The following is a 69,613-nucleotide window of genomic DNA, read 5'->3' on the forward strand; positions in this document are numbered from 1 at the left end:
GCATTCACGTGGGCTGCTTCCATGCTTAAGTTAGCATCGAAATCTAATAGAATTTTCTTGGATCGTATAGTTTTAACTTTTAAAAATAACAATATGCCAATGTAATATAAATCCTGCATCAACTATGAAATCGGATAGAGTATGTTAAGCAGGTTTCCATAATGTTTGTACGGTAAAAATGTGTAAGTAGGTTTTTTATTGAGGGAACACAAGCATTATTCATTTTATAATTGGAATCATTCAATTTTTTAATCGTCATTTGGAAATCATCTTTGTACAAAATCATTCTAATTAGAGATCATTTAGTCATTCAAACATGTGGAACAAATCAACGGTGTGAATACTAAGTAAATATTCATGATAAACTGTCTACTTATTTGATACATTTAGATGACTAAACAATCTCAAATTCAAATGATATATATAAGGATGACCTTCGAATGAATATTAATAAAAAATAAAAGTTTTCATTAAGAAATATATACGATAAAGATATGTTAGATTCCTCTCATATATTCTTAAAAGGCTTTTTATATTAGCACCTCACAAAATATTGAATGCACCCCACATTAAAATTTAATATTAAATGATTTATTTATCTTACTTTGAATGACAATTTTGACCTTATTAGGTTTAAAAAAAATTAAAAAATTCTAAATACACCCCAAATCATTTTTAACATATTATGTATCTTCTTCAACTATCAAAATCTCTCCGACCCTCCATTGTTGAACAAAACCCTAACCAATGAAACTACGAACATGTTGATTGAGAAATTATTTTTGACGAATGAAACACAAAATCGATTTTTCGGAAGCTTCAAATGAGGTAAGACTTCATATTTTTTTTATTATTTTAGTGACATCAATAATTATTTAATCTTGATTTTGTTGCATTATTCAAGTTTCTATATTCGTATTCATCTTTTAGGGATCACAAGGATTACATGAAGAATTAAACATCTAAAATTACCACCAAATATTAAAAACAGACGACATGGGTTTTAATGGTGGAATTGAAAACAACCCACATATGCTTTAAATCCGAGGTAGCATCTTTTGTCAAAACTCTAGTCGGCATTTTTTGTTCAAATTAAAAGCTTTATAAGATTTGAGAAATGTGGGGTGTATAGAAAATATGGGGTGCATGTAGAAAATGTAAGGTGTATATTGAGAATGTGAGGTGTGCGGGTATTATGGGGAAGTAAGTGGGGTGTATTAAGATAATTTTTCAATGAGAAAGCAAACGTGGGGTGTATTAAGTATGTGGAGTTTATTCAACAATTTGTTGGATGTTAATATAATAAGCCATCTTAAAAAATTATATTAATTTATCAGGTTCTATCTTCAGATTTAATGGATTAAATTTTGATTTAATTTGAGGAAATTACATATGATCTTGGATGCCTTTAAAAGGCTACTCCACCAACACACTTGCAATATACACCAGCATTATATTCTTCATACTTTCTTCTATTATTTTTGCGCAACAATTGTGTGACTTAGAGACATATATGAATATATAAACTTATAAAAGCACCTTCAAAGAAGATGTTAAAAAATCCATATTAGAAATACCAGTAAAAAAACAACAAGATGGTTTTCCAACTAAAATGTCAATTCTTATGTGGCATGACGTGGATTGCCAGCAAATGTGGTTGCTGTGAAACAAAATTTTAACAAAGATCAAAGTGTCACATAAGCTTTCAAATTTAAATTAATTGATGATAATGGTAGTGAGAAATATTTAAAGAATTTTTTTTTTTCTGAACAAACTATATTATTTACACTAAAATGATGGGGGAGTGGGCTAAGCCTCACAATGAGCTAGTAATAATGTAGTTCAAATTCTCCCTTGGCAAAAATCGAACTTGTAATGCAATAATAGTTTAGTATACAAAATAACAATTTGATTTAGGAGTGCTTTCCTTCGATCGAGAATTTAAGTGTTTTAAACTATTAAAAGAAGTTTTGAAAGAAAAAGAAAAAAAAACTAATAGTATATAAATAAAAGTTATAAAAATAAAATAAAATATAAAAAAAAATTCTGTAAAAACCTACAACATGATTAAGACAATCATTTATTTTTTATAGAAACCAAACAAAGTAGATAATTTTGGTTCATGTTGTAGGGGACTACAGAATGTGAATACTAAAAACTTTGGGGTAAATGACAAAAAACTACCTTAACTATTGGTCGCACGACATTATCATACCTCATCTTTTAAAATTGACAATGTCATACCTCATCTTTAGAATTTGTTCCAATGTTATACCTCCGTTAGTTTGTCCGTAAATTTTTCAGTTAAATGCTGACGTGGATTGATTCGGGGCCCAGTTCCCCGCCCAGATGGATTCCACGTGGCACCACACCCAATATTTTCCCGCCATTTGGTATCTAGCTGAGATTCCCAATACATGTGGCTTTCTCACCCGATGACACGTGGATATTCCATTAAAATTTAAAAAAAAATTAATTTAAATTTAAAAAATTAAAAAAGTAAGGGTACATTGTAAAGTGTGCCATTTGAATTGGTTTTCCCCCCGGTAAACCCAAACCATGTCGATCTAATTCCATTACCAATTCCAGAAAATGAAGAACCCTAACCCTAGTTCTCATACCAGTGGCTCCAAATCTTGAACAATCAGATTAGAAATTCAGCGAAAAACCCAAATCATCTTGTCGACTCGCTTCCCTGACTTTGTTGGTGTTGGAAGGGGGTTTCATCTGGGTTCCATTAGCTTCGAAGAAAAATCGAAGGATTAGACATGGGGTGGTACATGTGTGAGGATCCCGATGAAACGATGCCTACCTATTGTAAGTTTTTTTTTTTTTTTTTTGTGCTTTTGATGATTCCAAATGCATACTAAACTTATTTATTGGAATAGGTTGAATGTGGGTTTTGTTTATTCTTGTTTGAAAATGTAGATTTATGCTTTGTGAAATTGAAATGGTACCTGAGGTGTTGGATAAAGGGTTTGTAGCTTTGTTTATTCTTGTTTGAAAAGGTGGATTTATGCTTTGTTAGTTCGAAATGGTTCCTGAGGTGTCAGATAATGGGTTTGTAGCTTTGTTTATTCTTGTTTGAAAAGGTGGTTTTATGCTTTCTTAATTCGAAATGGTTACTGAGTTGTTGGATAATGAGTTTGTTGCTTTGTTTATTCTTGTCGATATAAGGTGGTTTGTTGTTTTGTTGCTTTGTTTATTCTTGTCAAGATAAGGTAGTTTATTGTGGTTTGTTGCTTTATTGCTTTGTTTATTCTTGTCAAGAAATGGTTAATTGCATATAGTGTGTCGGATTTGGCTTTTCTTAGTCATGTGCTTTGTTTTGTGAAGAATGTTGTGCTTTGGTTTTTGTTGGCTTATGATTAGGTTAAAATGCAATTTCTTTTGTTTATTGTTGGCTTTTAATTAGGGCTTTTTTTTTTTTTTTTTTTTTGTGAATTTCAGTATATCTAAAACTATCATCTATTAAATTGCATCATGGTGGGGAGATAAATTATGACCTCTACGATGGGGGAAAAGTGACATATATAGATAACTGTGATAAAGACCTCATGTCACTGCTGGTGATAGATGATATGGTGAAGGCAGTTTGATACAGTGAGCGGTTCATGAACTACTATTACAAGATTCCTAACATGGACCTTTCCAATGTTTTGAAGCCAATTCAAAGTGATTGAGATGTACATCGAAGAATTAACAACAGAAGAAGTTGTAACCCAAAAGCAATAGTTTCTGAAGTCCATGGAAGTCAGTGGTTCAAGTAAATTGGTAATTGAGGAGATAAGTAGTTCAGAGGGGGATGTTAGGCCAACACCACTTAAACCAATAAGATATAGGGACTTGCTAGCTATTGAAGGGCCAAAAGTGAATGATTGTTGCACATCTTAACTAGTGTAAACAACATGTGTGACTGAGGTAGGAGAGAGAAATGCTGATTATGGGAATGGTCAGAAAGAGAAAAATGGTGAAAGGCCAGAGGAGAACAAGGGGAAATCTGTGGCTGAGGTAGGAGAAAAGGATACTGAGGTAGAAGAAAGGGATACTGAGGTAGGAGATGGGGATGCTGAAGTCTTCTTTGATGTACCTATTAGTTTTGAGGGGAATGTTGAAGAAGAGAATGAAGAAGCTGCTAAAGAAGATGATAGTGAGTTTGAAGAGAGTGAATATAGTGAGTTTGAAGAGAGTGAATATAGGAGTGATGCTGATAACCCAGTGTTTTCCAAGTTTGGTGGTATTGTGGAAGAAAATGCAAAGGAGTCTGAGCACAAAAAAGAAAGGAACTTTGAGCAAATAGATGAAAGGGATTATGAGCAAAGAAGTGCAAGGTAATCTGAGTAAAGCTGGGAAAGAGAATAAGAGCAACGGGAAGAAGAATTTGATACTGCAACTCTGGAACAAAATGTGGTTGATGATCCAGACTATAACTCTAATGCCCTTGAGAGTGTACATGCTTCAGATGATGAAGGACGCAAAAAACAAAAGCGTTTTCCAAAGTTCAATAGAAAACAGACATGAAGAATCTCACTCTTACACTAGGGCTTGTTTTCAAGGATCATGTGCAATTCAAGTGAGTTGTCATCATGTACTCCCTAGTGAATGGATATGGGGAAATCCACTTTCCTAGGAATGAGAAGTTGAAAGTCACAGTAAAGTGTGCAAAAGGCTACCCTTGGAAGTGTTATGCTAGAAAAATGTATGGTTCAAACAGCATACAGATCAAGACCATACTTGATGAACACACCTGTGGGAGAACTTGGGCAAACAAGAACTTGAAGTCCCCTTTGCTGACGGATTTGTACATGGACAGGATAAAACTTAATCCCACATAGCATGTAGATTCCTTTTTAGCAACTGTCAAATCAAAGTGGAATCATGTTTGTACAAAGAGAAAGGCTTACAGGGCTTTAGATAGGGCTTTGAAGATCATTGAGGGAAAACATGCAGAGCAATACACAAAGTTGTGGGATTTTGTTGAGGAAGTGAGGAAGACTAACCCTAGAAGCACTGTGAAGGTGAAGTTGGATAGGCAGAGGTTCGAAAGGATATTTGTGTGCTTAAGGGCTTGCAAAAAGGGGTTTAAGTTAGGGTGCAGACCATTGATAGGATTAAATGAGTGCCATTTAAAGAGTGTACATGGAGGTCAGCTATTTTGTGATGTTAGGATTGATCCGAATGATGAAACATGAGTTATAGCTTACGTGGTGATAAAAATTGAAAATAAGTCCAGTTGGATTTGGTTTTTAGAGTTACTGGCCATTGATGTTGGGATTGTCAATCAACAGGGATGGACATTAATCAATGATCAACAAAAGGGGTTAATTACAGCCTTTAAAAAAGTCCTCCCTAATTCCCACCATAGATTTTGTGTGGGACATTTGTATACCAAGTTCAGAAATCTATTCAAGGGGAAAACTTTGAAAGATGCTTTATGGTCAATAGCCAGAACAACAACAGTTCCCCACTTCAAAAAAAACAATGGAGGATATGAAGAAGTTGGATGAAAAGGCCTACAATTGTTGGTGAAAAAGCTTGCACATCATTGGAGCAAGTCCCATTTTGAAACATATCCCAAGTGTGACATGTTGCTAAACAATCTCTGTGAAAGTTTCAATGTTGTCATACTTGTGCCAAGACAAAAACGTATTGTCACCATGCTACTCTTTATTCACACACTCTTGATGAAGAGAATTCAGATAAGAAGGGATATAATGGTGAACAAAGTTAGAGATCTCTATCCTAAAATAAAGAAGAAGTTGGAGGAAACCAAAATTCAAAGTGGCAGGTGCATTGCACAATGGTTAGGGGGGCACTAAATTTCAAGTTGATACTAGAAGGGGGAAGCAATATGTGGTTGACAAGAATCCCATGCAACCATGCAATACCGGCCATAAATTTCAAGAGAGAAAAATCGGAAGACTATGTTGATGCTTATTATTCGAAGGCACAGTACTTGGAGGTGTATTCTCATTTAGTAATGTCGATGAATGAGATGTCTTTGTGGGAGGAAACTGAAAACCCACCAATATTGCCTCCTACATATACAAGGCAACCTGGAAGGCTGAGGAGGAGGAGAAACAAAGAAGCTGCTGAGAGGGACAATGAGGGTGAACAAACTCCCACAAACCCAACCAATAATCCTCAAGGTCCTCCTCAGCCACTTAAGCTAAGAAGTAAGCTAGGAAGGAAAAGGCAAAGCAGTTTGAAATGTACCATATGCAAAAAAGAAGGTCATAATGCAAGAACCCATCATAGACATCTTCCTCCAAGGGACAAACAGGTAACATTTCCTACTTTATGTGGTTTTTTAAAGCCTTTAACATCATATCAGACTCTTAATCCTTTAAATTGCTTTGTAGGCATCCACATCTACTCAAGGACAATCACCATCCACATTTGCACCTAAAAAGAAGACAAGGAGAACAGAGGTAAAAACTTAACCATTTCCTTAGTTGTAAAACATTTGGATTTAGTTAAAAAACTTGCTTTGCCTCTTAATGAAATTTGGATTTAGGCTTCACAATCAGTAACTAAATCACCTAGAAGCACCAAGCAGATAAAGACCAAGCAAACCAATAACTGAATCATCCAAAGGCACCAAGCACAGAAATACCAACCAATCTAGCCACCAGTTTTTTGCATAGATGGTTGTTTTTTGTAAAGGAATTGTAAAGTTAGAACTGGTTTTATGCATTTAGTAGGTCTTTTGTGAATTGAATGGATGATGTAGCAGGTTTTTATGAATTCAGTAGGTTTTGTAATGTTGGTTGGAGATGTTAGATGAATTCAGTTAGTTTTTTTAAAAGGTTTATGAATTTCTAGATAATTAAGCAGGTTTTATGCATAATTTGGTCTATTTCATATTTTTATTCGGAAATGATGAGTCATTTTTGGGTGAGATTTTTCAAATTCGAGGTCAAGGATGATAATCTGTGCTTAAAATGGTTCCTGACCTTTTTCTCACATTTTGGCGGGAAAGTGAATTTCAAATTTCAAATTTTGAAATTCAAATTACCAAAAAAAAAATTCAAATATATTTTCTGACATGGATGCCATTTGGCGGGAAAACATTGGGTGTGGTGCCACGTGGAATCCATCTGGGCAAGAAACTAGGCCCCGAATCAAGTCACGTCAGCATTTAACTGAGAAATTCACGAACAAGCTAATGAAGGTATAACATTGAACAAATTCTAAAGATAAGGTATGACATTGTCAATTTTGAAAAATGAGGTATGATAGTGTCGTTCGACCCATAATTAAGGTAATTTTGTATAATTTACCCACCATATATACTAGGAAGAGCCAATAAAAGAAAATTGTTTATCTACTTTTTCTCTCTTTCGGTTGTACTCAACAGAATACTATTTTTTTTTTTTTTTTTTTTAAGAAACTGCATAAATTTCATTCAATAAATAAGTCAGAAATAAACTACACGGTACATGACATGAAGACATCCTCCTCACGTAGATCATATATTACAACAGGTTGAGTCAGTCCCATACCTCCAAAGCATATATATTCACCTGATCTGACCTCAGCGGCCAATCAAATTCTGCCAATCTTCATGAAACCATTAGATAATTTAACCTTCAATTTATCACATCAAAGTTAATTAACTTTGAGACTCTCTAGCTTTAAATATAGAAATGAGAAAGTACTGATCAGTTGAGGTGAGGATACGAGACATGATATTAACCATAATCTGTCATGCATGGCTCTGAGGTAATTTTTTATTCACGACGTCTTCTATAAATAGCTGTCTAGGGTTTCTTTCAGTTGTTAAAACTGAGTTTCTAAAGCAACTTTGACACCGGTTTTAAATATGAATATATAGCTTCTTTTTTCTTTTGGTTTTTTCATCACTTGATGTGTCTTTTTATTTTTATTTTTATATAAGTAAACTTAGTAGGTATATAGCTAGTGGAAGACGGATTGAGTGATCCTTGTAAGCTTGGGAAGCCCCTTTAATTGCCTTTCACAATCCAATGCACCCATGATCATGGTACCATCCAAATATAATATTATCTCTTACTGCTTTTATAAAGTGGAAAGTAATCAAAGTAATAGTTTATGGGAAGCAATCCTACGTGAATGGTCGGTAAATGCTATGGCACTCAATGGGACAAAGTAATGTTTTGCTTCAAACCGCTTTCGGACACAACAAAACAAGCCCATTTGGAAAGCATTGCACATGCCATGCATATTGATAATTGGTAGCAACAGCAAGTGATATGATCGATTAATTGATGAAAAATGTGGTTCCTATCCCACCACATTGTTCGTGAGTTCTTTGTGCATCTTCTGCAGGTCCTGTTCACTATGAAAATTAATTTGGAAGCTTCTACTTGTGGAATGAGATTTTTCAACTTATTGGATTTCTTTCAATTCATGTACAAATTTCAATCGGATAGGGACAGATCCTAAGAGCTAAACCAAAACGTGAACATGTATGGAGAAGATATCGCATCTTGCTTTTGGACCATTAATCATTTTAGTGGCTATGATGTAAATAATTCAACTTTAATATTGGACAATGGACAGAGACCCCTTCCTCTGTCCACTAATTCCATGGATAATTAGGTATAAAGTTGCAAGTTGTGGATGGTCGACACGACAGATTTAAGGTGTTTTGAGTCTTGGAAAAGCTTTCAATTAGCACGACTACTGTAGCATTTGTCAGAAAGAAAAAAAAATTTGGTAGAAAATTGACAACGTATACACAATATTATTATGGTAAAGGTTTATCTACCCCTAAATGCTTTGGTAATTTCATTTTGTACAACTAATGTTAGTAATTATTACAAACTTTTCTTGTAGTGTTATGTTATCAAATAGTATCGATAACATATGTATACTCAATTTATGTTAATTAGAGTATCAATAACATGTCAAGATGATCAATAACAAAGAAGTAATTGCAACGGTGCTATTTTCTTAGGGTTATTCTTATTTTATTTAGCATTCTCGACATCTATGTAATTTTTTTTCTTTCACTTTTCATTCCTTAATCTGCTCCTGTAAATTTGAGTTTTATTTTTCTGGGTTTTAATTTTTAATCAGCTAGCTAGTTTAAAAGTAGACGTTTCAAACTTGAACTTGATAATTATGACATTTGGAAATGGAGTAAGAAATTTTGGGAATCTTATTCCTAGTTCAAAACTATGACTATTGACTATTAACTGAGAAATTTTGGGAATCTTATTCCTAGTTCAAAACTATGACTATTGACTATTAACTGGTAAGTTAATGTGCAAAAAAACTCGATCCGAAGGTCACGCCATATCACACTCAATCACGCTAAACTCTTTCCCTACGCGGTAGTTTTGCTTGACCTAATTAGCCATTCTCTATTTTGTCACGTCTTCCTCTTCTTCATGAAACTTACCAATGCTTTTCTTTTCGGTGTTAGAAGAGGTCTCAAATTTTCACTCTATTCTCAGTTTCAATTCTGTAAATTTGTATATCTGACTCTCTCACATGAGCTATGAACATGATCACGTTGGGAAATCTCTAAAAAACTTGCGTGTTGCAAATAAACGAAAAGGTTACCAGCTCTATAGCGGTTTTCAAACGTGGGAAATCTTATTAAGGGCCACAGGGGGCACGTGCCTCAACTTGTGTTGTTGTCCTTCAAAAGTGGTTTGAGCAGGAACCAATGCCCTGTTAAATTGCAGCTTCCTTCCGTGCTTGGTATGACGTCGAGTCGAATTATGGTGAATAATAATTAACTCACCACCACCACAAATTATATCACTCGGTACTAATCCTTTTTGTCATTTTAATTGTATCTTTATATCAATAGTTTATAGTCCACAAAGAAGAAATTGGAGTCAAGTCTATATGATTTATCTCTTTGTGGACTATACCAATATTGATCTAAAAATACAATTAAAATGTCAAAAAAGGATGGAGATGTACGCTAAGTATACAATGAGTATTGGTTATACAAGTTATCGATAAAATGTCTCACTTAAAACAACTTGAAAAAAAATTTGGCGCTTCGCCTGCTACGTTTGGGGTTCTACGAGGATCTACATCCGCCACTGCTTAATTGTGCTCTAGATAATCTAACTTTTTAACTTTGCCCCTGCACCTACATACGTAACACATGTTGCATCAACCAAGGAAAATTCATTGTACAAGAACATTTTCTAATATGAAGGGCTAGTTATCATACTTAACAAATTCTAGGGTTCGTGAGAGCATGTGATATCAATAATAGTCAATTTTTCTATTTATTTTCACTTGTGTTTTATATATGCATGGGTGGCTATTGGCTATATACTTAAATAATATATGTACTTCTGGTTTGTTAGGTCTTAAGAAAAGGGAAAAAACGGAAAAATAATGGATGGCTTTGACTATTGAATTTTGACCAACTAGGGTATTGAGTATTAACCATGCTGATTTGTTTAGACTATTTTCCCTATCTATGACAATAATAGTTTAATCACATGGTGAATTAAATTAAGAAAAGTGAGTCTAATAGTTGTATTTGACCTTTTGCCCTCGTCTGTTTAATTAGTTATGTAATATTTGATTTTTCTTTAATTTATACAATCTAATTGGCTAAAAAAATGAGAGAAAAGGTACAAGATCGTGGATAAAAGGTGAAAGATGTGGATATAAGAAGCCAAATTATATATGGATTTCATTGAACTGATAGTGATATTGATATCATCGGGGAATATGTACTGAAAAAGAAGCATGCATTGCATATAGAAGCTGGTCAACTTACAAAGACTGGAAATCTTTCTGTGGTGAGGTTCATAGAGCATAGATTAGATTAGATCGATTTATGTCTAACCACAAAGAAGGAAAGGTGGTTGTCTGCAATGTATCTGCCCCAATTCTTTCAATTCCAATTTGTTGAAAATGATCACTAGTTTAATTGACAAGCACAGAAATGTCGAATATATTCTTGGGGAGCTTTCCTTAAGTATTTGAATTGACGTCTATTGAGACAGAATCAAGCAAAGCAAATGACTTTAAATCTTTTGGGTTGTGGTTTTGATGCGTGACTAATGTGCCAATGGTCACCGGGACAAAAGAAGGTTCAATTTTAGTAGGGACCAAACAGTTCCCATGCGCCAATAAAGTTTGAACTTGTGAATGGACGATGGAGATTGATTCACAATGTGGGTGGAGTTAGATGAACAATATTTGATTTGTAATCCTTGATGAATTTTCTTCAAGATTTAATCAAACATATGACTGGTAATAAGGTCACGTTTTGCATAATCAAATTTCAGGGTGGAGTATGTTGAATGAGATTCTAAAATGTTTCCATGAATTTTTTACATACAACCAACTCTATGCATTAAAAACGATATTTTTCGAGAAGCTGCATATAATATAATTTCGCACAATTATAATTAGCTTTGTGTTTGGTCTAGTAATTTTCCTCATGCAATAGTTCTTAAGTTGAACTTATATTGTCTTAAAAAAAAATTATTTGGACCCATTTATTTTATCCCTACATGCAACTAAACAATTTTCTCCACTAACCTCTCAATTTTGCCCTTAATAAATAAGAAAAAGTAAATAAAGATGGGTGTTTTTCTCTTTACACACCAAATAACCTAAAACCACCACACAATTGCACCTTTTCGTTTTTTTCCAGCGAACCAAAACCAAACATCGTCGACAATTGTTAGCTCCTTCCATTCTTTTCCTTATGTTTCTCCTCCTTCCTTTTCTGACCTTGAGAAGAAAATAAAGCACTATACTCTATCGGTTGCGGGCATCAGCATCGAATATGGCTCTGTACCTTTCTCCTTTTAACACCAACTAACCTCTTCGCACACACTTATACATGTATCAAGTGACCTTTTATGTTATTAAAAATAAATCTTTTTTTGTTTTTTTTGTTGGTTCTATTTTTTTATTAAAAATAACAAATGAAAGTAACCACACACCAATCAATTTTAACCCTAACTAATCAATTTTAATATTTTGGAAAACTGGTTAAAGAAAGTGCAAAATTTGGTAATATGAATGATTCACCATTTTTGCCCTCTCATATATAGAGATTCACATCCGCCTCTCTCTTTCCCGATTGATTCGATCCAAGTTCGCAGAGAGAGAGAGAGAGAGAGAGAGATGAGAGGATTGATTGAATTCGTGGGAGCTTCGATTGTGTTCACTAGGAAAGAGTAGGAGTGTCGTGTTTTGGTGGGTAGCGTGAAAACCACACCATTCCTTTGTGGTTTCCTGTTGCGGGAGCCATCTACAAGTTCTAATTGTTAATTTTTTTTTTTTAATTTATTTCAGGCAAAGTTGGAATTTTACTAAATAAGTTTTTAAGCTGAGTGTAGAGACAAGGTAAATAGGTTCAAATAAAATTTTCCAAAAAAAATATAAATTATGCATTAATTTGATCTTGAACCCATTTACACGTAAAATTGAATTTTGATTTTAGTATAATGATTTTTTTTTTTTTTTTTTGTGACAAGTTAAATTAAAGAAATGAAATCCTAGCCAAAGTGTAAATGAACAGAAATTTTGTGCCGAGGCTGCCGCGGCAGGTAGCACATTTAGCAGGGAGCGAGACCTCGCCAACGAGGGTCTGAGGTCTCACCCCCTTACGTTTGTTCTGAGGCGACCGCACTAAAGAACTTCTCGTAAATGTAAGCCCATACAAAATGAGGGTTCAATGAGTTAGTCTCAACGTAGGCCGAAACTCAATGAGCTGAGCTGACAAGATGTTGGACCTTGTTATTTTGGACCAAAGAGATGAATAGATAGAAGGATAAATTATTGCATTGTTCCTTGGTAATACAATCTAGTAACATCTTCTTCACTTGTAAGTGAAAGGTTTCAAGTTCGAATCTCGTAAATGGTGAGTTCGATAAAAAACTAGAACCAATTTCCTCATGAATGTGTGACATAAAACATACAGTGGAGCACTATCTATTCTTTGCTATTTAATTTTTGTTTAAAAAAAATATGAATCATGAGAATGCTGGTCCGTATACTCCACTTCAAGCGATGCTCTACACATCTCCAAATATCAAAAATTTTCTGTTGGGAGTCTTCAAAAATCAAATCTTTGACAAAGGGTTGCTCCATAGCATATCCTACACATGAAGAAGCTTAGAGTTATGGTTATGCCGACACGGAATGGTAAAAGAGAGACAAGCAAACGAATGACTATGCCATGTTTTATGCTAACAAAGCCTAAGGGCTCGTTTAGAAGTACTTTTAAAACAATTAAAAGCACTTTAAAAGAAATTGTTTTTGGGTTCCAAAAGCACTTCAAGTGCTTTTCCAGGATTCACTTGCGTTTTTACTAAGGATTGGTTCCAAAAACCTTTTCACCAAAACCGCTTTCAGCCATTTTAAAGCACTTCCAAACGAGTGCCTAAATTCATTACACTTAGAATTGTTTTCATTATTCAATCAGAGTGACATAGAAATAGTTGTGATTAGCATGAGAAGGAGATTCTTACTAGACACCAACTTTCCTTGAAATCAGCTTTTGAAGATTTTACCAGTGTCCGCGCTCTGTAAAAACTTGGGAAAAACAAAGTCTCAACGTATTTGTTGTCAAGGGGGAATCGAAAGAAGCAAAAGAATCCTGATAATGGAGGTATATAACTATAGAGGAATGTATTACAGCAGGAATATGCAAAGGGATTACAATGCAGAAAACCATGCTTAACTACAACAATGTTTAACAAATGGTGCTATGCAGAAAACCATGCTTAACTACAACAATGTTTAACAAATAGTGCTGCCAGTGTGTAAGTGTGGTTGTGCTGCCTCTCAGGAATTACTTACATATTTATGCGAACCCGAAGCAGGGGCTACTCCCAAATTAAAAGGTGTGTTTGCCTAGAGACAGCTGAAAAAGTCAATCAGATAATCTTGTTAGGCTCATCTCCTCGAGTTGTAAAGCTGACAAACTAAAATTTACCATGACACGGAATTTGAATAAACAACAATTTTAGTATTTAGACCGTTTACCTCTCTTATGCTCTACTTATAGCCTACTTGTAGCATCAAATGGCGATAGCTCCGGCCGCGCATAATACGCTGCCATTTATATCGTAGAAACTTAGGGAAACTCATCTGCATCCGTTCTTGGACAAGCCTGAAATCAAATAACTGCATAACTGACCAGACAGAGCTTCATGATCATGTTCTAGTACCTTCAGTTCAAGAACATTAGCTTACCATCTTACAATACACCGCTGAATGCCTCTAGATATGGGGCGAATGATGGACGGATCCCGTTGAGCATACAGCAAACCAACCTAAGAAATGATAAGAAATGCATGAGCTAAATATTAATATTGCAATGCATATCTATCTGCAAATGAATGAAATTGAAGAGACGTATCTACCTCCACCAATGCACCAGCAGAAGGATCATCCATGATCTCAAGGCTACAGTCAGCTAGATAATTAATCTGCACCCAAGTAAAAAGTTCTTGACAACAGTATTATAGATCTGATAAATGAAGTCTAAGCCATAAGAAATACGTAAGAACATAGTGCACCCAGCACATAGCAAATGGTTAACACAAATTTTTACCGATATATTCAGCTAATTGTTCCAAGCGCATAACTAGTAGTTCTACCAAGACATAAATAAAACAAGAAACCATGGACTACGTACTCCAAATTCTGTATTGATTAGAGACTGCACAAAATCCATCAGCTGAATCTTTGCCCATTCAAGGCACATGGTGGGATCATTTTCAGGTGGAGGATGTCTCCAAGGTGCCCCAAAGTGTAGTCTATCTTTTGAAATTTTTCCACTTTGTGCATCAGCAGCAAACTTTTGAAGGAGCCCCAGAGCTTTGTCCATGGCCGGATTCACTACAGTAATCTAAATGAATAGACTTGAATAGCAAGTAAGGCAGCACAAGGTGCACAAAGAATTATAAAATAAACCACGGTTGTTAACAGGCCAAGTTAGTGCGTACATTAGTCTAGGAAATCAAGAATATGATGAAGTGAACTGAAATTCCAACAAGGTGAATTTGCAAGTAATATATCATGAGATTTCCATACACTTATCAATGAACCAAAATGTAAATAGGACAACAAAGGTTCATGAAATTACAAGGATAATGAGTATGATGCATCATGCTCCAAAAAAACTTACTTGCAAATAAGCTAAATATGAATCCACAATGTCTTCAAACGTGCTATCTTTGTTGTCTTCAAACCTTCAGATGAACAAAAACGGTATTTATGTACTATTTAAAACTACATACAAATATAGTAGTGATTAACCATGTAGCATCAATCTTGGAAAAATTAGGGACAGGTTGATTGGTGAAGTAGACATAGATATTGCCTTTGCCCTTACACTTCCCTTTCTATGACAAAGTTATATTACTTGATTTCAACTGTGACTGATGAAAATGTGTGTCAAAGATGAAAGAGTTATCCGCAGATAACATAGTTAAAGTTATAACTAAGAGGTGATGCACATCACTTACGTGTTCAGCTTCTAGTTCATGTGGCATATATCTACATGATATGATATGGTGAAAAAAAAAATATAAATATCAGCCTTACTGTTGATAGTAATTGGCCTGCTTGAGTGCATAGAGCTCAAATAGGTGTCGTGGGTTTGGGCCAAACACCTCAGCAATCATCGACCACTGAATTTTGACAAAAATAATGCTAAAGGTCACGAAAATGTCCAGCATTTCGGGATATAAAGAAAAAAAATATGGCAAGAAAATGAAGAATCATTAGGAAATCTGATGGACCTCATTTCAGAATTAGTAGGAAAACCGATGGATTTTCATTTGCCCCTCCCCAATTTTACTGTACTTCAAAGTATGTTTATTCAAAATTAGAGAAGCGTATTACCTCTGAATTACTGAAATAATCAGTAACCATATGCAACTTAGCTTCCTGGGGACTCCAGCCAAAAGCCTGCAGAACAAACCAAGTTTAAACCCATGATAACCCCCAGCATCCTCACAATATTCCCAACATGAATATGATATTTCTAGAACAGGCCCCGCAATGACATGACAGTCTAAGTTGTGTCGTGCCTGGCAGGGGGCTCAACATTTTCAATGGGTTGTGAGAGGAACAGTAACATGATAAGCTCATACAAGGCAAGAACACACTACGGACTCATACCCACGCACAAAATGTAGCAGATACAATTTAAAAAACAAAAACTCAAATCTAGTAGACCATGTCCCAAAAATTAAGGAATTGAACACGATGCAAGTCACTCAACAAATGTTCCCATGCTTCATGATTCACGCTTAAGGTATTAGTATGTCAACAGCAGAAAAGAATAATTAGTGTTTGTTCCTTTTGGTCAATGAAGTAAAGGCAAATGCAAACACATGTAGAGTCTCAGTTTAAATACCTCACGAGAGATGAATATGTCCGGAAATCCAAAATCCATGTAAGCTTGATATGAATAGTAACTGAAACAAAGCAACATAAATTAGAATTCAAACAAACAAGAAAATAACTTGAAAAGTGGGCAGTTGCAGAAGTTTAAAAGGTTAATTATCAACCTGTGACATAAAACTGTACAAGTGATATGATGTTAAAGAAACACAAATGGCTAGAAATGATTCTCACCTATCCGATGTCACGAGTACAACAGGAAAGCATCTCTCATTTGCACCTAAAGCAATTATTCTCCATATTAGACTGTCATGGTACATGGATCCACAGACTGATGAATTCTCATCCAACAGAATCGCATTCTTTAAAACTTCGACATTGTTAATAACCAGCTTAGGCTGCTCCATATAATAACAACCGTCAGTCAATTGGAGATTCATATAAACACAAAACACTAATCAAAGTCCTCAAATTTACACACCTAATTTGAAGCATGATTGGAACTTAAGAACAAAGCCTTGTATGCTGAACATAGCTTACGATTAATTCCACTACCGAAAAATGTGAACTTTATTACCTGGAAATGATCAATTTCAGCTGCTTGTGACAACAACTCCAACAACAAACAAGGCCAATCAGTAATAGAATTTGCCAAAGACCTCGAAAACCCACCGGTCCGATTCAAATGTGCAATGGCATTAGCCCTCCAGCTTTGCTGCTGCTTAATCACCTCCTTTGCCAATCTCAATGCCACAACGGCCTCCCTATAATACGAAGCCTCTTCTAACGGAACATTCTTCTTCTTCTCAGTCAAACCCAAAATCCCATCAATCTCTTGGACATTACATCGAGCACTTAGCGCGAACACCGCCCGATCCCACAAAACCGACCCAGAAATTTTCTCAGAAACCGCATTCTTGGAATCACCGTTGCCGGAAATAACGCGTCGGAGGGCGGTGTTAAGACCGTGCCATTTGCTGAGAGTGGAGAAGATTTGATGGGAGCTGATGGAACCCAGCTGGACGCCCTTGTGAGCCATGGATTCAAGGCAGTTTTCGAGCTTGGTTCGGCAATTGAGCAAAGTGGGCGGGGGGCAATTGTACCATGAAGCCCATGGAAACAACTGATTGAACTGCGGATGGTGGTCTTTGATGGACTCGGCGAAGTCGACGTAGCCGGTGAGGTGAGGGCCTTTGTTCCACTCCCCAAGCAAACCTGGAGAAAGACGAAGTGTTAGAATCTAGAGAGAGAGAGAGAGAGAGAGAGAGAGTAAAAGGGTGATTACGTTCGAGGATGAGGGTGGTTTTGCCGACGCCTCTGGGGCCGTGGAGGATCAGAGGCTGAGGGACGCGGTGGTGCTGGGCGTGGTTGTTAAGCACGGTTTCTAGCAAGGGCCGGGGGATGATCTTCCATTGTTTGTTCACCATTTTCTGAGATTTGTGAAGCTCACTCACTTTGTGTTGATGGTGGTGGAAGAAGAAAGGGGTATTAGGAGGGTTTTAGAGACCAAACAAGGGCGGCCTCCGCAATCTACCTGAAGAACTGTTTCTTTTTCTTTTTTTTTCCCAATTCCTTGATTTGGCTTGCTTTTTTCGGTTTCTTGTGACCAAAATGTTTCACAATAATTACCTATGTGTGGTAAATTTTGATTAAGTCAATTCGTCATGATAGTGTGCTCGACTTCTTGTTTATTAATTCGATTTCTCATTTTTATACATTGAAGCAATGACAAATACGAGTTAAGCCATATTATAAAAATAGCATGCCCAACTCATCAAACTCGAATTTGAATCATCGTTCTTGTACATTGAAATAATTAAGAGTAACAAAAAACGTAAGTGGTATTGTGTTGTATTGAGTTTTTATTCAAAGTTTACAAGGGAGGACAAAGATTCACTCTGAATTTCACCGTCCGAAGTCTAAGGATCACGTAAGTCAAACCACTCAAATTGAATCTGAATGTCCTCATTAATTTATTCCTCTGACCCACCTTAAACAAATTAAGGGTTTCGATTTCTCTTTCACACGAACCAAATACTCAGATTTCTTGATCCTTATGATGTGGACACCAAGGTTTGGAGAGGATAGCTTCCTTATCAAATACGTGTTCAATTGATGTCTATGTATTACAATTTATTTTTATTACAAAAAGTTTAGCATATATCAATATATGACATGCATTGCTAAATTTAATGATTGACCATGCTTTTTTAAACACTTAAAACGATCATTGAATGACAATGATAACTTCCTCCAATAGATCGAGGAGAGGACTGAAACTCTTCGTATTCGACAACTACGCACCATGAGACTTAAACACATAACTTTCTCTAATAAAATAGAGATTCAACGCCTCTACACAAAATGATCATTAGCGAGGAATTCGAATTTGAAACAGAGAAATATCACTTGATAAGAAGGTAGTTTAGCACACCTATAATCTTTAGTAGATAATTAAATTATATGTACCTCATTTTCCCATGATTATTTGCCACAAACAAATAGTCTAAGCTTTAGGACACCTTTGACTCACTCCCCTCACCCAGATGGTTCAACCCATCCCTAATTTGGGATCTGGATCCTCTCCGAATTCTCATTGTGAGGATTCTTAGAGATCAATCATTCATAACCGCTCACCACACATCATATGGTTGAAAATCATTATTTCATGAAGAAAGAATTAAAAATTCAATAATTTATGATTGCAGAATATATCGTGAACGACTATAATTGATTAATCTGTATGATTCTCATAATGAGGATCGGGAGGGGATGGGGCAAGAGTAGACCTGTAAACGGGTCGGGTTTATTGGGTTTGAGTTGGGTTTAACCCAACCCGTTAAGTTAACGGGTCACTCAAACCCAACCCGTTAAGTTAACGGATCACCCAAACCTATCCCGTTAAGTTAACGGATCATCCGAACCCAACCCGTTAAGCTAACGGATTACCTGTTTCACCCGTTAACAATTTTTTGTTTTTTTTTTACATTCCATCCAATTTGCAAAAAGACTCCACCGCCTTCTGGTGAGCTTGATGAAAGAAACCTGAAGAGAAACAGAAAGCTCTATCTTCTGGTTTGAGAGAGAGAGAGACAAATCAGTGCAGTCCGTACAAACTGCATAGCGCCAGCTGCTCCAAATTCAACTACCCAATAAGCCCCATATCAACAACCAGCTCCAGATGGCGATCCATGGCGATGGCTTCAGAGCCCGACTCCTCCTCTTCCGCTCCGTCAATTGATTCTGAACCCAATCCCACCCCTGCCGGGTACTCCCCCCTCTCTCTCTAGGAAATTAACAGAAAATGGAAATTTAAAGTTTCAAGCTTTGTTTGGATTGTTAATTTGCACTATGAAATTTATGAGATCGCAGACAACTTACTGGTAAGATGAGGGAGATAACTGAAGCTAGAAGGGAAGGAGCATATAAATCTAAAGCAACGCGTGTGCGAGAAAGAGTCGTTAGGGACCTAAGGTTTTCCTATTAGGACTATTGAAATTACATAAAAATCCTCAATAACAAGTGTTAACGGGTTTTTCGGGTTCATCCAAAATGATCTGATATTTAACAGGTGATTAACGACTTGATTCATTAACCACCCGATCTGTTTATCACTCATCCGAATACTAATTTTAACGGGTTGGATCGGATTAAAAATGTCAGGCCTAGGCAAGAGACTTGGTGGCATTAACTAGAAAGAAATATATTTAATTGTGAAAATGCCACATACCATAATTGGATCCTTGATTTGTTGGAAATTTTGACTCGGACCGTGCCAATTGGGTTTGAATGGACTTCGCTAGTTGGCCTTTATATGATACCTATCGAAAATCCTTTTGATTATTCTGTTCCATCAAATCATATTATAAACATTTAAGTCGCATGTGATTGATGCTAAGCTAGGTCCGACTAGCTTTTAACATTTTTTAAAACCTTGATAGGATGGCAGTTAGCTTCATAGCTGAAGTCATTAGAGTTCTCCTATGCTACACATCAGTGTAACAGAGCGATTCACTCTGTATCGTATCATTTAACTTCAACTTAATCTTGTTAAGATTTCTCATTTATTATTATGGTTTAGTGATTTTTTTCTTCACTTATAAGTGAGAGGTCTTACGTTTGATTCCTGCTAAAAACGAATTTGAACCACATAATTATGGCCTTCTCATTAGAAGGTTTAGCGTACTCCCCCACTACATAATATTGTTTATTTTAAAATATAAAAAAAATTTGTAAGATTTCATAAATTTAAAAGTAAATAATAAAAATATAAAATCAAAAATGAAAAAAAAAAAACCACCGACAACCAACAAACCACCACCATGCCATCGGCACCAACCCAAACTCCCACTCGCTGGCGCCAAAGCCTATCTTGCTCCCTTGCTCTCTCTCATTTGATGGCACCGGGGTGGTTATCGGGCTTGGGTGGGAGAACTTTGGCTTATTTATTTTATCTTTTCAGTATGTATTTTTCAATTTACTAAAACTTAATGGGGGTTAAGTTGAAGCTCAATGAATGACATGTGCCGAAAAATGAGACACTATTTTAGGGACAACATACCTGCTACCCTCACTTCGTAGCTTTTTTGTTAGTCGGAATGGTGGTAGTTATAAATAGGCCAACGCCAAATTTCTTTTCAATATTATTGCAAAACATGTATATATTTTTGTTCTTTTTATTTTTTTCAAAAAATATTTTTATTCAAATACGATAAAAAGCACTATCGTTTGGAAAAGAAAATTCTTAGTTGAATAAATCAGGAGTTTAAACATCAAACATCCTAATTGCAATTGGCATCCACAACCACAAATGGAGACAAAGTGGAGACGAAAACTCAAGGTCAACAATCATCGTAAATTACGCGAGAGAAAAACTCCAAGAAAAAAAAACAAAACTGGGAGTGCAGACTAAAGCCGGACACCACTGGCCCAGGCCCATTACCCTCAGAGTCCCACCCGCGTCCCGGTAGTTAACCTCCACTCCAGTCGTTGCCCAAAATCCAGCATAAAAAAAAACAAAAAAAACTGCCTCTCACTTCCCTTTCAGTTTCTCTCTCCTCACTCTCTCTCTCTCTTCATTGTCCGCCATTGTTGCTCTCTTCCCCACACTCATCTCGATCGCTTCGCTTTACTTTTCTCCTTCCTCTCATTTTTCTTTACTTCCAAGCATCTCTCTCTCTTTCTCTCATGCAGTGTTCAGCGGTGCCCGAGACAGACCCGAACCCGACCCGGTTCTAATCCGCCCCCCCAACTTCCCAAATGCATCGCGCCGCCGCCGCCGCCGCAAACCCACTCCAAACCCTCCTCGACCTCATAAACTCCACCCTCTCCCTCCTCCTCCGCTCCTCCCTCACCGTCCGCTCCTTCGTCGGCCGCTGGACCGCCATCCACTCCAAGCTCGCATCTCTCCACTCCTCCGTCGCTGACATCTCCGACTCCCCCCACTGGGCCCAGAACCCCCTCCTCCACACCCTCCTACCTCAACTCCTCTCCACTCTCCAGCGCCTCACTGCCCTCGCCGACCAATGTACCGACGCCGAGTTCGCCGGCGGGAAGCTCCTGATGCAGAGCGACCTCGATATGGCTTCGTCTTCCCTCTCCAATCAGCTTCGCGACCTCGACTTGCTTCTCAGATCTGGAGTCCTCCACCAGTCAAACGCCATCGTTTTGTCGCACCCGGCTCCCGGGTCGGATAAAGAGGATTTGGGCTTCTTTATCAGGGACCTCTTCACCCGGCTGCAAATCGGCGGCGTCGAGTTCAAGAAAAAGGCTCTTGAGTCGCTCCTTCAGCTCCTCAACGGCGACGACAAGTCGTCCGGCCTCATCGTCAGAGAAGGTAATGTCGCATATTTGATTCATTTGCTTGATTTCCACCACCAGCCTTCCGTCCGCGAGCAGGCTATCTTCGCCGTCTGTCTCCTGGCCACCGCGGACGACGAGTCGTCGCGCAAGGCAGTGTTCGAAGAAGGGGGTCTGGGTCCTCTGCTGAGAATACTCGAATCCGGGTCGACCCATTTGAAAGAGAAGGCTGCGATGGCGGTAGAGGCGCTCACCGCCGACCCAGAAAACGCCTGGGCCGTTTCCGCCTACGGTGGCGTCTCAGTCCTCATCGAAGCCTGCCGATCTGGGTCTCCGGTGACCCAAACCCATGCTGCCGGAGCCATTAGAAATGTGGTCAATGTGGAAGAAATCAAAACTGCTCTGGGAGAAGAAGGAGCCGTCCCTGTACTAATCCAGTTACTGCTCTCCGGCACCATCACCGCCCAAGAAAAATCAGCCAATTGCATAGCCATTTTAGCCTCCTCCGACGAGTATTTCCGAGCTTTGATCATTCAAGAACGTGGGTTGCAGAGATTAATGCATTTGATTCAAGATTTACCGAATTCGGACACATTGGAACACGTCCTCCGAGCAATCACATGGCTTTCAGCTTCAGATTCCTGCTCTAAAATCCTCTCTTCTTCGACGATTTTCCTGATTCAGCTCGGCGAGTTCATAAAGCAGGGGAACACGACGCTACAGCAAATCTCAGCCTCCTTACTCGCTCACTTATTGGTTAATGTGAGCGATGGGAATAAGCGAGCGTTGGGCAGCTGTATGGGGTCGTTGGTAAAGCTCATGGAGTCGCCAAAACCGGTGGGTCTACAAGAATCGGCGGCCCAATCGCTGGTTTCGCTGCTGACGGTCCGGTCGAACCGTAAGGAGCTGGTGAGGGACGAGAAGAGCGTGATGAGGCTGGTCCAGATGCTGGACGCCAAGAGTCACGAGATGGTGGCCAGCAAGTTTCCGGTGTCGGTGGTCGCGGCGGTTCTCAGCGGAGGGAGCGGTGGTTGCCGGAAAAGGATGGTGGCCGCCGGAGCTCACCCGCATTTGCAGAGACTGGCGGAAATGGAGGTCGCCGGAGCTAAGAAAGCGCTGCAGAGACTCGCCGGCAGTAGGCTGAAGACCATCTTCTCGCGGAGTTGGAGGGAATAGTAATTAACCGGGAGAGAAAAAACCCGCCAAACTAAAGGTCAGTTTTGGACTTTTCGTTTTTCCTTAGGATGTTTGACTTGTGGCTTTACGACTTTGACCCTGACGTGTCATTCTGCTATCCAATCCGCGTGTGCCATGCTCACACGGCAACCTGGATTTCTCTCGGAAGATACCACCTTAATATTCTTTAGAGTATCAAATGACAATTCTACCCTTCACCCTAAAATTGTATTGTAAAAAAGTGCGGTGGCCCACGGAGCCTAGGGGGCCCAGTAGTATTTTTACTGCTGAGGTGTTGAGTCACAAGAGTCGTATGTTTTCAATCCATCTGGAAGGTCCAATTTTCACATTTACAGCTAATAAATTTTTTAACTGCATGACTCGTGAGCTTAGTGAATATTGGCTGACAAATCAAATTTTGAATTTTGTCTGTTGGTAAAATACAGAGGAGGAAGGAGGAGGAAGCAGGAGGGAGGAGGATTTTCTAACCGTCCAGGGAATGTGAAAGCTACGTGGCTTGGACAAAGCAACAAATACACACACATCTTATACCCAACTTTTTTTTACTTAATTACTCGTATCATATTATATTTATTTATTTATCTATCTGTCACTAAATCAAGCACTAATTAAGTATGTTATGTATTAATTAATTAAAATATCCTAGTATATTGTATTGGTGAAGAAAGAAGAAAAAGCATGGATGCGGTTTTTAGGGAGTATCCTCGTTTTGCTGTTCCTTTTTTTGTAATTTAATGTTATTACTTGATTCACTCGGTGAAAGCTGTAAGAGGGGTTCATTTCATTATGATGTTTCCTTTTTTTTTGTTGGGTTGTGTTTTTTAATTAACACCCACCGGTTTGAGAATGTAGATCCTTGGATTTGTTGTATCATTGGCATGGAATGTCACGGTGATAATGTACTAATTTAAGTTGCTCTCGTTCTGGAGAGAAACCTCTGCTATATTTGTAATGGACGTGAATTTAACATGGGTCTTGAGTGTTACTTAAGAAAGAGTGCAACTCTTTTTGTGTGTTCTCTTTGTGGTGAATGGTGATGTTATCCGGGGATTTTCTATGGTCTCTAGAGTATCGGATGTTTCGGATCTTTTCATCGTTACATCTTTTGCCAAACACAAAAAAAAAAAAAAAAAAAAAAATCAAAATCTAACGATTAAAATGTTCCGAGCATATGATACTAAGCAGTAGTATGAAAATTAGCCCTTCGATTCATTTCTGCGTGATGTTGATGATGATATTGATGATGGTGATGATGGATGTGGATGTGGAAGTGTAGAGCCAAAAGCAAAAAGACCGAAGCTTTTAGGAGAAGTTAGATTTTTCATTTTTCTTCTTGTATTGTACCTCTGTCGTTGTTTTTGAGCAGGTAATGGGATGGGGATGTGGAGGAATCAATGGCAATGGACAATGATGGTAAGACTGATGCATATGGCGGGATGTGTGGTCCATTTTCTCAAATTTCACATGCTGTTGCTTGCCCTTGCCTCCCCCACCAATCACACCATTCACCTCGGAATTGCATTTGCATCTGATGCTCCAGAAGAAAAGTTTGTGACTTTTTTAATTTTATTTTTTTCTCTTTGGGGGAAGTGGGGAGACCGGGAGAGGTCAGATTTTCCCGTGAATCCTGCTATCTCTCTGTTTAAAGCAACTGCACAAAACTTAGCTGTAAAGCCTTTACGCCTCTCTCTTTCTTCTGTCATTCTATTGTGTGGTCTTTTTGTCTAGATTTGTCTATTTTCGTGTATTTTCGTATGTTGATTTAAAGCAATATTAAAGAAATGCTCTTAACCAATTCAATTACGTATTTTAGTACTTTTCTAGGTCTCTTGGGAGATAAAATTTTGGGTCAGGCGACTTGATCACCATCTGGCCTATCCGACTGCTCGGTATCATGAAGCGTATCGATCTGTTGTCAACTATCGATATATTGTTCACATTATGGTACTACCCAGACTAAATTACATATTTGTGAATATGCTTGTCAATGGATAGGTCAGCGGAAAGTATCTGACAACGACGTAACATCATCTCAATAAATTGTTGAACCAGCCAGTTGCTTAGGCGGTCTAACCGGTCTAAACCATTTCAAACAGGCAAGGCTAATAGGCTTAAATGTCAAGATCAAGATTCATGGGTTGCTTTGTTTCTTTTATGGGCTATGAGCATTCAAGTCGCTAGGTCCCTAGTTGTCGGGCTTCTTGGAGGTGCTTCTGAAGCATATGCTATAAACTCTCAATTGCCATTCAACTCTGCCAAAGAGAATGATCAAGATTTTTAATTACAAGATAATTAAATTTGATTTAAATTAATCTCAAGGTCTAGCATTTACAGAATAATCTCAAGTCAAGACATGTGTTTAGCAATAATCATGTTTTGCTGTTCCAACCATAGTCTTTGTTGATGCAACAGACTTTCTTGATTCATCGATCCCTTACACATTGGTTCACTACTACTTCTAACGTTTGAGAACGTTGCAAATGGGTCATTTTCTATAGTACCCCACCCGTTTTCACTCCGCGCAAGGAAAGTTGGTGCAGCCAGAAACTCATTAGCATCGTCTGTGTGAAGTGCAGGTGCTACAATTGTGTCATTACGAGTTTCACCATGAAATGTAGGTGCCACAATTGTGTCACTACGATTTTCAGCATGAAATGTTGGTGTTACACTCTCTTTATAATGAGTCACCGTGCAAAAGGTTGGTGCATATGCGCCCTCATTTGTATCCCGTGCCCAAAATGTTGGTGTTGCCGCTGTTTTCTCTTTTGGACTCTTGAGTACAAACCGGCAGTGCTGTTTTGGTGTCATTAATACTCTGCTCGCTAAATGTAGGTGCCACTGCCAACTCTACCGGACTCCGAGCACAAAATGTTGGCGCTGTTGTGGACTCATTCATGCTCCACGCGCCAAATGTTGGTGCCATTTTGCTTTCGTTGGTGTGCTGTGACCACAATGTTGGTGAAATTGTGCTCCCTTCTGGACTTGGCGCGCCAAATGTTGGTGACATTGTGCTTTTACTGGTGTGCTGTGACCACAATGTTGGTGAAATTGTGCTCCCTTTTGGACTTGGCGCGCCAAATGGCGGTGCCATTGTGCTTTTATTTGTAGTATGCGCATGCAATGTCGATACCGTCGTTGTATTATTTGTATTTTGCGTGCGAAACGTTGGCGCTATTGTGCCACCATTGGAATTCTGCATGCAAAATGTTGGTGCCGGTGTTTGAGATGTAGTAGGGAAAGAAAACAAATCGTCTCCGAAATTTCCAAAGCCATTGCTGGTGGCGGTATTCGAACTTGAAGAGGTTGCGAAGCTCTCGATTGGTATTGTGTCTTGAAGAAACGGATTGTATTGGTGTTGGGGCACTGAAGATTGCTGAAACAAACTGTCAAAGTTTGATGAATCAAACAGATTATTAGCAGAAGCTGGTAGCGGCGATGATGCTTGCAATGGCGGTTGATTACTTGCAGACTCGAACGGAACAAGCTCCCATTCTTGTTCCGAACCCTCTTGATTTCCGACTTCGAATATTTCGTTTACTCTTTTTTCTTGTTTCTTTATTTGATCCGGTTGCGGTGGCCAGTCGTCAAAAGAAACAAGACCAAACTCAAAACTCACTGGCTGAGGTCGATCAACCTCAGCCGGCAAGGATTGGGTTGATCCATTCCTATTTGCCCGTCTGATGGATTCATTCTCCGGGGTCTTATTCGGTTGTTCCTCGGAGTTATAAAGTCTTGCTCCGCCGACCAAGACGGGCTTACATTCCCGTTTTGGTTGGCAACACTCATCAAATCCTCCAACGAAGTACAAGCCGAACCAAAAGCAGAACCTCTCTCCGACGCCTCGAATTGCTCAGAAGACGCGAATTCATCCGGTTCAAAGCTAAGCCCTTTATCCTCACCCTCCTCCGCTGCCATTTGATCCGAACCAATCTGCAAATGAGTCAGAGCCGACCGACCCGAAAACGAAGCCTGATCCTTCAGAAACTCCTGTAGCGTCTCCAGAAGCTCTTCCGAAATTTTCTGCACGCTCGGATACTCCGAGGTCCGCCCGACCCCCAAGCTCTTACAGAGTGCATAGAACGACGCGAGCTCCTCAAATTGCTTCGAGGCTTTCACGCAGGCGTGAAAGGCGTTCACGCACGACTGGTATTGCAGATGGAAGAAGCTGTCCAAAAGCAGAGCTAAGCCGTCGGATATGTCCCGGTACAGATCATACGTCTCTTGAACGATCGCGTAGAGCGAGATCAACACCAACCGATTCGTTTTGGCAGCCCCCGTTGGCGTCGCGGCGATCGCTCTGTCGAGCAGTTTCTGCCAGTAGTGGATTCGATCAAGCAGCACCGCCGGCTTCATGTTGCGGACGACAGGTTCGTTCGACTGGCGGCTCCTCCGGTTGTTATTGAATTCCTGGTCGCGCTGGTAGGTGAACCGCCGCTGGAGCTTCCCGGTGAGGAAGCAGTCCAGCCGCTCGTCGAGGTAGAGAGCGAAGGTGCAGACGAAGGCGGTGTAGTCCCACGGGCAAGAGTTGGAGTCGTCGCGGAAGTTGGAGAGGTTGAGGATTTTGGCGCCGCGCTTCATGGCGTGGAGGACTTCGATTGGAAAATAGGGGTCGCCGTCCTGGAACTTGCGGAGGACGAGCATGAGGGATTTGAGCGCGACGATCCAGTTGCGGGTTTTGCCGATGCGCTTGGCGATGGCTTGGGCGCAGGAGGATGCGTACGACTTGTTGGACGTAATGAGCGTGAGAATTTCTTGGATGTATTTGTCTTCGATGGGGACGACGTCGTGGGACGTGGCTTTGAGGACTGTGACTTCGAGGTTGGCCGAGTTGTTGTTGTAGACCTTGCCTAGGCTTATGCTCGTTTGGTCCTTCACTGCCCCAATTGCCTTCTTTAGCTTGCTTGGCATCTTTTTGCTAACGATTTTGATGAATCAACTACAATGAGATTTTACAATGCGATATAGAGCGATATTCTATATTGCTCTAATCAGGGTTAAAATTAGGCGTAAGGAGGCAAATATGCCACCTTAGCCAAGTCTATGCACAATTGTTTACGATGATGAATTTAATGATAATAGAAATTTTCTTCTGACAACACAAAATTCTAAACTACTCTAGTTTATGAGCAGAAAAATTGAGTTCCGTGCAAGAAGGCAGGCACAATATCCTGACCAAGCCTAACTCATGTCCTACGATTGTGGGATTGAAATAACAACTTTGGGTAGTGAATTGAGGGGCTTTTTGCGATGCGTTGGTGTAGAATTGTTTCTTTTTTGTTGGATTTGGGATTGACATGTAATGTTGGACGATGCAAAGAAAAATGGTATGAAACGCATAACAACTAAGTTTTTCAATGCCATTTGTCATTGTTTTGACTAGTACAACTTTAGCAAGCTAGAGTTGTAGTTAGTGAGTACTAGAGTGTAATAAGTTATTTGCCAAAGAAATGATTAGGTAGTTACATTGGGTTGTTTTATTTTTGCATACTGCTTTCTTTGAACACTGGCAACAACCATGTAACTTGTATTACGGCGTTTTATAATATTAGAACGGAAATTGACGTTAAACTACGATGTGGTAGATGGTTCATAAAAAGTCTCACTTTGAAATATTCTCTTTTACCATTTCTTCTCTCTTTGTAGGTGCATTGGTTACCAAAGGCCCAAAAAGTTAGGCACAATTAAGTGGTGGGCCTATAATTTGGGCTGCCATCATATAAACAATCCAACCAAAATTTTCAATTTAAATTTACAAATTGAAAACCATAATTTGTATGGAAAGAACTTGCCTGTAGAAGTGGATCTTGACCAGTTGGCCTATTTCATGCATACGTCAAATTGGTGAGACATTTGCAACAGGCCTGGCATACAAACCGGTTTGAATAAATTCGGATCTTCTTCGGATCCTCTTTGTGAGGATTTCAGAGATTAGTGAATCATGTTCGGTCATCGTACATCGTGTGGTCAGGAATCATTTTAAATTTTTTTATTTAAAATTGAACATAAACAGTATTTGACCAAAATTGACTGTACAATGTACGATGAATGAACACGATTCATGAATCCTCGAGATCTTCACAAAGAGAATCATGAGAGGATCTTGTTGGGGTTTGAATGAGCTTCTACCCCCAAACCAATGAGTGAAACTAAACCATGGATCAGTTTGGTTGGGGTTTAACTAAAACCACAAAGTGAAACTGAACCAAAGCAACCCGTGCATGCACTATTGGGCGATTTGGTACAACTAGTTTTCTTTTACATTTTTAGAGTTAATTGGGTCGAAGTTTGTTAACATCCTTTTTACTTACCATTATTATTTATACATACATTCAAATTAAATAAGGTTCATGATGTAATGTTTGTTAATACAATCCAAGAATTGCAAAGAAATACAAGTAGCTAATGACTTGCATGCAAAAAGAAAAAAATAAATAAATGGAGGGTTTGGTTCGCGGTTTAAAAGTAATAAAAGCCAGTCAAGATATATAGCTGAGAAAATCATAGTAGTTGGTTATTGAGATGGACAATGGAAGATATGAAAAGGTGAAGCAATCTAATTAATGCATGGATGCTGCTATATGCAGAGCAGTAGAGTCCCTGCACCCTCAGAGCAACTCCAGTCCGTGGAGATAGGCTGGTCCAAAGCCTAAAAAATAGGCTGGCACTATCAAAATCCACTCTAGCTAGGTTGGCACGCAACCCAAGCCAGCTTGTAGGCTGGCCTGAGCAATGTCCCAGCCTACGTGACGTCACGTTGGCGTCAGCAAGGCTCACTCCTTTATTTTTGCGTCAGGCACGTGGGAAACAAACGCGAGAGGGCGTGCGTTCCCGACAGGAAAAAAGTGGCAGGCTTGCCATTGTAGGGGCAATAATCGGGAGCTGGGAGAAGCCACGTGATGCGTCTTCAGCCGTTGGATTTCCAATGGTAAAAAAAATTTGAAATTCAAAACCAACGGCTAGTGACGCGACACGTTCTTGGCCGTTTGATTCCTAAATCAATGGTCAACAATTTTCGGCCAAAAAACTTAAAAAAAAAAAAAAAAAGAAGAAAAGCAAACAGTCAAAATTATGACCGTTGGCCACATGTCCAAATCTGGGTTGTTAGATTTCAATCTTTTTTAAATTCAACAGTCCAGATTAATTAACTTAATAAAAATTATTAAAAATTGTTTGAAAATAAAAAAAAAATTTATTATTGTTTTTCTATAAATACATAACCATCATCTTCCATCTTACACCACATTTCAATATTTTCAACACTTTCAACCAAAGCTTTCATATACTTTCCTGTGCAAAAAATGACTAAGTGGAAGGTCATCGAAGATGTTACATTGTGTGAATACTGGGGTCAAATTACTCATAACCCGATTACGAGTAATGAGATGCAGTTGCGAGAATTGTAAAGTTGAATTACTGCAGCGTTTTGTGATAAGCTTGGAAAAGACGTAAGAAGTAGTCAAGGTCTTCAAGGTCATTGGAAAAAAACTCAACAACTCGCTTACTAGTTGGAAAAACACCATCTCTCATGCTTCCTCTAATCTGAGTAGTGCGAGAAGTTTAGCTGATCAAGTGATAATATTTTTATTTATTTATTTGTATTCCACCCGCATCAATATTTTTAATTATTTATTTGTATTACACCCGCATTTTATAATATTGTCTTATCCTACATTTTATAAACACTTCAAGCACAAGCATGGTACAATGTGAAAAACCACAACAAATCATTCAGCAGATGGGAATGTTGGAATGTTGTCAAAGATTGTCCTAGATACAAACTTGTGCCAACTGGTCCAGAAGTTGTCATGCACAGTATCCCTTTACACAGTTCGCCAGAAGCAGACCCGACTGAATAGGAAGGCGACACATTTGAAGAGCAGGAAAGGACGCCTGAAGCATTGCCGAAGTCGACTTGTCAGTCCCTAAGGCCTCAAGGTAAAAAGGTGGTAAAGAAGTAAGGAAGTTTGTCACGCCCCAAACCCGAGATCGGTAATAAAAACTCGAACCTGAATCTGAAATTTGAGTTAAAAGCTCAATAAATAAAAAGAAATTGACATGGGTTGGAAAATGAATTCCTCTTACTAAAATAACTCCAAAATCCTTACAAGGGGTACAAAAATAATAAATTAAAACTCTTACATCCCTCGTCCAACACAACCTCAGTTCGTCTATCACCTGTCCTGCCAAATAACTCATCTGTAAAATAATAGGTGAGGGGTGACTAACAACCACCATCGCTCAGTGAGTAGAATATATAATATGCTAGTCAAGCGATACCTTTTTACACACTCTAGAAAATACAATAATAATATCAAAGTTTTAACCACGTAATTTCATATCACATCATCCCTTTACGTGTTCATTACATCCTTCATAAATTGTAACTCACCACATGACCCCTACTGGCCTTTCTGCCCTAATGTCTCCGTGTGCAGTTTACATTTATCCCTCAAATTAATGCAACACTAAAATTCTCATGCTCCATGAACATATCCAAATAATCCACATATCACCATATTAATAATTCCTAAAGCATTTCAACAAATCCAACATGCTTGACTTAAAATAGAGATTTATAAATAGATAAATCCCACAATAGTTCGTGGTTTTCATTTATCAAAAAATAAGAATACTTTGAAACACATTACATAAACCACTCACCTCAATTATCAGAACCATGGCAAGACAACCCAACTAACAAGATCAACCCATCAAACTCCAACTCTAAACTTTCTTTCTTTCTACGTGAACACCAACACTTTGCATGCTCTGCATGCTGCCTTATTTCCAATAAAAATGGAGCAAAGCTCCTATTTATAGGTTAGGGAAGCCGGCAACAACTTAGTTGCAATTGGATGGTTTTGGCAGTCTCAAAGACAAGGATAAATTGGTGTCCTAAAATCTTTCCACGCAGCCACTTTTTTATGAAGACTAAGCAACCTATATTGCTTATTCATCAAACCTATAATCACACGTGTAAGAAATATAAGTGACTAAGCACTTAAACATATCCACCCTTGCCACCTCCAGGTTCCATGTTGCACCATTAATTACCAATAAAATTGGCATCTAAAACTCTAAATAGATATTTATTTTTAAAATACGGGGTCTCACAAAGTTCTTCCAAGAATGACTACACAAAGTATATGGACGACTTGCTCGCCAATGTGAACTGAGCATGGCGCGAGAAGCAGCTAGAGATGAGGCAAAAACTGTGACTATGCAAGCAATCTTAGCAGCTACTGAGAAATGTGATGCGGCTAATGAGAGACAAAGAGAAATACTTAATCGAGAAATGGAGATGCTTAGAGAAGAAATGATGGCTCAAGCTGATCGTGACACTATGAACAAGCCTCTAGAAGGAATGTCTCCAAATTCTAAATTTTTTTGGACATCGGAAAAAGATGACGTGGTACAATGGAGGCATGCAAGAAACGAGGGAACAAGTGGAGGGGGTTCTAGCTACACAAATCTTAGCAACGAAGATCATAGCACCACATATCCTAGCTCCTCAGACTTTTTACAAGTGGAGTGGGTAAATGCCGTATGCTAGGTAATACGCTTCTTCGTATTTATTTCCATTAACCCAATATATGTTTTTCTGTGCTTTTCCTTTCAGCACCTCGTCAAACATTGGAGATTAGGCAAGGACATTGAGGTCATTTTGAGCCCTTGGAGCACCGAAAAAAACATGCCAAATCCATGTATCAAATGATGCCACTGCTTCTAAAATGATACTTTTAGCTCATTTTATGTCGACATAAGCTCCTTGCCGCTCACTTGGACAGTTTTTCCAGGTCCAGTGCATACAGTCGATACTTCTAATCATGCCAGGAAAGCCTCGCATCTCACCTTTCTTCAAAAGCTTTCGCATGTCCATTTTCGTGGGTTTCCGAAGGTATTCATTGCTGTACAGGGCTTCGATTGTGGAGCAATACCTCATCAGGGACTCCAGAACAGTTGATTTTCCCATCTTCGCTATCTCATTCACTTGATCTGCATATGCTCCATATGCAAGCATCCATAAGGCAGGATTAATTTTTTGCTTAGGAAGAAGGCCTAGAACATGAAAAGCATCATTTTTTTTTTGCACAAAGTATGGATCATGGTTGCAAATAGTAATCATGATTTTGTTTAACAAACTTCGTTGTATTCTAAAACGACGTCTAAAATATGATTATGGAATAAACTATTGGGGATAAAATAATATTCCAAGAGATATTTACCTCGTCCTTCCCTCTTTCTATCCAAGTTTGCCGCATGTTTGGGTTTGGATATCTGACCTATAGCTTTCATGAAATGACGGGAATGTAAGGCTCTCTGCCTTTTATGTTCATCATCCTCATCCTCTTCCATTACGAAAACCTCATCTCCACCTTCCTCGAGATTGAACAATTCTTCCTGTTCAGCCAACAATTTTTTCTGTTGCTCATCGATTTCATACAATCTCCTTAAATAAGACATTGTAAGAATTCAAGATTTAAAAATGATGAAGAATGATTCTGAGTTAGTTTGATTTTGGTGTATGAATTAGGATGGATGAAGGGTTTATATGGACAAAAAAAAAAAAGGGATGAGGTTTTGGATAATGCCACATGACACTACGTGATTGGTTGAAAATTTTATCGAAATTTTGTCTAAATTATTGTAAACAGATAGTGACACATGGCACGTTGCGATTGGTTGAAAATCTTATCGGAAATCTATCCACAAAATAGTACTTTCGAATAATACACGTGTTGTGACAAGATTGGTTGAAAATCTTATCAAAATCTTGGCAAAATTATTATGAACAAATAGTGATAGGTGGCGTGTCGGGATTGGTTGAAAATCTTATCGGAAATTTATCCACAAAATAGTACTTTTGGATAATGACATGTAGCGTGACAAGATTGTTTAAAAATCCTATCCGAAATTAAAACTATTTTTTAATTATTTTTTTTTTAAATAATAATATTTTAATACGAATTGATTAGACTTTGTGCCAATGCATTTTTTAGGGGTAAATATGCATTTGACTAATTACTATTTATTGAGATCAATCACTATTCATTTGAGTGGATTAAATAGTTAGATGCCAGTGTATTTTTAGGGGTAGACTTGCTCTCAACTTATGATAAACTGCAATTTTGCCAAAAGTAAAAAGATCTGGTATTTATAAAAACAAAAATAAACAAATTAATTGTTATATTTTTTTTATTAAAAACCAAAGATCGAAAAGTGAATTGTTGAGAATGAATTACGTGCATTTATGGGAAAAATAGTTTTTGCATTGGCTTATAAATTAGTGGGGTTGCGTTTGTATCGTCTATTGATTTTAAAGTGAATTTTTTTTTTCTTTTCATAATTTGACTGAAATAATTAACATTCTGATAAATTTAATTAAGTAAATAATAGTCAGATAAGGTTTGGACCGTTTGGTGACCAAAAACATAAAGGTTTGGTGGAGAATCTGGAGATAGTTAATCGATGGAAAATATCCTGTTTCATTCCACGCTTTCCCATGCAGTCCATTTCCATCTAAAGATTTATGGCGAATAGAATCCAGCTAACGGTGGTTCTTATACCTACTAATTATATTTTTCACAATAATTTAGCAATTCCAGTTCTCCACATAGTTCCGACGTCTAAGGTTAAGGATGGTCCTCCTAGGTCGTTCACAACTGTTTTTTTTTTTTTTTTTTTTTTTTTTTTTTCCGGAGGGTCCCAAGATCATTTGGGTTCCTATATAGATTTGTTTCTATCAGTATGGTTCACCATCAACATTATCAATGTTATTGGAGACCTACAAAAAACGTATATTCTGTTACAAATTGATGTATGTATTTACGTGTTTCTTAATATCAACGCTAATGGAATTTGACTTGGGCTACAGACTGGTTTGGTAATAGGATTAGATTGGAATCGATAACTTTCTAAGTTCAAAGTATACATGTTGAGGTGAAAAATAAAAAAATTATGATCAACTAGAAGGTAGAATACAAATTAATACTCATGAAAAAAAAAAACATATCTTTTACAGGCCTCTCCAAAATGGTAGGATTGCAAGGGGTGCGTATTTTCGTGTCTTACCTCTTCTAATCCTCTCCAAATGAAACATCGTTCACTTGTACTTCCAATATGCCATAAAATTAGAGAGTTATTCCTTCCAATCCAATCCTACCAAACAAGTCCTACCTTTCTGTTTCCTTTCCAAATCTAATATTCATCCAATACCAATTAATCACAACATATATCTTGCGAGATCGGGAAATGTTTTCCCATTCCAACTCATGATTCTAAGCAAACAAACCGGGCCATAAACAATTCCCGTTTATGGTGTGCGTCAGGTGAGGAGCCAAAAGCTAGAAAAAAATACTTCTTTACTACGTACAGATCGACCCCGATCCTCAACTAAGAAAGGCCTCCAATTTCTTATCAAAAGAAGTAACAACTCATGGTTAAAATTAAAAGGGTTTTAACGAAAAGTTCACGGTACTGTTCATTTTAACGAAAAATCATATTTTTACACTAAAAAGTCAATCATGGTACTATTCATTTTACCCTTTATTTTTTCATTCTCGTTAAAACTCAAAATTTTGAAACCCTTTTCATTAGTTTTCCTTAAAATTAATGGATCAAATATATATATATGCACGCACCTGGAAAGGGAAAGGGAAAGCAAAAGCGGTTGAATAAATTCTTGAAACTTCGAAACCAAGGGACATGAACAAATTCACGTAATACGACATGCAACTAATCAGTCGGCAGAGATCAATTCAAAATAGCTGGCTATTAATAAGATGATAAAGAAATTAAATACAAGATTCTTTCTGTGCCCTGATTTCTTATCCAATGTTTTGGCGGAAGACGCCAATGTTTCTATTCGAATTTAATCTGTAAAATCCTATCTTTGAATAAATTAAAAAAAAAAAAAAAATGAAACGCAATATTGAACTATGAGTAACTTCAACCCAGCTAGTACACAACGCAACATCTTCAATAAGCGACCAATTCGTACCTGCACCAGTGGTCATTTTGTTGAAAAAAAATGGATTCAAACTTTGAGACAAAAAAAGGAATGTGATTGAAAGTAGTTGAGAAAATATGAAATTGTTGTGTAAGGTAGATGATAATGAGAAGGTATTTATAGAAAAGTAAAAACAATTTTTTTTACAATTTTTTCCAGATTTTTCAGATTTTTTTTTAAATTTTTTTGAATTTTTTTGAATTTTTTTTAATTTTTATTCAATTAATTAATCTCTGCCGTTGGATATAAAAAAATTTGAATTCCAACACTCCAGATTGTGCCACGTGTCACAACGGTAACTTTTCTTAATTTTAAAACTATTTTTCTTTTATTTTTTATTTATAAAGAATATTAATATCCACCGTTGATCTCAGATCGAACGGTCCAAATTAAGTAACCGTTGAGATCTAATGGACCGTGGGAAGCCACGTGGCTTCCCAACGGTAACTGACAAACTTTTGTTTTTTCTGATTTTTGTGTCGGCGACGCGCCCCCACGGGCGAGTGGGGTGCACGCGCCTGACACAAAAAAAATTTAATATTCCCTAACGCCAGGCTTACGTCAGCCTGACGTCACATAGCCCTCAGGCTCTCGGGCGGGCAATTCGCCACGAGCCCGAAGCTCGGGCCTCCACCTTCGGTCGGGCTAGCCCACGCTGGAGCCCTCCCACTGGCCCTCGGGCCCTTGTTTTCTCCACTGTCCCCCGAGCACCAGCCAACGCTGGGCTTGCTCTAAGACAAAGTCAAGTGGCTCTATAAATGCATGCACATCAGATAGGTACTCTGCAGCTAACAGATCCAATTGCTAGTACGTGCATGCCCCCACAGTTCACTGGGATACGAATGGTTATTATATTTATTATATTATTTTTATTTAATGACATTTTACTCAATGAGTCAATCACTAATTAGAAATCAAACTCAACATAAACATAAACATATTTGTGTACATAATTTGTGGAAGTCGAACTTAAGACATTTCACTTGCATTGGATATACATATATATTGACGAATCAACAATTAATTTATAAATCAATTCATGATTCATTGTTAGCTTTAATCGTTCAACTCAAGTTTTTAAAGTTTGCTAACAAAAATAAATGAGTTGATTAATCAACAGTTAATTCATAAATCAAGAACTGACACGACGTATCTCTTCCTTAGAGTATCTCCCATGGAGGAGATACAAATCTGAGTTGTAAATACAACATTTATATCTCATTTTGCATCTTCCGAAGATGTGAATGTAAATTTTGAACCTCATTTGTTTTCCTCTCTGTAACTCACCGGCCCACTTTCTAAAGATAAAAAGTTGGCTTTTTAGCTAAAATAATAGTCCCTAAGATCGACATAACTCCTTAGTTTGGTCTCTAACAATGAAAATCAATAGTAGTGGTCGTTGAGTTTGACCATCACATATCAATTTGGTCATTGTGCTTAAATTTTATTAATTATTCCGACGTTTTGGGTGATGTGGCATTTTGTGGGTCCTACAAATTCAATCATGTAGTGAGATGTGGATTACTGTAAAAAAAAAAAAAAAAAACTGGTTTTTATATTTAAAATTAAACTGATAAAGTTAAAACAAATTAAAATTTTAAATAAAAGAAAATGTCGTCGTCTTCATCTGGGTGTAATGAAGACTAAGATTTTAGAGAGAAGGTTTCTCTCAAGTTTTATCAAATTCCAGCAAAGATGAATATATTATACATTTAGAAAATGTTGGGGAAACTATATTTTTATTTATATTTTTCGGTGGAGATGAATATTTTACATCCTTCTATTGAAGAGAGCTTTCCAGCCAATAAAGAATATAGAATTTCCATTTCAAGGCGTTTTGTTGTGTTTCCCAGCTACGATTTCCATTAGAGATGCTCTAATTAAGTTGTGTTTCGAACAAGTCTTGTTGTGCTTTAGTTTTCTTTTTGTTTTTTCATTGTTTCTAATATTCCTCTTTTATGAGGTAGAAGCTAGCAGCTGTTTTTCTTGTTTGGGTTTGTGATGTCTACTTTTTTTTTTTTCCGAAGATGGAAATATATTAAAGACGAATAGAAATGTTTACATCTGGAGCTAGAATGTTGAACAAAAATTCCGAGCCAATACAATCCCAAACAAAAGCTCGACTCTCCTTAAAAACAAACTTAGCCACCGAGTGAGCAGCACGGTTGTTCTCCCTAGACACAAACGCGAACGTCACTGACGTCAGTCTTCGCTCTAGAAGCGCGATGTCGCCAAGAAGACATTCAAGACTAAAGTCATGAGTCAGTTCCTTCCTGAGCATCTGGATAATCACCTTGGCATCGGGTTCGATAATCACGTTCACAAACCCATTGTCAATGCAAGCCAGCAAGGCATCACGAATCGCACAAGCTTCAGCAGCTGCTGCAGAGTAACAAAATCCGTTGCCCGATCCAGCCGCAGCTTGAAGCAGTCCGGCAAAGTCACGGCCAACCCAGCTCACGCCTGCACGCAGAGTGTTCTTACACCAAGCCGCATCAGTATTTTGGGCTCTCACCCGGTGGTTTTTTTTTTTGTTTCAAGTTTATAACTTGTTGCACGTGTGGCGGTCGTTTTCCTACCATGAAGTTTGTCCACTACATTAATGGACTGTCCCTAATTGGAAGAGTTGATTTGGAAAAGTTGTTGATGAGGTGTGAAGTGTCCTTTTCTTTTGTTTTACCTCCGTGAAAGTTTTAGGCAGCGCTACTTAAAACTTTCTTAAATCAGTCGTGTAAAGTGACAGTGTTCTTAGCTTTTTGAAGAAGGATTATTTCTTAGTTTGTGTCCTTGGCCATTTACGAGTTTGTTTTGTATAGAGTTTTTCTTGACTTTTTTGGGAGTTGTTCGTTATTTTTAATATCTAACACCGGCCTTAGGCTAATAAACATTTTTAGGCATGATGAAACCCTAATAGATAATCGAGTTTTTTATTTTTTTTAATTTTTTTTTTATAAATCTATTTATTGATTCTAGTCCACCCATTTCATTTAAGAAGCGAAGTTTGTATCCTTTTCTTCTCTGCAATTATTGATAATAAATAAAAAAATGAATTGTTATTAGTACTCCAAAAATCTCATTTGGCACTCTAAATTTTCTATAATTAGAAAGAAAAATACACTTGTGAGGAGTGTAGAATGAGATTTTTGGAGTGCTATTAACAATTCCCATAAAAAATCAAGTTTAATTCAAATTAATCACCTTGGCTGACTGTTTTTACAGATGTTGGATTTCTTAATCATTGTTGATTAGTTGTATTGATGTGCTTGCCTAACATCTAGGTTCTTAATTTAGTTATTTGATACAAAATTAGAGTAAATACTATATTCGTTTGAGGATTACTTCTTGTGGTTAAGAGTTGTAATTTTCTAGGTAAATACTATAGTCCTATAGTTTACATGATTATCAAATGTTTTCACAAAGCTTATAAGGTTTTCATATTTGTAATAATTATCATAGAAAAGTTGCATGTAGGACATACGGGAAAGCCTAAATACCATAGTATATGCATACATTTATATACTCATAAGCTAGGCGTAATGAAAACAACTCCAGATCAATATAATTTAGATACACAATATTAATTAGTCGAGGAAAGTACAGTGAAAGTAAAGCTTTATTAACAAGCATATATATATATATAGGCTGCATATATATCTTTTCTTTTGAGGATCATATAGGGCTGCATATTAAATAGCTGGATAGAGATTCAAGCTTCCATGATTTTTTTGATCAAATCTTTCCGTTGTTGATTTCTGTTTCAAGTTTTTCGTCGAGCTCGCTGATTTGGTTGTTCAGGTTGTTGCTTATAAATAAAGCTTTTCGTTTCTTCTGAGTCTCAGTGGGAAGCTTTACTTCTGTTGCCAAACCGATAATTTCAAGAAATCTTATTACATACCATGTAACATCAATTTCCCACCATTCCAAGCCATGCCGAGCCGAGTGTTGAAATGCATGGTGATTATTGTGCCAACCTTCTCCATGAGCCATCAATCCAATAAACCTACGCGTACGTACACAAATCAAAATTCAGTACATTTTTACTATTACCAATACGTCTTGGAGAAGATTTTCCATCACAGATATATGGCTATACACTATACCAGTTGTTTCTAGACAGATCACCAGTATTCCATACTTGTTGTCCCCATGTGTGGCAAATCGAATTTATTCCAAAAGTAGCGTGAAGAAAAATTACTGATCTCACACCCTACCATAAAAAAGAAAAACACAGCTCAAGAAATTATATGTATGGCCATCAATTGAATTTGTTCTTTAGGCTAAAAAATAAAGAACAATGTCAATATTTAATTACCAGCCCCCACACCAAAAATGGTAGTCCTCCAACAGCATAGAGTATCGCTCCAAAACTAATTGCATGAAGGGGGTACGTATAATGAAGAAATCTATAGAAAGGATCCCTTTTCAAGTCTCCAACGTTCTTAAGTCGTGCATCATACTGCGAAATTTCAAAGTTCAAAAAAATTATCATTGGTATGTCAATTTGCTTAGCTATGTGCATAAAGGGATCTTTTCCTTTCAAACTGCTAATATACAATTACGTGTTTATCTCTCATTATCTGACATGTTAAGAGCAAGGTTGGAGCTAGGAATTATTTATTGGTGGGCTAGCCAAAAAATATCACCATAAAATGATGCGATCAATTTTTTTTTGTCTAGATACAGTTACATTATAGTCAACCTAAAAATAAAAAAATTTAATTAGTAATAAACCAAACATTCTATGGCTTTTCCACTAATTAATTTCCAACCAACTTAAATATATATAAAAAAAAAGTAAAAGTAAAAAAATTGGATTGTTGACTTCTGATATATGATCCAATTGGAGTTTTGATCCTCAAACTAAAAATTCACTTGTATTAAACCTTGAGCTTTTCACAACGTAAAGCAATGATTATTTTGTGTTACTCTGTTACAACTTTAGCCCCTTTTTCGCCCTTTAGTTGAAACCTTTTATTTGGACGAAAGTTGTAATGATGTTCAAGGACTACTATTCGCCCTTTAGTTGAAACCTTTTACTCTGTTTCAAATTAACAGTTGCTCTAGTGTGATGAGTTCAAGGACTACTATTCACATATTTGGTTTAGATACCAAAACTCCACTTGAATCAAAATCTAAGCACTAGTACACTAATTTTTTTTTTTTCAAGGTAAAATGTATAAAAACGCAATAAAAAGAAAATAGATATATCAAGTTAGTTAAAATATTAATTATTTATTACTTAAGATGCACTACATACATATGATAATAATGGAACTGGGTAGGCTATATATGGTGACAATAGGCTGCTGTAGCCTAATTATATGCTAATAACCTAATACAGTAGGAATTCGCAACAAAACCTACCTAGGCTACAACCCACCTTAGTCGTGGATGTACCTCAAGAGATGAGAGCGACATACACAAAGTCATATATATACTACTGATTGCATGTAAGAATTACTTATGAGGGAGCTAAAGAGTTTCATACACTTCCAAACCGAGAGCGAAAATCGAAGATCCAACCAATGTGACTATACCATAATCCTCTAACGGGACTATGAGGATCTTTCAATGTATCAGTAAATTGGTGGTGAGATCGGTGTATGCTCACCCATTCAAGTGGACTTCTCTGCAAACAGAAAAAAATAATGAGCCTAACAAAATCCCTCCCTATAAAATTACAAAAGAAAATACTGGGAATACCATGTTCTTAAATCATATTTTGTAGACTACATCATGTAGTGGTTAATGGTTGAATTTATTTAATGATTTAAAGAAAGAATTCAATTGATTCACGTAGATCTCTCTAGCATCACCAAAACATTACAAAAGATAAACAGAAGTAATAAACCTGAAATGATAGAACCCCACAATAGGCAAAAAAGTATTCAAGCCATTTGGGAAGCTTGAAACTCCGGTGGGAAAGTTGCCTATGGTATGAGAGATTTACACTCACACCTACAACAAAATATAGTGCAACTGCCACCCAAAATGCAGGCCAGTTGAAATGAAATGGAGCTAAAAGAGTAAGGCAGTGCAAACTAAAAACGACAACCACTGAGCCTATATCCACAAAGTTCCATTCCCTCCCCAAAAATTCCACCCTCCACTGCGTTATCCACTCTCCCATTTGGCTTGCCACAAAACCCGAATTCTCTTCTGCTTGCTTTTGCTTCTTCTGTATCAGTAGCTATTTTTGAAAGTGCATGGAGCAGAATGAATGTGCTGCCTATTTTATAGACTCAAGGGTACCCATACTGCTAAAAGTGGCTCATCAATGATTCAAATCTATCTGTTCATTAATTCACAGGAAAAGTCTTTAATTTTTTTTCTTTACAAACAGCATTACTATTCTAAATAGGGGTGAAGCTAGAAAGTTAGTTCACATAGGCACAACAAAGCAGTGACAGATGCACAACTTTGTGTAATCCTTAAACAACGCATACAACGCCAATTTTTTTTAAATTTATTTAGTGAGGCATTTCATCGAGCACTTGGCGAACTCCTACACATTGTATGTTTATCAAACCCACCCTTTGTGTCATTTTAAATTGTATCTTTAGGCCAATATCGTTATAATGAACAAATAGATAAAACATATATATATATATATAGGGCTACGAGCTCAAATTTATAAGACGTATGGGAGGAGAGAGGGTCGTTAATTGGCCTTTTAAAATGACTAACTTTAAATTCTTTTTCAAAACAGCGTCGTTGTCCTAAAACATATGGACTTTTCCATTTATTCTTCTCGTTCTTCTTCATGAGCTACAAGAAGCAACTAAATTTTTTGTGTGTATATCCGTCCCCTGGTGGTTTTGAACGAGGAATGACCGATAGAGTTGGTGGTGGTGGTGAGTTAATTATTATTTGTCATAGTCACTACAAGAAAACATGGCTTAGGTAGCGACAGACATTCGTCACATAAACATGAAAATTCATCACATTTGATTATACGTGACGAAAATTCAGCGTCACTATGTTCGTCACCTATACAGTGTCACTTATAGTTCATGTGACAAATTTTACATTCGCCACATAGTTTTAGTATTTGTGACGCCAAATTCGTCACTTAATAACTTTAAATGTGACGAAATAAGCATCACAAAACCTAAAAGTCAGTGACCTATAAGTTCATCACATAACAAATGTATAAGTGAGGAATTTATCGTCACCCAATTTGATCCTAGAATGCTATGGCTGAGAATAAGTGAGACTGAAAGCGTCACATATTCATTTGACATGTGGCGCAATTTGTGTCACATGTGTCAAAATCATAAACCTATTAGTAACAATTCGTGACGAACCAACTACCACATATTCCCTGCTTCATCATCTAGAATTAGAATTCATAACAAATATGAGGCAATACTTTTGTTAATCACATTTCATTGATCAATAAGTTAGATTACATCCAATACATACACCAAGTGTATATCTCAAAAGCTAACATAAGCATCCTAACACCTCTAAACATATTGAGATGCTAACAAGATTCTAAGGCATTGAGTCGGTAACAAAACAGGTATACCGTCTGCATATTTGAAACCAACAACAAAATACATTATATAAGTCACCAACCATGTCATGGTCTTTAGTTCAGCACAAGTATTATTGTCATTTGAAAGATCACCATCACTACCTCAAGTGCTTCTTGAATACTTTCTCCTTTAACTCCACCCTTCTTTTTGTTCATCTTATCCTTACATAATAAAAGAGAAGAAAATAAACATTGGTGTCTAGAGAATAACAGGAGCATTGAGAATTTGAATAACAAAAGAGAAGAAAATAAGAATTAAAGGAATACTTAAGTAAGAAGAATGAAACATAACAAACGAGCCTATCTAAATTACACAATGAGTTTTATATGTACTTTAATTTCATTACCTTGCAAGCCTTCCTTGCATGTTGGATGAAATGGTTTTGCCCCTCCCTTGTGGTAATACTTTTGTTTCTTACGATTATATGAATTTTGCTTGAAAACATCCTACATTAAAAGGCCATTAATTAAGAAGAAAAACATATCTAGTTTCATACCATAGATTACTTATTCACTGTAATTTTAAAACATTCAGCTTTTATAAAGATCAAATTGATATCGCTACTAATGAAGGCTAAATTGATGTCACTACCTTTGGAGATGTTGTTGGTCTGCCCTTGGCTTACAACCCTTCAGTTGTGCTATCATATCCTCATTTTCCTTTTGCGTATCTAATTTCACTAATTAGATTTGGAAAACTTAAGTGAAAACTTAATTTCACTAATTAGATTTGGTAACTTAAGTGATAGCCACAACTTCCAGAACTCACATTTTGAAGGATATTGAATTTGGAAAACTAATATGTTATTCACCTTTTTTTTTCCTTCTATACTAAGTTAGATTTTTGTCTTATTGTTTTTTAGGAATGGTGTTGGAGTCGGGTTTTTATTAAATTTTGGCAAATCTTCATATTCTTGCAATCGCATATTGGTTTAGAAGTTTAATTATAATTTAAGTAGTTTTTTGTTAATTTTATCTTTGTTAGTAGATTATCTAGTCCTAACATTTGGAGTTTTGAGGATATGATAAATTAGTGAAATTAGATACTGGAAGAAACTGGAAGAAGGTTGAGACGCGACAAGGTGTGGATTTGGCTTGTTGGTTGAATTGGTCTCTAGGGTTTTTGGTTGTGGAGTGTGATAGCGAATAGATGAGAGAGGGTTTGAGCATTTGGCTTAGAAGATCTTGGTAATGTCGCGGTAGAGAGAAGAAGATTAAGAGATGCGTCGGTTGGCTTGAGTCACAACAATGAGAAATGGGAGAAGTCTGAGAGACAGAGAAAGTGAAAGTGAAAGACAACGGTTTAGAATTTAGATGGGCTTTCTCAAATTTGTTTAATACTTTACTATGTTTCTTTTTTCTTTTATTTATTTATTTACTGTTGGAAAAGTGATGAATCACTTTCCGAGAATACACATATGTGACCCTTTTGCAATTCCTCACATATCATACTTCGTTAGGGCACCATTGTTCCTCACCATAGATTTTAGTAAGGACTTCAAAAAATTTGTGTCACCCCTTTTTCATCTTAAAAACGCTTATGATTTTCGTCACTCCATTCTATAATACGTGACGTATTTATCGTCACCTAAGTGTTCTCAAATTTCATACCAAAAAAACTAGTCATGCGTGACGTTCTGAACAATTCGTCACATATAGAAAAAATATGTGACGAATTTTTGAGTGCCACATAAAATTTGGTCATCTATTCCATGTTTTCTTGTAATGAGTCCAACTTAACGTCATATCGGAATGCATCTGCGACTTAAGCAAGACCCTAGTTCCTGCTCATGCAACATTTTTTTCCCACCCCAAAAACTTGAGGGCGACGCGCCCTCTGGCCCTTAAGTATTTGCGCTCCTGATTCTAAGCTATACTAAGATGAGGAGAAATTTTTTTATTTCGAAAATCCTATTCAACATGACAATCAGCTAGTTATATATATATATTCTTTTTCTAACAGTAGTAACAATATTCGGAATAATGAGATTACGAATTCATCCTTAGCTCAAATCAAAGATTGAGATGAACACCAAGTTAGAGCATCTTACTCAAATCATATATCAGGCCAACTTGTGAAGAACATTGAAATAAATATTTTCAATAGAAATGTCGGGGGTTGTGGAAACATCCCCATGAGTCCTTTATTAATAACCACCTGTGTTTTTGCTCTTGGTTTGATGTATCTTCTTTTCTCTTGTCAGTTGGTATTACTAGGGTTGGAAAAAAAGTTCCAAAAATCTTAAACCGTACTCAAAAAATCCTGAACTGAAAATCCCCAAAGTTTCGGTACCACATCCCGAACCATTTGGTACGGGAATCGGTCTCACTACTTCAAGAGTTCAGTAATCCCGAACCGAACCAAAACCTTTATATATATATATAGACCGTTGGATTAGTTACATTTGATTGCATCCGTCCATTGTTAGATAGGGGTTCTCAGTGACTTCTCAGACTCTCATTTCTCGAACCATCCAGGACCGCACCCCATCCTTGAGCTCTCTCTCTCGAACCTTCTCAACTCCTGGATCTCACCTCTCATCTCATTCGAACACTCTTCTTCACGGCCAAACTCTCTCACGTATATTTTTCATGCTAAATGAGAATTTTGAACTTTGGTTGCTTGCTTGTACATCAATCCCAAATCAGCCCGAAATCCCGAAATTTTGGTTCGGTTTCGGATTTTAAAATCTCATCCCGAAAATTATTGGTTTGGGATTTGAGCTTTAGGTTTCGGATAGGGATCCTGACCCGAACCTGCCCTAGGTATTACGGTGACTTCATCATATTTGGGCGACCACAATATGAAACTGGAATTCATAAACCATAACAGCTGCTTGTAGGCCAATTTTTAGAGATGTTTCAAGTTCTTATCTCTCATTATAACATGGGACTGTTATTTCTCGGTAGGGCCTTTGTTTCGTGGGGGGTTTGTGGTTGAATTTATGTTTCTCTAGCCCAAATGAAAAACCAACACAAACAGCAAACAAATGGCTCCCCGCATTTAAGTTTCTCTTATCTACAGAAGGACGGCAATTTCATAAAAGGAGGTTACATTATTTTGGACAAAAAAATGGGATATTATTAATTTTTCCAGAAAAAGGGGGTTTTATTTGACTACAACTTGGTAACTAAATCACTTCCATGAATATTAGACCTGGCATTCATGTCGTGTTTTCTGTGTTCGTGTCGTTTTCGTGTCATACCCGGTATCTTAATGAATCGTGTCATGTAACACCCGTTAAAACAAACAGGTAAAATGACTCGATCCGAAATCGACCTGATAATATTAACATGTAATATGACCCGATCATTTACCCATTAAGGAAAAGATATTTTAAAACAATAAATAATCAAATGAAAAACATAATACTAAATAAGTATATACATACCGTATTGTCACATCCAAAACATAAAAACACATTTTTCTTTTAAGTATATTTTCTCTTACCTAAATTGATTGTTTTAGCCTTTTTCTTTGCAGACGGCAGGATCGGGAGAGAGGGTTACAGGAGTGGAGAGAGAGAAAGGGATTAGGGATTTTGTTTTGATCAAATGGTAAAATTGGAAAATATTGGAATAGAGAAGGGGTTCTTTCATCCAAAAAATTTCTAATAATATAAGTGAAATAGAATCCAACGGTACAGATTTACTCTCATTTATCTTACGGCTGTTATTTAAGTAAAGTCTTTAATAGTTTTTTAATTAATGTAGAAGTGTAAAAACTATAGAAAAAAATATATAAACATTCATAATGACAAGCTTTACAACTTTAATGAAGAGCTTAACTTCGAAATTCGCCACTATAATCATATAAATTATAGATCAAAATTTAACCGTTAATTGTTGTTTACATTTACGCTTCATTGTTCTCATCAAATCTTTTTTGTTTTTTTTGAAAACATGATCTATTAGAGGATGTAAGAAGATGAACGGTTTGGATCATTAATATTATATTTAGAGTTATATTAATTATATATATATTTATATATATTTTACGGTTAGTGAAAATATTGCTTGATGTTTATAAAGTTTCTACAAACTATATGACATCAACTCATATTTCAGTTAACCGTAAATATTGAAACATGATATCAAAGATCTGAACCATTCATCTTCTTACATCCACCAGATAATCATGTTTTCAAAATAGAAAATTTTAAAAATGAAATTCAGTAAGAAGAATAAAGCGTAAATGACAATCGACGGTTAAATATAAATTTAAGGTTTATGGATTATAGTGTTGGATTTCAAAGCTGATCCCTTCATGAAAGTTTTAAAACTTGTCACTATGAGTGATTGTATATATTTTTTACATTTTTTTTCACTTCTACAATAATTATTATTAATTTTATTAATTTCCCTCAAATAAAAAACATTATTCATGAGGGTTTGGAGGATTTTAAAAATCTAAACGATAATGTAAGTGTAACCATTATCTACTTGTGGATAATGATGAATCATGAGTGTTTATATATTCTTTCACATTTTTCATACTGGTATGTATGTCTTCTTAGTTCTTGCTTATACAAATACTATACTAGTTTATTTTAATTTTGGACAACAACATGTTAAGTAAAATTTATATAGTAATGATAATAGGGAACTCTCATAATAAAAATAAATAATGACTAAAACTTTTTTTTAACTTATATAGAATAATAATACAAAACTATATATTTAATATAGAATATATTGTAATATTAATATGGCTATTGTATTTTATAATCAATCTTTTAGTAATTAAACTTTAAAATTATCAAAATAATTTTTTTCTTAACGGGTCGAAACGCCTTATCCACGTGTTACCCGTGTGTATACCTATTAAGAACCCGTTATTAACGGGTCACCCGATAATGACCCAATTAATTATCGTGTTGACCCGAAACCCATTATTTTCGTGTCGTTTTCGTTTCATGTTATCGTGTCATGTCAGAAACTGCCAGATCTAATGAATATGACGGACTACAATATATATTTCAAACATTATCTGAAACTAAAATTCCTTTTACTGACCCTTTATCCCTCAAATTTAGGTTTTTTTGTTGCAAACTTGAATTGGCTAAAATAATATGCTTAACTTTATGTACCGAAGTTTGAATCTCTAATTTAGACAAATTTCCTATTGTTTGTCAACAACAAAAAGTATTATGTGTGTTTTCTTAATTCGTGTGATATACTGTAAGTTTTTTCTATTTTTTTTTTCTTTCAAAATGTGATGGTGTAAAGTTGGGTTGACAACTTGGAAGTGCTGCGAAGAAATTTATATGCAGTTGAAAAACAAAGCTGATAACTTTGAACTTTGGTTGCTTGCTGGTACATCAATCCCGAATCGGCCTGAAATCCGAAAAAATTTCGGGCATCTCAAAATTTGAGAATCCCTAAATTTTGGTTCGGTTTTAAATTTTAGAATCCCATCCCAAAAATTATTGGTTTGAGATTTAGGCTTTTGGTTTCGGATAGGGATCCTAACCCGAACCAGCCCTAGGTATTACGGTGACTTCATCATATTTGGGCGACCACAATATGAAACTGGAATTTATAAACCATAACAGCTGCTTGTTGGCCGATTTTTAGAGAGGTTTCAAGTTTGTATATCCCGTTATAACGTGTGACAGTTATTTCTCGGTAGGGCCTTTCTCTACTACTTGCGCTAGCATGGGCCTTTGTTTCGTCGGGTTTGTGGTTGAATTTATGTTTCTCCCCGCATATAATGCTAAAGGTGATTAGGACTCCAGCCTGAACCATTAACATTGCTGTCCTTCCCTACAAAAGGGCGTTACTAATCCAGAAAAGGACGTTACATTACTTTGAACAAAAAAAAAAGGAATACTATTAATATACTATTAATTTTTCCAGAAAAAAGGGGTTTTATTTGACTACAACTTGGTAACTAAATCACTTTCATGAATATGACCGACTAAAATATATATTTCAAACATTCTCTGAAACTCAAATTCCTTTTACTGACCTTTTATTTCTTAAATTTAGATTTTTTGTTGCAAACTTGAGTTGGCTAAAACAATGTGTTTAACTTTATGTACCGAAGTTTGAATCTCTAATTTAGACAAGTTTCCTATTGTTTGTCAACAACAAAAAGTATTATGTGAGTTTTCTTAATTCGTGTGATGATATACTGTAAGTTTTTTCTTCGTTTTTTTCTTTCAAAATGTGATGGTGTAAGGTTGGGTTGACAACTTGGAAGTGCTGCGAAGAAATTTATATGCAGTTGAAAAACAAAGCTGATAACATTTTTTATCATCCTCAAGGTCAAGGGGTTGGTTGACAACTTGGAAGTGCTAGCTGCAAACTAACCCCCAATTCGATTCCCACCCAACTCCCAAAGGATATGTTCTCAAGAGTAGCAGAGTTTGATTGGTAGGACCAAACCGTGCATCAATTCTAAACCCAGATATCATGCTGCATGTTTGATTTTTCTTCGGATTTTGCGAGTCTTGATTGTGTGGCTAGTTTGTCAGGGGGTGTTTGCCTTCTTTTCTATCTATATTAGGTTAAAGAATCTAACTTATATTAAGTGGTTTAACTTAAAACTGCACTAAGATTTTTTTTTCTTTTTTTTTAGAAGATTCTGCTAAGTAAGCTAGAAGGTGGTTAATTTGATGACAATATTCGTGTTAGACCCATTAATAGTGGACTCTTATGCAACCTCCTGAAATCCTTACATACACCACATCAACTCCAAAGTTACTCGATCCAGAGTGAAGTAGAACGGGGAAGGATGTGCCACCATATTTCTACTATGAATAGTTATTATTTTAGTTGTTTTAGTAAAAAAATAATTATATTATAAAGAAAAATATTAGAGAGATTACAGTTTAATACTATATTTGTATTCTATATGAAGTGGTAACGGATGTGTACATGTTATGTCAATTAAAAAAATTATCTCAATGAATGTCGGTTATATGCATTATTTAACACAACTTATAGTATAACAATATGGTCATTACTTATTGTTTCGGCCCAAAATGACAATTTGGGCTGAGAGTAACAAAATGGGCTAAGACTCTTTGGTCCGGCGGTCTTCCGGGAGTATCATGGGCCGGCTAGGCACCAGGAGTATTCTAGTCGGCTTCAGTCAAGTCATTTTGCGAAAAGGATGGATTTGGATAAAGGCGAAGGTTGAATCCTTGTACCACAAGGGGTGTTAAAGCTGAAGGCACTGTGAGTCAGGGAATGAATCTAGTTCAATATGAAGGTGGGTTCAAAGTCCCAGTTGAATTAGGATTTGCCGAGTCCTAGTTAGATCAAGATAAGAAGTCCTAATCCGAGTGTGATTCTAACTCGGCCAGGAGTGGTTTCACTGCTATAAATAGAAAAGGGAGTGCATCATTTAGGACCCCCTTCAATTCATCACATAGACTGCTCTGCGCAAACTCTCGCTCTACGCGAAACCTCTTAACAACCTTGAGATTTTTATTTTCTTCGCCAACACATCTTCAGTTTGGATAAACAACACTGTGAAGGCAACTGGTGAACATCTTCGGTTTGGATAAACAACACTGTAATCGTAGAACCATTCGACTATGAAACACCTTTAGTTTGGATAAACAGCACTGCTCCGAGACTAACTGGTTACCTATCCAAGTCTCAATCGACAAGGATTTTCGAGTCCTTGTTGATAGAGGTCATCTCATCAGCCTTCTCGGCGAAGTGAGGTGTTACAGATTATTAGGTTTGGCACATCGAACGCCGAGTTGTTTTATGATTGGATATTCACAAGTAAGTTTTAGAGTTTGGCATTCTGACGGCCGAACCACATTTACCATTAAGGCATACATCTCTTTTGAGTACTTATGTCCGTATAGTTTGGTGCCAGTTCGGCGTGCTTATACTCTTACAAATATAATCACCGTGGCCAAACCCGGCGCCGACTATCTATGAACTTGGCAGAACCAGCAGCCTTATCTTCAGGCTCTAGAACCCAAAGGCCGAGACGTGTTCCTTCCTCGGCCGCAATTGCAAGATCGAGAAGTCAGCAGTGCACCTAACGCTACATTAACATTTTACTCCCCGGCCGAGCTCAGTCGACGAGTTGGCACCCCCTATATAACCGAAGGACGTAGTTAGTTTATTAATTACTCGGTATACGTGCCATGTAGGCTTGGTAGTTTTTAGAGTCAATATTTTGGCACACCTAGTGGGACACAGTGCTAAAGCTACGAGGTTCATGACCATTGAGACATGGTCAGTAAAAAAGAAAATAGGGATGGGTAAATCAGTGACTAACCTTCCACATATGGTCCAAAACCCAGATCACGATGATCTGTCACAAGCACAGAATTTTCCTGCTGCCATCACACCTAAAGCCACAAGTGCGATACGCCGAGAAAAGGAAGTCAGTCTCGGCAGACAGACTCATGATGCGGAGGTCACCACCAAAGAGACAAAATGACTTTTTGTCGAATGAATAATCGAGGACTGCGATGAGGATGGTGGTGAAGATTCTGATCCATAGACTAGATCGTTTCTTCGGAGAAGACTTAAAAGAGCAATCTCATAATTTCAGTCGAGAAGTAGAAAAATATACTTAAAGTGATATGCAGTAATGGTGATGCACACAACATATTGCTAGAACTATTGGTTAGTAAAGCTTATGAAGGTGGACCCACCGATTGTTCCCGACAACTTCCACCTAAGAGTAATCCGTTATCAATGCTACAGGCCGAAAGATTAGCTCAACTCAAAACGATCGACTTGCAAAAAAGAGGAGGATCAAGCAGTAGATCAGACTGATCTGATCAGAGAGTAGAAACAACATCCGTCGATATGATCGAAGTCCAAAGAATGATTAATTCGGCCTTGAAAAAGGGGCTGAAGTTCCCTAAATTTATCCATCTATACCCAGCTTATGTAGAAAAGTTCGAATATCCTAAAGGCTTTAAGATCCCAAATTTTAGCCTTTTTGCTGAAGAATTGACATCCAAGGAAGTTTGCAATTTTGTAGAAGAAAACATCGTGACCGAAAACAATCATAATTGACAATGGCACAATCTTTACAGCCGAAAGGTTCAAAGAATATATGGCGAACTTGAAAATCCAACTTGAACAATCCACGCCGTATTACCCACAAGCAAATGGATAGGCCGAAGCAAGTAATAAAGTTTTGATCAGCATTCTTGAAAAAATGATAAAAGAAAAGCCTGGTATGTGGCATTTGAAGTTAAACAAGGCTTTACAGGCATATCGGACCTCACTCTGATCAGCAAACGGGACGAACCCATATGCGTTGACTTATAACACGACGCGATGTTACCAATCGAGCTGAGTATAAACTCGTTGCAAGTAATTGAGCAAAGTAGTTTGTTCAGTGCCGAATATAACCAGGCCATGAGACAAAAGTTAGTAGAGTTGAAGGAAGTTCGGTTGGATGCTTATAATTTATTGGTGGCATAGAAAAAGATTGCCAAGTGAACCTATAATCAACGAGTCAGACAAAAAATATTCGGCGAATGAGAGTTAGTTTGGCAAACCGTGTTGCTCGTAGGAATCAAAGATCCTAGATTTGGAAAATGGTCAATTGGGAAGGACCTTTCATCGTCCACAAAGTTCTCGGCAATGGGGCATACCATTTTACAGACCAAATTGGTCTAAGTCATAAACTACCAATCAATGGGAAATTTTTAAAGAAATATTATCCAATGACTTAAGAGATGCGAGAATAAAAAAAAAGTTCATTTCAGTAATTTTGCAAAAGGGCGTACAAGTGAAGTTACAAAAGATTCCTAGAGCCATAATCCTAAGGGGTCGAAGGAAGGAAAGCTTCAAGAGCAGCCTTCAGTTCTAAGCATCTTACTTCACCCATTGTGACTTCAGCTTGCCTTGTTTTTTTATCAAGCTAAAGTTACTGTATCTGCTTTGCGCCAGCTGCGAAGTCTGTCAGTCGAGCCCTATTCACTTCAAAATCTTTTTCGAGTTTTGAAGCAACAACTAACCGTTGCCATTGAAGCTCAGCAATTTGATGTTGGAGTTCGACAATTTGATGATCAAGGTCGGCCAGCTGCGTTTTCTTTGCTTTATTGGCCTTAACCTCCGGCCAACTGGCTTAATGAGTGATCTTTGCAGCCTTTAGGTCATCCTCGGCCCGGATAGCCCGTTCAAAAGTAGTAAAGTACTGCATGGTCTGCTCCAGAACATTGGATAAGTAGACGACACTTTTAGTGCTCAGCCAGCCACCGGCTACAAGATCGTTCAAGCATTCTCCTACAGAGTTGAGGCATTTACATTGAAGAACTTGTGAGGCCGAAATGGATAGAAGTTCCTGCAACTTGGCGAAGACATTGGATTCAGCAGCGGTCGTGGAAACCTTGGTCGATGCGGCAGATAACCCGACTACTCCAGAAGTACTCGAGAGAAGAGCGTCGAGCTCGATTTCCCATGAGGGCTGCACATGAAAAGATTAAAAAAAAAATAAAGGAAAGTCGTAAAGAAGATAACAGAGAGAATTTGTTTTAGACCTGCCGAGAGCAGACTTCGACCATGTCCCCTGGTTCATTGCTTGAACCTAGAGAGCTTAATGACCGAGCCTAGTGTTTAAGACTGTTTCTCAATTCAGGCGGCCGATGAAGGTTATCTACGTTCGACGGCCACTGAGGTGGCCAGAAAATATAAATAACACCCTTCGGCGCATATAATTTTCGATGAAACGAGTAATTGGGCACCTGACATTTAATATTTTTTGGTTTAGAATTCAAAAGCAGGAAGTTTAATAAAAGGATAATGAAGGTTCTTACAAAGGGCGAAGTAACTTCCTGTGGAGGAATGCTGAGATTTTGATCTTGAGGATGAATCAGCATCTCTGTCGTTGCTTCCATCTCAACAGTAGGTACTGCTTCATGCCCCACGATTGCTTCGACAGTAAGAGAGTTGACTTGGCTAGCTGTTTCGATCACCGATTGAGGAATGGTGGTTGGCAACTCGGTCGATTAGGGGCACTTCACCAACGAAGGTTTTTCGCTCTCGTCTTCCTAAACAGGAAAAAGTTGTTCATTAGTTGAGAGGTCCAATTAAATAGAAAATTACTAACAAAAATGGGCGTACCTCTTCTTCGACGATGATTATTGGTTTCTTTTTTGGATTTAGGGATGGGTTCTTTTCAGCCAGAGCTATTGGGCCGATCGTTGGAGCAACAACCGACCCCGGAATTACAGGACCCTCGACCAATGGAATGACGACTGGTTCGACCACGGCAGGAACAACGGGGGGAACTTCAGTTTTCTAAGCCATCAGAGGATTTTACGGTCCCCTCGCATAGACCTCCACGATATAAAGAGTGAAAGATACGCTAGGATTTTGTGGTCCCCTCGCCGAGACCTCTATCGGTGTGACTGGTACAGTAGTGATCACTATTGGAGTACGAGAGACCGCGAGAGCTCGAACAGTTGTAGCATTCTTTGGAGAGGCAGGCTTCTTTTTTGCTATAACCGTCGCAGCCATGTCAGCCCGCTTTGTTAGGCAACTCACTGAAAATAAACTCAAGTGAGGATGAAAGTTTTGAAGCAAGAGATAAAAATAAATAAAGGACATATACCTTGGGTCGCTTCTTTGGATTTTGTGGCAAGAGCTTTCTTTGGACAATTACCGAAGACCTTTTTGACAGCATCCTCAACCAATGTGCCAAAGAATTTTTGGATGTATACATCCCACCAATCAGCAATAGTGTTAGTGTTGTGAGTTTCAGGAACGTTCGGCCGAAGGCGGAGTTTCGTGCACCTTTCTTGAAATTCTTGCTCGGCCTTTCTACACTCTTTTTCTGACGAACCAGAGAGATGTTCTCAACTTAGAAGAGATTGGGAGGTGAGTAGAGGCATAGGGCATCCTTAGAGGTAGCCAAGTTGCGGAGCAGTAAAGTGGGGGTGGTAGACTTCCCAACTTGCGCGCCGAGCATCACAGCCAAAAGGAAGGTCGCGAGCTAGCACGAACACCCCCTAGTTTTGTCAAAGATCAGCGTCTTCAGTCTCATCCCATGCCGAGAATGGAAGAAGAGGGGTATGCTTGATGAAGGCAGATCAGGAGCTCGTCGTCATAGAGATCTTCTAGGCCAAAGAAGTATTTAAAGACTTCTTCAGCCGAGTGAGGAAAAGCTGATCTAGAGGCTAATTGGAGACGTAGCGCTTCAGAGGTTTTCAAGTTGGGGATTTCTGGCCTCAAGGTAGCGAAGTAGACTAGTAGCTAGAGTTGGAAAACCCAGAATAGGCCGTTCTGGTGTGGGTCAATTTTAATGACGGTCGTTTCGGCCAAACAACGCATGAGGTTGGCAATGATGGTTGAGCTAAAAGTTAGAGTGTGACCACTGGCCAAGGCTTCGGCCACTGGCATGTTTTCGATCAAACACTTATTCGACTTGGTACATACAATAAATTTGTTGTACTAGTAGAACAGGAAGGCTTCATGTTCCCCCTTCCGTAAGTCTTCCTCCCCTACACCAACAAAGTGGTGGATGAGAGTGTTATAGTTAAATAAGTTCTTATGCAGCTCCTGGACTTCTTCTTTTGGGGTTTCTTGGTCTTTCATTTTTAGGGCTTCGACGACAAGTTCTTCAAATAATGCTTTAAGGTCTAAGTTGAATTGATACCTAGGAAGGACGACATCGACTGGAAGACCATATGGATAAGTGCTAAGGATGGCAGATATGTCGAGCATGGTCGGGCCAACGAGGCCGAGAAGGAGTACCATTGTGTTGGTGGCCGAACACCAAAAACTCAGGGCTGCCGTGAGAAGCTCCCAATCCACAGCAATCTCAATAATTGAGAGCTTGATAAAGTCATAAATGCCAAAAATTTTCCATTCCGTGTTGAAAACTTCTTCATTTGTTCGACCCAAACTGCCCAAGATGCAATGGTCTAGGGCTAAGCTCATTCGACCAATCATACCTATGGAGTAAGGGTTTCAAACAGTGGGCTTTAAGCATTTCAGTGATGGTCTTTAGGACAACATCCTTGAAAAGAGGTCCCAATATTTGGTGGGAAAGAATTGAATCACCTTCAAAGCGTAAGGTCTTGATAGCATTTCGGTCGATGAAGTCTATGCACTTGGCGCACTCCTCGGAAAGCTTAATGATAAAAGTGTTAGAAGCCATTGTTGAAGAACTCAAGGATTTTTCTGGGTTTGGGAATTTTCTGGGTTATGAGAGCAAATGGCAATAAAGATTCAAAAATTTTGAAAGCGTAAAGTTTGAATGGAAAAGAGCCGGGTATTTATAAGCATTCTGGAATAAAGATCAACTGTTTGATTTTCCAAATAAAGGTTAGAATCGACAGAAGAATTTGATAATCATGATGGATATTCAGAAGACCTAGGTGAAAGAATCAAGGTTTTCGTGGTTTGAGAATGCATGTTTGCGTGTGAAAGCGGATTTAATGGCGAAGAGACGTTTTGATAGTTGCACGTTTCAAGGGTCATTATTAATGACAGACGAGTAGGCTGAGGAGTCACCACGTGGCAGAGCATCTGATATTAGGATTTGCCGAGTCCTAATTAGATCAGGATAAGGAGTCCTAATCCAAGTGTGGTTCTAACTCGGCCATGAGTGGTTTCACTACTATAAATAGAAGAAGGAATGCATCATTCAAGACCCCCTCCACTTCAACACATAGACTGCCCTGTGCAAACTCTCGCTCTACGTGAAACCTCTCAACAACCTTGAGATTTTTATTTTCTTCGCCAACACATCTTCAGTTTGGATAAACAGCACTGTAGTCGTAGAACCATTAGACTGCGAAGCATCTTCAGTTTGGATAAACAATACTGCTCCGAGACCGACTGGTTACCTATCCAAGTCTCGATCAACAAGGATTTTCGAGTCCTTGTTGGTAGAGGTCATCTCATCAGCCTTCTTGACGAAGTGAGGTGTTACAGATTATTGGGTTCGGCACATCGAGCACCGAGTTGTTTTATGATTGGATATTCACAAGTAAGTTTTAGAGTTCGGCATTATGACGGCCGAACCACATTTACCATCAAGACATACTTCTTTTTTGAGTACTTGTGTCCATATAATTTGGTGCCAGTTTGGCATGCTTATACTCTTACGAATATAATCACCGTGACCGAACCCGATTCTGACGATCCATGAACTTGGCAGAACCAGCAGCCTTGTCTTCAGGCTCTAGAACCCAAAGGCCGAGACATGTTCCTTCCTCGGCTGCAATATCAAGATCGAGAAGTCAGCAGCACACCCAACATTACATCAACATTTTACTCCCCGGCCGAGCTCGGCCAACGAGTTGGCATGCCCTGCACACAACCGAATGACGTAGTTAGCTTATTAATTACTTGGCCTACGAGCCACGTAGGCTTAATAGGTTTTAAAGTCAACACTCATAAAATATAGAATAAAAGAGTATGTGTGAAACTATCCCTTTCCCATGATCAAGTTTTCTTTTCTTTTTTTAATAATTAATGGTTTCTTTGTGTTTTTTAGGGCATAAGGATTGTACATTTTGTCCATGCTAATAAAATTCGGTTTGCCATACATGGGGCCAAGTTGTATCGGATAGTGGTGATTTGTCTAAAAACAATTGTTGAATATTTCAAGAATATATTCATATATTTGTTGGCTGAAAAGTTGGATATTTGCCCAACCGTTGCTTCTCTTCGAGTGAAACATTACAGCATATGACATACTATATTTTATATATACGTTATGTGTGTGTGTGTGTGTGTGTGTGTAAATATATAATACATATTGGTGCTACATTTTGCAACATGTGTGTGCAAAAATGATGGTACCAAAATGTTGGATTTAATTCAACTTTTTATCTTTTGGTTGAACTACAACTTTTGGTTCAAAGACATGATGCTTACTCAAATTGTATGAGTAGAATTAAAAGATATAAATAACAAATATTTATTTTCTGAAAATTCTAAATAGAAGATATGTCTTTTGGGTCAACACTATTAAGAATGGTTGTATATCTTCAACTAAAATGAAAGGACTCGATGAACGGGTGCTTTAATGCCTATAAATACCTATTGTGGCATAATGTTTCACACACAATTTTCAGAAATTTGTTTCTACATTCCTTGCTCTCTTTTCTCTCCATCACATTCATACAATTTCTTTCTAGTTATTTTTAAGGGAATACAATTCGGTTTTGCTAATCGAATATTCCATACTTCGTTGTATCCTGGAAGTGACTTGCCAAGAACCCTTTAGCAAACTCATTCGAGTGGGGGCAAACAACACTTTAAGGAAACGATTCAAGTCGTACCTCAAAGTCATCATTCGGATTATTCTCTACATTTGTACATTTTACTCTAACAATCGTAAAGTGTTATTTTCATCATGGAGAACAAGTCTGATCCATGGCTTTGAAGATTATCAATCAAGATGTCTACAAGCTAGACAAATTTGATGGATCAAACTTCACCCGATGGAAGGATAAGATGTGTTTCATGCTTACTATTCCAAATGTCATTTATGCGTTGGACCCGAAATTGGAGCCTATTTGTGAACCAAGTGACGAAGACTCGGATAAAATAGTTGTCGATCGAAATAAGCTTGAAGAAGATGAATTGGTATGTCGAGGACACATCATGGGCACATTATCTGATCGCTTATATGACCTGTACGCACACATTCAATCTCCAAAGGAAATATGGGAAGCACTCGAACAAAAGTACACAACGGAGAAAAGAGGTACTGATAAATTTTTAATGTTCAAATATTATGAGTTCACTAAGTTTGATAACAAACCCATCCTAGACCAAGTTCATGAATTACTGGTCTTGTTCTCAAAGCTTCGTGAACTTAAAATAGTTATTCCAGATCCTATGATAGTTAGGGCTATTATGGCAAAATTACCCCAAACATGGAATAATTGTAGTAAGAAACTTCTACACATGGTGGAAGATATTAGTTTGGATGATTTGCAAAAGGGTATTCAAATTGAAGAAGAAACTCGAAATTGTGATAAGAATTTTGCAAATCAAGATTTCTCCAAAGTTCACATTGTCGAAGGAAACAAATACAAAAAGAACTTCAAAGTCAAAATTGACAAAGGGAAGTTTAAAAAGACCAATTCCAACAACAATCAAAAGAATGCAAATGGTGTCTGCTACCATTATGGAAAGAAAGGTCATTATATTCGTAATTGTAGACATAGAAAAGCAAGTGAGGAATATGTCAATAAGACCAATTGCGTAAATATGGTGGAAAACTCTGGAATTGATAACATTGTTGCAATGGTATCAATGATACATATTGGCATGATTACCGAACTGAATATGGCAGCGGCAATAAAATCCTCTGATTGGTGGCTCGACTCAGGAGCTACTATATATGTGTGCAATGACAAGGCACAATTCATGACATATGAAGTATCAACGAACAATCAAGAGGTTTTAATGGGGAATCATAATTCCGCCAAAGTTCTAGGAAAAGGAACCATTGAACTTCAGTTTACTTCTGGGAAGAAATTGACGTTACTTAATGTACTACATGTTTCAGAAATTAAAAAGAATCTTGTGTCTACAAATTTATTATGTAAGAACGGTATAAAAATGTTCTAGAGTCCGACAAGTTAATAATGTCGAAAAATGGAATGTTTGTTGGGAAGGGGTATTCTTGTGATGGGATGTTCAAACTAAGCATTAATAATAAAGTGAATTCTTCTGCTTATATTGTTGAATCTTCCTCTCATTTATGACATTTACGTTTAGCACATATAATTTTAGATCTTTAAAATACATGTGTACACTTGGTTTAATTGCTTGCAATGATGATTATAATGATAAATATGAAACATGTATTCTAGCGAAAATGACTAATAAACCTTTTCCAACTGCTGAAAGAAATACAAATTTATTAGACTTAATACACTCTGACATATGTGAATTTAATGGTGTTTTAACAAGAGGAGGAAAAAGATATTTTATATCATTTATAGATGATTGTTCTAAGTTCACTTATGTTTATTTATTGTCTAATAAAGATGAAGCCTTTGAGTGTTTTAAGCGCTATAAAGCTGAAGTTGAAAACCAAAAAGGAAGGAAAATTAAATGCCTTTGTATTGATAGAGGTGGTGAATATTTTTCACATGAATTTGATATTTTTTGTGAAGAGCATGGTGTTATACATCAAAGAACTGCACCTTATCACCACAACAAAATGGTTTGGCAGAAAGAAAAAATAGGACACTTACTGAAATGATTAATTCTATGATGATTAATGCTAATAATCCAAAATATTTATGGGATGAAGCATTGTTTACTGCATGCCATATACACAATAGAATTACATCTACAAAGACACATGTGTCACCATATGAAATTTGGAAAGGAAGAAAACCAAATTTGTCATATTTGAGAGTATGGGGTTGTGTAGCCTTTTACAAGGCACTGGACCCTAAGAGATCCAAGTTGGGTCCAAGAGGAATTAAAAGCATATTTGTAGGATATGCAAAAAATTCAAAGGCATATAGGTTGCTTAATTTAGATTCAAATACAATAGTTGAGTCTAGAGATGTCGAATTTATAGAGAATAAATTCTATAATAACTACTCAATGTCTGGAAAAGAGAATGATCAAACATTTTTCTCTAATCCGGCTAGTAGTCATTCTCAAGGTGAGAAAATAAAACAGTCTGAAACTGTTAATGAACCAAGGAAAAGCCAAAGAGTAAGAAAATAAAAGACTCTATACTCTGATTTTATTTCATCTTAATCTATTGTATTTTTCGTTGAAGGAAATAGAAAAAAGGTCCCTAAAAAATACCCATATTGTTGAATGTTGAGGATGATCCTAAAAGTCTAAGCGAAGCAATGACTTCAAGAGATGTAGCCTTTTGGAAAGACCCTATAAATGATGAATTTGAATCATTAATATCTAATCAAACATGGGTTTTAGTAGACTTGCCCCAAGGATCAAAAGCAATAGGTTGTAAGTAGGTATTTAGACGATACAGACGGGTCTATTTAGACATTTAAAGTCAAGCTGGTTGCCAAAGGTTTTAAGCAAAAAAGGGAATAGACTATTTCGATACATATGCACTAGTAGCTAGGCTTACATCAATTAGAATATTGTTTGCATTGGCATCTTTATATAATTTGCATGTGCATCAAATGGATGTGAAAATAGCATTTTTAAATGGTGATTTGGATGAAGAAGTCTACATGGAACAACCAGAAGGGTTTGTTCTCCCTGGGAATGAAAAGAAGGTTTGTAAATTAGTAAAGTCATTATATGGATTGAAGCAAGCACCAAAACAATGGCACGAAAAGTTTGATTTTGTCATTTTATCATATGGATTTAGACATAACAATGCTGATAAATGCATATACTCTAAATTCGCAAATGATTATGGTGTTGTTATATGTTTATATATCGATGACTTGCTAATTTTTAGTACAAACATAAAAGGTGTATCTAAAACTAAAGAGTATCTAAATTCAAAATTTAAGATGAAGGACTTGAATGAAGTAGATACTATCTTGGGAATTAAAGTAAAGAAGCATAGTAGGGATTACGCTTTGTGTCAGTCACATTATATAGAAAAATTGCTTCTTAAGTTTAAGTATCTACAAATAAAAGAAGCAAATACCCCTTATGACCCTAGTGAAACTTTGCTTAATAATTCTGGTAGGTCCGTTGCACAGCTTGAGTATGCTAGTGTAATCAGAAGTTTAATGTATGCTATGCATTGTACCAAGCCAGATATCGCATTTGCAATAAGCAAACTTCCTAGATACACTAGTCATCCAAGTACTGCTCATTGGAAATCAATAAATAGAATTTTTGGTTATCTTAAAAGAACTATAAACTTGAGTTTAACTTTCTATGAGTTTCCAGCAGCACTTGAAGGATATTCAGATGCAAGTTGGATAACAAGTGCTAATGATAATAAGTTTACATCAAGGTGGATTTTTACAATTGCCAGAGGAGCAATATCATGGGCTTCGAAGAAGCAAACATGTATAGCACATTCAACTATGGAATCTGAATTTATAGCATTAGCGGCAGCATGTAAAGAAGTGGAATGGATTAGAAATTTGTTATTGGAAATAGAGTTGTGGCCACAACCAATGCCATCCATTTCTTTATACTGTGATAGTGAGGCTACTTTGTCTAGAGCATACAATAAGGTAAACAATGGAAGGTCTAGACATATTAGCTTGAGACATGAATATGTCAAGCAATTAATAACTGATGGAGTTATTAATATTATTTATGTTAAATCAAGTAATAACTTGGCGGATCCGTTAACGAAAGCACTTTCAAGAGCTTTGGTAGTTAGTACATCTAGTGGAATGGGGCTAAAACCCTTTACTAAAAATTAGCCACCAATAATGGTAACCCGACTTTGTCTAGAACATCACTAGTTTAAAAGTTTAATGGGTAATAACAAGTTATTGTTGAGTGGTTGTGAAAGCATTGAAAATTAATATATAGCTCATTCCAGGATGATCAGTGCAAGACTGCTACGTTTAGGAGGATGAGATTTATCTCTTAATGAGGTTATTTGTAGTTATGTCTATAGTAGTAGGGACATGGGAAGGAACCTCACCTATATGAATATAAGAAGTGGTGCCGCTTCTACCAAGAGTTCGGTTTTCTCTTGTAAATGTTCATGAAACCAGGATGACGCACAAGGCCATAATAGTGCTTAATTAGTTCATAAGTTTCTTTAAGGAAATAAGGCATAATCATGTGTGTAGTGATTCCGGCTTTAACATAAGAATATGTGGTTTAAACTTAGATCACCATCGCATTCGTTATAACTTTGAATTACTTACACTAATTAAAGGTTTAATTCGAAAGACACCTTTATTGTATGCATGATTATATCGGTATGCTTGTGATTAATTATAAAGAGAGAATTATTGTAATACTATTTTTATATATTCTTAAAATAGGGAAGGATTGTTGAATATTTCAATAATATATTCATATATTTGTTGGCTGAAAAGTTGGGTATTTGCCCAACCATTTCTTCTCTTCAAGTGAAGCATTGCAGCATATGACATACTATATTTGATATATACGTTATGTGTGTGTGTGTGTGTGTAAATATATAATATATATTGGTGCTGCATTTTGCAGCATGTGTGTGCGAAATGATGGTACCAAAAGGTTGGATTTAATTCAACTTTGTATCTTTTGGTTGAACTACAACTTTTGGTTAAAAGACATGATGCTTACTCAAATTTTATAAGTAGAATTAAAAGATATAAATAATCAATATTTATTTTCTAAAAATTCTAAATAGAAGATATGTCTTTTGGGTCAACACTATTAAGAAGAGTTGTATATCTTCAACTAAAATGAAAGAACTCGATGAACGGGTGCTTTAATGCCTATAAATACCTATTGTGGCATAATGTTTCACACTCAATTTTCAGAAATTTGTTTCTACATTCCTTGCTCTCTTTTCTCTCCATCACATTCATACAATTTCTTTCTAGTTATTTTTAAGAGAATACAATTCGGTTTTGCTAATCGAATATTCCATATTTTGTTGTATCTTGGAAGTGACTTGCCAAAAACCCTTTAGTAAACTCATTCAAGTGGGGGCAAATAACACTTTAAGGAAACGATTCAAGTTGTACCTCAAAGTCATCATTTGGATTATTCTCTATATTTCTACATTTTACTCCAACAACTGGTATTCAAGCTTCTATACATGCAATCTAACCTACAGCGTATTTGATGTTTTTCATTTACATGAATAATGGTTTGGCTATGATTTAACTTCTTAATTGTTTAATTAGGATCATAGGATTGCTGGCACTTGGAGAAGGCTGGCACAATAATCACCATGCATTTGAGTTCTCAGGTCAGCATGGATTTGAGTGGTGGCAAATTGATGTTACTTGGTACGTGATCAGATTTCTTCAAGCTGTTGGTTTGGCTACAGACGTAAAACTTCCTACCCAGACTCAAAAGAAAAGAAGTCCTTTATCCAATAAAATCAATGAGGAAAGCTTGAAGGAAAATTAGAAAATGGAATGATCGATATAATATATATACTTCTGGTTTAAATGTGTTTTCGACTATAAGAGCATCTCTAAAGGAGATGCCAAATTGTCCACATAAGTTATAATAGTAAAAAAAAAAAAAAAAAGAACCACTATTGTTTCCAACTGAAATGTCAAATCCTATGTGGCATAACATGGAATGGCAACAAAAGGGCTTGCTATCAAATTTGACAGCAGCTTCAAATACATTTTAATTTATTATTAAATACTTTTTACTAATATTTTATTGTTTTAAAACATTTATTACTTGTTGATGATGATGAAGAGTCAGTCTCAGCCGATGGTGATGAATCGGAACTACAAGGTTTGGCCTCAACCGATGCCTTAATTCATCGCCCAAAAACCGCTGCCATTGAATCTTAGCCTCGTTGGGTTCACCATGTGCGGTGACTCTGACTATTCTGCCATGCCCATGTTCCACCTTTGAGGGAGATCTTACGAGATATGGCGAAAGCGGAGTGGGTATTGATGGGTATGGGTCAATGAAAGAGTTGATTTGGCTTCCTTCACCTGAAAATGATGACAATGAGGGTGGTGGCTGATTTAGTGAGAGGAATGTGGAGGACCATGTGGAGGTGGAAAGGAGGTTGGATCATGATTTGAGTCAGTTCGACATGGTGCACCCAAACTACAGTGGGGTTACTTGTAACAATGCTTTGGATAATAGGGTGGCTGATCAGGATACCCATATTGTTCGATTGGAGGAAGAGAATCTGACATTGAAGGAGAGGCTTTTCTTGATGGAGAGGGAGTTGATGGATTTGAGGAGGATGATGCAGTTTATTGTGAGAAAGGACCATGTGATGGGGGAGGTCAACGAAGAGGTGGTGGAAAATGGATCTAGATAATGTCAAAACAGAAATTATGAAAAGTAAAATAATAATTTAATTTGACATATCAGGTGGAGAGTAAAATTTTAAAATATGTCAAAATGCGACATAAGCTATCAAATTTAAATTTTTTGTTTAAAATCTGACATCTCCTTTGGAGATGGTCTAATTAGTGGAAAAATTACTGGAAAATAGGTATTCTGTGAGAATAAATTCAAATGTGAAGATAATGTCATATTATATATATATATATATATATATATATATATATATATATATATATATATATATATCTCTCTCTCTAATCTCAATCAATGTCATGATTGTATGGATAAATTGTGACAACCCGTCTCTAATTTTACGTTTTTATTTATTTTAATCAAGGGAATTGATGAAAATACCCTAGAGGCAAGGACTTTGACTTCCGTTAACCATCATTTAGAGAAACGTATGACTTATTCTTTTAGCGTATTTAAGTAGTACTCGTTCGTACGAACACATAAGTGAAAACCGTTTGCGAGTCCGGAATATAACGGTATAGTTACGAACGTTTGAAGTTGGTTATTTAAAGTTAGTTAATTGGTTAAGGAGGACCAATTAGATAAAAGGTAGAAAAAGGGCAGCAACCCAATCAAAAATCAGAAGAAAAAAAAAAGGGAAGAAAACTCCTAGCTTTCCCGTGCACGCCACCATCGCGACCACCCAACTTCCAAGGCCGATTCCGACCAATTCCAATGGAATTTCTCGACCCCACCATCGCCATCTTGAAGCTCTCATTCCCCTTTACAAAATCCACCCAAGATTAACCTCTGTATGTGGCGGTTTGAGGCCATGAAAGTTGACGGTTTTCACGATGCTCCAGCTACCCTTTTTTATTTTTCCGGCAAAACGGCAAAGCGATGGTCGATGCCACAACTTGGGCTTTGTAGCCCATCATCCTAGGAGAAAAATCCAACCAACCTTGACCCCGTTGGACCACCGTAGACGACGAATCGACACTGGGAAGCTTTAGGCACCTGCCGGCTTCGTGGGCAAAATTGACCATCTTCCGTCCACTTTTGGACTTTGTGGCAGGTATGAAAGTTGTTCCTCTCTTTGAGATCTTCATTTCTATAAAATTTGAGAATTTTTAGAAATAGTGGAATTCGACGAACCGTGGCGGCTGGCCACCACGCGCGGCAGCGCGTGTGGCGGTGATTGGGCCGAGACTCCACCTAACCTTCCTAGGCTAATTTTGAAGCCCTGATTCCGCATTTGACATCCGTTTAGTGAAATTATGATGTTTAATATAGTTTCATAGTTGACCACCTAGTTGGCTATTAAGAGGTCCTTGTATGAATTGATGATCCGACCATTGGATCGTCACCAAATTTTAATACATTATGGTATGTAATATTTGAGGATATTAGAAACTTATGGATTGGAAATCTGACGTACGGATCTTCCCAAATTGGATTTGTAAGTTCGTAAAATAAAACGTTGACCGCCACTTGAATTGGCAATTGGCGGAGATCCAACCGTTGAATCATAATGAAACTTTAGTATTATGTTCTAGAAGTTTAATGTGGATCTTTAGAAGTTTCGGATGGAAAATCTGAGATGCAGATCTTCCGGATTGAGTTACATATGGTTGTGGACCCTACCGTTGATCTTTGACCGAAGGTTGACTTTTGGTCAATGAATCTCAAATCATTCTAGAACGTCCTTGGGATGTGTTTTATGTAAACTATGGGTTCTAGGATAAGAGTTCTAAGACGTGACTGAATAATTGTTCTAGGTGAGGATCGTTCGTGACGTCTCAATATTTATGCTTGGGAGTTGCAGCGCGGACCTAAGGTGAGTGGGTCTTTTCCCTTCTATCGTATATCTATATATATATATATATATATATATATATATATATATATATATATATATATAAGATTGACATCTCCACAAACGTTTATAAATTGAATATTTCATATAATTTCTGTGAATGCTTTGGAGGACTAGTACGAACTACGAATGGCTTAATCCCTCTTTAGGGTACGTAGGCAGTCTAACGAGACGTTAGATGCAGCTATATAATAAATGAGACTAAATAATTGAGGCAATAGCCTTGTTGGGGAATTGAGCAATGTGAGGGACATTGGTGGAAAATGTGAGATTTAACCTTATGATTTGGTGGTTAAATGTTGGTCATAAATCAATGTGTGAAGAATCAAGAAATTAAAGTAAGGAAACATAAGTAATGATAGTTAATTAAACTAGTGTCTAGTTGGGCTTATCATCGATAATTATTCCCAAAAATAAATAGTTTGGAAGTGGGGCATTATAGATTATGCATTTCACGCCATGTTGTGTGTATATATATTTGGAAACACTATGTTATGGTTGAGTTTTAGATTGCATCATGACATATCCATATGTATATTCTCTGCACATAATTACTATAAATGCTTTGAAGTGCGAAGAGGAACGCATGACACACAGGTAAGTTCAGGTGAGTTTATGGTATTAGTTGAAATGATGAAGTTATGGCATGACTACATTTATTTTTTAGGCAACTCTGACATTGTCGTACAAGTTTCAATAATAGGAAACTCCGACCTTGTCGTACAGATTGCCCATGAGTCGTACATGTTCTATTAGATGCAGTTAGAGCTCATAAACCTGCACCCCGGTGTTAGTGCTCCCGCCCGTGGCCAGGGCAAAGTCCTTCACATGATGTTCACCTCCCGCACCTTACGCTCACCTTAGATCCAAGGTAGGTCCACAGTCCTGTCGTGCAGACCACAATAGGTGGTTCCGACTCGTAGGTGACCCGCGATTATTCACACCGTCTTCACGTGATCGTAGCACTTGAGTGTATTTATTTACACCCAGTCTTGTCGTACAGACCACTTTAGGTGGTTCCGACTCATGTGCTGGTATACTTATTGAGATATTAGCTAACATGTTATTGAGCTATTGGCTAACATGTTATTGAGTTATTGGCTAGCATGTTGATGAGCTATTGGCTAGCATGTTATTGAGCTATTCGCTAGCATGTTGATGAGCTATTGGCTAGCATGTTATTAAGCTATTGGCTAGCATGTTGATGAGCCATTAGCATGTTATTGAGCTATTGGCTAGCTAGCATGTTATTAAGCTATTGGCTAGCATGTTGATGAGCCATTGGCTAGCATGTTATTAAGCTATTGGCTAGCATGTTGATGAGCCATTAGCGTGTTATTGAGCTATTGGCTAGCATGTTGATGAGCTATTGGTTATCATGTTATTGAGCTATTAGCTAGCATGTTGATGAGCCATTGGCTAGCATGTTATTGAGCTATTGGCTAGCATGTTGATGAACTATCGGTTAGCATGTTATTAAGCTATTAGCTAGCATGTTAATGAGATATTGATTCAACCATACAGGTCACGTGAGGTGACTCTGGCTAGCATGTTGATGAGCTATTGGTTTAGCCATACAGGCCACAATAGGTGGATCCAAGTGACATACCATTTCATATTGATTTATTTCACCTGGGTTACTTATTCTTGTTGAGATATTTGACATGGCATAACTGTGAGATTGTTATTTTGGTTATGGTTTTGAGTTATAGTCACGCTTGTTATTTTCTGGGAAATTATACAGGTGTTACAACGAGGGGTTACTGCCTTTGGTAATTGAAATTAGTTTAAAAAGTTTTGTTTCATTCACTCACATTTTCTATTTTTGCACCCCTCCAGGTTCTAGCAGCAGAGTTCCGTATCGACGAGGATTCGTGGCACTCTTCAATACAGATGTCTTCTTATGATAGTATAATCATTATCTTACCTTACTGTACTATACATGTGCTCTGTATCACGCGTGAAATGGGTCCATACCCGCTCATCGCGTACTCCTGTACTTAAGCACTTTTAGGTTTTAATTTAT

General features: G+C 37.2%; 6 protein-coding genes across 7 annotated transcripts; 1 reads left to right on the top strand and 5 right to left on the bottom strand.

Moving 5' to 3' along the window:
* Nucleotides 1–12,739: 12,739 nt before the first annotated feature.
* On the bottom strand, nt 12,740–19,088 carry LOC137708048 (uncharacterized). 2 transcript variants are annotated; one of them, XM_068447024.1, is made up of 14 exons: nt 17,627–19,088; nt 16,919–17,556; nt 16,576–16,739; nt 16,355–16,415; nt 15,838–15,903; nt 15,538–15,623; nt 15,119–15,182; nt 14,627–14,839; nt 14,352–14,417; nt 14,182–14,261; nt 13,972–14,098; nt 13,786–13,849; nt 13,455–13,518; nt 12,740–13,082 (listed from the first exon to the last, which is right to left on the bottom strand). In XM_068447024.1, the coding sequence occupies exons 1-11, from the start codon at nt 17,766–17,768 to the stop codon at nt 13,984–13,986; spliced, it is 1,695 nt and encodes a 564-aa protein (XP_068303125.1). In that variant the 5' UTR covers nt 17,769–19,088; the 3' UTR covers nt 12,740–13,082; nt 13,455–13,518; nt 13,786–13,849; nt 13,972–13,983. The 2 variants fall into 2 exon arrangements, with proteins under 2 accessions (XP_068303125.1, XP_068303126.1); XM_068447025.1 differs by lacking the exon at nt 13,455–13,518.
* A 2,380-nt stretch (nt 19,089–21,468) lies between these two features.
* LOC137708342 (vacuolar protein 8-like) lies at nt 21,469–24,055 on the top strand. Its single transcript, XM_068447398.1, has 2 exons — nt 21,469–23,353; nt 23,763–24,055. The coding sequence occupies exon 1, from the start codon at nt 21,601–21,603 to the stop codon at nt 23,314–23,316; it is 1,716 nt and encodes a 571-aa protein (XP_068303499.1). The 5' UTR covers nt 21,469–21,600; the 3' UTR covers nt 23,317–23,353; nt 23,763–24,055.
* Nucleotides 24,056–25,683: 1,628 nt separating this feature from the next.
* LOC137749400 (clathrin coat assembly protein AP180-like) lies at nt 25,684–28,245 on the bottom strand. The gene is given in 3 exon segments (XM_068489494.1): nt 25,684–26,109; nt 26,111–27,066; nt 27,069–28,245. Coding segments are annotated over 3 exon segments (2,559 nt in total).
* Nucleotides 28,246–33,082: 4,837 nt separating this feature from the next.
* Nucleotides 33,083–33,801, bottom strand: LOC137709163 (uncharacterized). The gene is made up of 2 exons (XM_068448279.1): nt 33,564–33,801; nt 33,083–33,333 (listed from the first exon to the last, which is right to left on the bottom strand). The coding sequence occupies exons 1-2, from the start codon at nt 33,799–33,801 to the stop codon at nt 33,083–33,085; spliced, it is 489 nt and encodes a 162-aa protein (XP_068304380.1).
* Nucleotides 33,802–38,384: 4,583 nt separating this feature from the next.
* On the bottom strand, nt 38,385–39,843 carry LOC137709164 (uncharacterized). Its single transcript, XM_068448280.1, has 2 exons — nt 39,825–39,843; nt 38,385–38,809 (listed from the first exon to the last, which is right to left on the bottom strand). Exons 1-2 carry the CDS (start codon nt 39,841–39,843, stop codon nt 38,385–38,387), a joined length of 444 nt encoding a protein of 147 aa, XP_068304381.1.
* Nucleotides 39,783–42,519, bottom strand: LOC137709485 (palmitoyl-monogalactosyldiacylglycerol delta-7 desaturase, chloroplastic-like). The gene is made up of 5 exons (XM_068448578.1): nt 42,198–42,519; nt 41,835–41,975; nt 40,659–40,802; nt 40,447–40,553; nt 39,783–40,346 (listed from the first exon to the last, which is right to left on the bottom strand). Exons 1-5 carry the CDS (start codon nt 42,474–42,476, stop codon nt 40,076–40,078), a joined length of 942 nt encoding a protein of 313 aa, XP_068304679.1. The 5' UTR covers nt 42,477–42,519; the 3' UTR covers nt 39,783–40,075.
* Nucleotides 42,520–69,613: the final 27,094 nt, after the last annotated feature.

Source organism: Pyrus communis, chromosome 11 (assembly GCF_963583255.1).
Source record: "Pyrus communis chromosome 11, drPyrComm1.1, whole genome shotgun sequence".
Lineage (NCBI taxonomy): Eukaryota > Viridiplantae > Streptophyta > Magnoliopsida > Rosales > Rosaceae > Pyrus > Pyrus communis.

Coding starts and splice junctions, on each gene's coding strand:
- LOC137709485 (XM_068448578.1), bottom strand. CDS start 42,476: ATGGGAGAGTGGATAACGCAGTGGAGGGTGGAATTTTTGGGGAGGGAA. Junction 41,976..42,197: donor GTGGGGTTCTATCATTTCAG/GTTTATTACTTC, acceptor TTCTGTTTGCAG/AGAAGTCCACTTGAATGGGT. Junction 40,803..41,834: donor TTCGCTCTCGGTTTGGAAGT/GTATGAAACTCT, acceptor GAAATTTCGCAG/TATGATGCACGACTTAAGAA.
- LOC137708048 (XM_068447025.1), bottom strand. CDS start 17,768: ATGGTGAACAAACAATGGAAGATCATCCCCCGGCCCTTGCTAGAAACC. Junction 16,416..16,575: donor GTACTCGTGACATCGGATAG/GTGAGAATCATT, acceptor GCTTTGTTTCAG/TTACTATTCATATCAAGCTT. Junction 15,183..15,537: donor CAGGCCAATTACTATCAACA/GTAAGGCTGATA, acceptor GTTCATCTGAAG/GTTTGAAGACAACAAAGATA.
- LOC137709163 (XM_068448279.1), bottom strand. CDS start 33,801: ATGTCTTATTTAAGGAGATTGTATGAAATCGATGAGCAACAGAAAAAA. Junction 33,334..33,563: donor TAGAAAGAGGGAAGGACGAG/GTAAATATCTCT, acceptor GAGCATATGCAG/ATCAAGTGAATGAGATAGCG.
- LOC137708342 (XM_068447398.1), top strand. CDS start 21,601: ATGCATCGCGCCGCCGCCGCCGCCGCAAACCCACTCCAAACCCTCCTC.